General features: G+C 40.6%; 1 protein-coding gene across 6 annotated transcripts; it reads left to right on the top strand.

The window, feature by feature from the left end:
- Positions 1-1,638: 1,638 nt before the first annotated feature.
- SEMA3B (semaphorin 3B) lies at positions 1,639-48,912 on the top strand. Of its 6 annotated transcripts, none has more exons than XM_063426575.1 (18): positions 1,639-1,804; positions 24,957-25,092; positions 27,867-28,024; positions 28,431-28,493; positions 30,399-30,518; positions 31,489-31,582; positions 32,380-32,499; positions 33,100-33,242; positions 33,835-33,952; positions 35,249-35,318; positions 37,708-37,852; positions 38,600-38,819; positions 41,640-41,731; positions 42,124-42,165; positions 42,991-43,148; positions 43,306-43,361; positions 44,749-44,888; positions 46,828-48,912. In XM_063426575.1, exons 2-18 carry the CDS (start codon positions 24,993-24,995, stop codon positions 47,305-47,307), a joined length of 2,319 nt encoding a protein of 772 aa, XP_063282645.1. In that variant the 5' UTR covers positions 1,639-1,804; positions 24,957-24,992; the 3' UTR covers positions 47,308-48,912. The 6 variants fall into 6 exon arrangements, with proteins under 6 accessions (XP_063282645.1, XP_063282649.1, XP_063282644.1 ...); XM_063426579.1 differs by having other exon boundaries at positions 1,639-1,800; XM_063426574.1 differs by lacking the exon at positions 1,639-1,804 and adding an exon at positions 1,908-2,076.
- The last annotated feature ends 23,177 nt before the right edge of the window (positions 48,913-72,089 follow it).

A 72,089-nucleotide genomic window follows, 5' to 3' on the forward strand; every position in this document is an offset into this window, starting at 1 on the left:
CCACGTGTTCGTATACCGAACGCCAAACACCCAGCTGACTGCTTAGAATGCTTGTGGTTTTCAAGGTGTTACAGAGGTGATAGAGGTTAATGAGTGGCACACTCCACACACGGCTGGTCTGGAGGTTCGGTAGTTTCTTCAGTAAGGGAATAAATTAGGAATAAACTAAATAAAAGGCAATGTCCCAAACTCATAAGGGAATGAAATGAAGGGGTTTACAATCCAGTGACAGGGTGATCCATCATTAACATATACAATATAAAGAGCTAACATACGCACAAATACAACCTTAGAGAGAACCTGCGGAACCCATAAATAACAAACAGATAACGGCCACATACACACCTCAATTTAAAAAAAAAATAGGATAGGTACGCCAAGAGACTTCAAGATCTTGTTTTGGCACAGTACTACTAAAAGGTTGCCTATTCCTGCCATAGTGAATGCTTAACTAGAGTTAACTGGTATGTGGGAATGAGGAAATGTTACTTCCAGAGAAGCGACAATTCGACTTTAAATTCACTGTGGTCCTTGGGAGCCCACATTCTGCTGAGTTCAGTGCTGGACTGTGGTATGCTGCAGGGTTACCTGGATTTGTTACAAAGCTTGCTGCAAAGTTTATAACAATTTCAGCTCCCCATTGAAGTCAGTAGCCTCACTGCTCTGTGTGGTTGTGATTGAACTGACCAGTAATAAACTCATGGTCACTTAATTGTATGTGCTGAGTCCTGCTCTAGTTTCAGCTACTATATCATGATACCCAAGCCCACTGCCAAACCAGAGAAAAATTATTAATATAGGTGACTATTAAGGATATATATGCATGCAAATCCAGTCCTGTTCGTTCGATCTCCCTGGGAGTCAAGATTAGAATGTTTTTGGTACCAACTATACTGATGAATAAGTGTATTCAGTAAACTTGGCTTTTTCAGCACTGACCAAGGAATTGTAAAATTTAAGCCAATATCTGGGAGAATAGCAAAGTTAAAGAATTATTCCAATTTTGTCTATAAATCACCTGGTAAGTTCTCAACAATTACTGGTTATATGAATAAACCTTTCAGTAAAAGTATTGGCACTGGGTTATTGTAGGGTTAATGTGATGAGTCTGACATTACTTACTTATTATAATGTTCATAGTTATGCACACAGTACAAAGCGGTAAATAAACAAATAGAAATATTCATAAAAAAGCAGGCTGCAGCTGTTGTACTGTACGAATATGTGCCCATTACATGTCAGACTTTTCTTATTATGATAAACCAGATAAAATACTTATTAACCAGAATTTATGCTTATGTTGAAGTAATCCAAAGAGAGATTGCATGCGCCAAATAATACGGACTCACAAAGTGCCACCAGACAGGGAAGGAAAAATCACAAGACTCCATTATACAAAGAGAAGTACAAAGTATTGTACTAGGCAGACTTTATTAGGGGCAGAGTGAAGCAACGTTGTGGCTTAACGATTAGCCAGGTCCTTCGTCCTGCTTTTTAAACTAGGTGCGCCAGCAGTCGAGAGTTTGGAGGTATGTCATTGTGTAGCATGGGTTAAGTGTCTGAGAATCTTATCTCCTTTACTCTTGCCTGCAGGTAAAATTCATGTAGGACATGTGCGGGGGGGAGCTGTGCCGCCCCACTCATTAGGAAAGCACCAGATGTCCCCCTGGGGAAGGACAAGAACAAACAGGACAGAGACCCTAAAATAAGGTTCCCCCCTGTCCATCCACCACTCTGGGATTCCACCACTGGCACAGAAATTATAACAGAAAAACCAAAGCCTGTTGTGAAAAATACCTTGTAGGTAAACATCTGTCTTTTTCCTTACTGTCAAAACTAAAAGTGAGATCAAGAAAGTGTGTGTGTGCTCGTCAGATTGTGGCCACACCTTCTGTGTGTGAGTTACCTGTGACTTGTACTCTAAGTTACCTGTGTCCCTCTCCTCTTCCTGCCTTCTTGTGTGTGTGGTCAGCTCTACAGCGTCACTATTGGGCACTCACCCCCCTCCACCCCCCCTCTCTCTAAGTTTCATATCTGACCTTGTGGAGGAGAAATCTGTGGTCACGCTAACTTCAGGTATGTAGAACATTTACTTTTAAACACCCTGATCATCTGGATAGAGCAGCGTTGTGTTTGTGTCAGTGACACAGTATTGTCAGGATCTGTGAATTTGTTTGTGATGGCTGTCATTTGCACACTATTTTTAATAACATTATATGAGCTTGGAAGTGTGGATTGTTGACAGCAGATAAAAGTCTGCTTATGTAAAAGGCAGAATCTTTGCGTTAACTTTTCAACTCACACAGCAGTATCTGTCTATGGTTTCAAAAATATTCATTCCTACCAACTGGTCTAGAAATCTAATCAATGTATCACCAACTCTTTCTGTGTAGTTTGTTTAACCTCACACCAACTGAAGGCTGTACCCTCTTGCTCTAGCGAATGTCACTTGTACTTTGATAAATAATCTGTTTGTGTTTACTTCTACGGAGTAGTTTGTTGCTATGTACAGCAATGCTACTTGCCTCTGTCAAGATGTTTTGACTTTGCCCTTTTATTACTAGCAACCAAAAACAAATCAATCTGACTGTTCAATAAAGGGGTTTATTCAATTTACAGTGAACTTTGGAGGATTGACAAGGAAAAAACAAACTTAAGGCCAAAATACCAGAATTTAAAAAAAAAAAAAGTCAGGTCAGCTATTCTCAGCAAACAGGATTATTAACAGCAGTGAAAACTCAAAAGGGATTTCAAAACTAATTAATTTCAAATTTCAGGCCAAAGTAGCTGAACTGATAGCATAGTTGACTTAGAGATTTTTTTCTGATTTGGCTATATCGATTTGGAATACGAAATTCACTTTGAATTCTCATGCTAGGAAATACCTGGGTAAGATTTGGATTTTTTTATTTGTTTATTTTCCACAATTCGTAGTTTAAGCAATAAACCAATGATTTTTATGTTTAATCTAATATATGCCTAAACACATCTATTAATGGATCTGTATGCATGACTATAGAATTGGTTTCATTAATATATAAGGGAGGAAAAAACGTATTTTACCCCCATTATACAGTTAGAAGTTTATTCCCTAAACACAAAATTGATGAGAATCAAAATCTGATTTTGGCAAAACTAGCTAAGTTGTAAATACAAGAGTTAAAGAATTTCTTTAAATTGGCTATTTTCACTTAAATCTTCTATTTGATGTTTCAGCTCACTACAATACCCTCAGTATTTATTATTTAGTGTATCTTAACATTTCCCCTCCCATCTCAATATTGTTTTACTTCCCGCATCGTTTAATGTTTTTTGTATATGTTTATGCTGTACTAGTTACCATTTTGTGCTTATAAGATTACTATCTCTCATGGTTCACTAAAGAGAGCCAACATAAAAACACTGGAAGGACTAAATCTTGAGACAGTCTCTCTTTGGTAGTACAGCTAATACAGACTGCTACTCACATAATGCTTAATCCAGTGACATTTAAAGTGGCAGATTAACTAAATTCACATGTCGTACTTACCCTTGGGTACCCTTACCACACAATATATTTCCTATGATTCTAAGAATATCAAGTCCCCTAGCACTCCAGCTGTTTGTTCTAGTTCTCTGAGCTGGGAAAATAGTGGTTGGCTATCACAAAGAATGGTAGCCAACATAGACTGAAGGTTGACCTGGGCAGCTCACAATAATCCCAGTAAAACAGGAAGTAATTCGAAGGGTGATTTTGTCACATGAGACAGGGCAGCCTCTAATTAATCACAGGCCCTGAGAGACCTGTTTACATGCTGTTAAATGTTTCTAATGTGTAACTGATGTGTTTAGAGCCTGTTAGAGTCTGCGGCTAAGGGATAACAGTGTGAATGTGGTTGTGGGGATTGAAATTAAGCCAAAACAAATGAACTACAGATAAGAGCTGCCATCTCCTGCAGACCACAAAACCTACTGTGAAATCTCATTTTTTTTTTTTTTTTTATATTCAAGGATTTATTTACTAAACAGTAAACAGAAAACTGACTTTTGTCCTAAATTTAGCAAATCGTTTTTTTCTCTCAATTCATGGTTAATGAATAAACTCCTAAAAGTATTATGTCTTAGCGCAAACACTCCACAAGTCTTGAATCTAGCAGGACAGTCCTGATTTGGGAACGTTTTTTCCAGACCAATGCCAGGCATCTCTAAGAATGTATCAAAGCGTTGGCTGGCTGGCAAGACTACACAGCAATTAAGTATGCATGTGCTGTGACCTGTCACACACCTTCTTTACAGTGCATTACGGACATCTCTGTCCACTCCTATCACATTCTGTTGTCCAAAGTTGGAAAGCTGTCTCAAGCAGACAAAATGTTTCAGAGCCCATATCTGCTGGGTAGCTACTTTTTACCACCATGTATTAGATATGTACTAAAGTGTAAAAAACTGGAGTGTTCTAACCCCTGTGAGAGAAATATTTTCTGTTCCTATATAATTATCAGGAGACTATTTTCTAAAATTTGGTTCACAAACTACGGTCTAGACCAGTGTTCCCCAACACAGTTCTCATGAACCACCAACAATCCAGGTTTTGTCATTATCTCCGTTGGAATAAAACACATAAATCCTGGACATACATAATCCTGGACTGTTGGTGGTCCACGAGGACTGGGTTGGGAAACACTGGTCTTGACTTCTGTAGATGCTGCACAACAATCCACTAGCAAAATTGAGCTCAAGGAGAATTATAGATGCTGTAGGGGGGATATTTGGCAGGTTTGGTATCAATGTCGTATTGTTTCTGAACAGTGACCAGTTAATTTGCTAAACTGGTATTGTGAAGAAAAGTCAAGGTGATTGCCATGGGTGTCCACAGGAATTTTCAAAGCAGCCCTGGAAAAAAAAACTGTATGCCAGTCCCATAAGTCATTGTGCAATGTAGAGTTAGTGTGTGTGTGTATGTATATATATTAAAAAATGTGTGTGCATAAACATACCAATATACAACCAACCAGCCAACAAGCTCTGCGCATGCACAGAGTTCTGCCAATGCTTTGTTACATGCTTAGAGATGCCTGGTATTGGTCTGGAAACACAGTTCCCAAATCAGGACTGTCCTGCCAGTTACAAGACTGGTGGAGTGTTTGCTCTAAGACATAATCCTTTTAGATAGTTTATTATTGGTATGTTTCGTTTACTGCTTACTCACGCACACGCGCACACACACACACACACACACAAACAAACTTAGTACAAACTCTGACACTCACACAAACTTAATACAGACAAACTCATTGGTATATAATCACAAACTTACTACAGACAAGTTACTGGTACACACACACGCTCACTGACACATACATGCTCACTACAGACAAGTTTACTGTCACAGACATGCTTCCTACAGACAAGCTTACTGACACACACACACACACACAAGCTCACTGACACACACATGCTCACTACAGAAAGGCTCACTGACACACACATGACCACAGCAGACACGTTCACTGACACACATACACATGTTAACTATAGACAAGCTCACGGACACACATGCTCACTACAGAAAAGCTCAGACACATACTAGCTCATTTACAGACCAGCTCACTGACACACACATGCTTACTACAGAAAAGCTAGCTGACACACACAGTCACTACAAACTCTTTGACACACACATGCTTACTACAGAAACGCTAGCTGACACACACATATACGCTTACTGACACACACGCTCCCTATAGAAAATCTCACTGAGGCACACACAAATGCTTCCTGTAGAAATAAAAGCTTACTGACACACATGCTCACTACAGACAAGCTTACTAATACACACACACATGCTCACCACAGACAAGCTCACTGACAAACACACAAACGTTCACTACAAACAAGCTCATTGTCACACACACACACATGCTCACTACAGAAAAGCTCACTGACACACATACACATGCTCACTATAGACAGGCTTGCTGACACACATATGCTCACAGAAAAGCTCGCTCACACACATACATGCTCACTACAGACAAGCTCACTGACACACACATGCTCACAGAAAAGCTCGCTCACACACATCCATGCTCACTACAGACAAGCTCACTGACATGCTCACAGAAAAGCACACACACACAATCACTGTCATGGGCTGAAGCTTACCTGTCAAAGAAAGATGTGGGAGACTGGGAGCACTGAGACATGAAGTCTTCTTTCCGGCGAGGTCAGCAACATGAGTGCGGGGGCGGAACTTGCGTGCGGATGTGGGGCTGGAATGAGGGGGCGGAGCGCAGCACCGAATTGATGGGGATTTCAAAGTGAACCTCACAGTGCTCCCTCCAGCCCGCTGGCAACCTAAATGCTGTCCCCAGCACCTCCCTCCTTCTTTTAATTATTTAAAAGGCACTTTAGGTATCCCGGTGCCTGTGGGGAGGGAGGAGGTTGAAAAATCCTTGTGGACGCCCATGGTGATCGCACATTTTAAGTCAGAATAGGGCAATCTTGGCCTATAATATGTAACGAAGAGAGGGGCATCAATAAAATGGGGGGATGTGGTGGAGAAAGGGATAGTGGAGGCAAAAACCAGATGATAGGGCACTGATGAAACAGAAGCTTAGACATACAGGTCCTAAATTCCTAATAGCCAGCTAAAAGGTAGGTGAGGATGAATAGAGTTTTGGTACGGCTACAGCGAGACACTCAGCCTCTACAGTGATGAAGGGCAGGTTGTCCTCTGGTAACACTTTGTGACGGTCACCTGAGAAAGGATTGCAAGCCACTAACCAGTGATAGCTAGAACACATTTAAAGCAGGTGACCAAATTCTTGTTGTATATTTATAAAGAGCTCAGATGAACCCATTCATGATCTTAGTATTCCCAAGAGCTCCTTTCTTACTTGTCCTATCCTGCTTGCAGTGGGTTTGTTTTCTTTCTGCAGTGATCTACAACGGGGCTTGGCAGCAGGTAGATCCCCAAGTGTTGAAGGGCACAACTGGAAAAGAATAATGGAAATTGCAGAAATTAGGGAGCTACCTTTTGGACACTCCTGCAATAAGCCAATGCAATAAACTGCTGAAAGTGGGAAGTTGCGATAAGCTATGCCACAAAGAGAGCACCTGGGGTAGATTATAAAGTCAGCTAAAAGCCCTGGCATACTCAGAGAAATTCAAAAGCAGATGTCAGCTGTATGAGTAAAATGCAAGATTCCAAATACATATCAATACATATAATTAAAACAAATCTGGGGGAGGGCTTATTGTTGCTTCTTTAGACCAGCTGTGATGCACACCCATGTCTCATTTAAAGAATGAAGCCATATCTGTTTGCAGATGCTGTTCTTGTGAATTTTAAGTATGGAAAGTATTCGGTACCTCCAACAGTGAAAGGGTTAAGTGGTTGGAAACTCCCAAGGGACCCTGACAGATATTTAGTCTGTTGCTCCTATTCCATTTCGAAGAAACCTTCAATACTGCCATACTGTCAGGACATGTGAGGATCTCCAGCAAGATATAAGTCAGCACTGTACCAAAAGGCACGGTGGGAAAGAAGAGATATCACAATATCGAACCTTAGAGTGTCCGGTCTTAACGCCTAGGATGGATATCAGAAGTAACAGAACTAAATCTACCCTAACTCAGATCTGAACACAAAATCCAATATATAAATTAATAGGCAAAACTCAATTAAGGGACAGAGCCATGTCTGGTACTTTGGGAACAGGACTGAAAAATGTAGACGGGTCTGGTACACTAGAGACAGAACAAGAAAAATTTGTGGTGAAGAACACAACTGGGTCTGGACATGACATGAAAGCAAGCTCCAGAACAAAATGAACTTAAGGGTTATGAGAAACCACAAAAGGGCACTGGTCCAGAGATTAATCAAGTTTATATAGGCCCAGGTCTTTACGTAGATTTTGCATCAATGGGCATGGTCACTGCTTCTATCTGGACGCCAATAATAAAGAGATATATAAAATGTGCGAAAATAACGCTGCGTCCAATCTGGTGTGACTGTGGTTTCTTAACTGACATTTCAGCGCAAACTTTGTGAGTTTCCTATCACATACTAGCCTACAGAAAGCTATGGATTTAAACCCATGTCTCTAGGATGTGGAGGTACAGCAGTATGCCAACCAACCTCCATGAATAGACCCCCTTATTATTCTGGACACCAGAAAAGCAACCCCCATTATCCGCAGCATAGATTCACCGTAAATGTAATACTATTGTACCCCTAGCCATAACAGTAGGTGATCATTCCAACTAATGGGGATACTCCTCCAACCCTAAACATGCACACTCAGGTTAGGAGGTACACCAACCCCAATACTATGCACAACCTAACTCAATGTACTTTAGTCCTAAACAGGGATACTAAGATTTAGATGTACCCTAGCCTATAACACTATGTACACTTTTACTCTAAACATGCATAGTGAGGTTAGGAGGTTATTTAGCCCTAATACATTGTACACTCTAACCTGATGTACCTTCTAACCATAAATATTGAAATGAGGTTAGGAGGTATTTTAGTCCTAACAGTAGGTACACTCTAACCCAGTAGCAGAACTAACGAAGAGATGGCCCTGTCAAAAAAATAAAATAAAACAATTGCCCCCACCCACCACCTATAAAGCAGGGAAAAACAAAAGGCAGGCCAGCAACTGCTGTGCACCTCCAACAATGCTTTGCAAGTTGTGGATCTACCATTTGCCCATACTTGCAGAGTTGGGTTTGTGTGCCATGCTCGTGTGTTTGAATGTAAGTATATTTTTGTATAGTGTATGCGTATGTTTGTGTATAATGCTGATGTTTGAATGAAGGGCTGTGTGTTTGTAGTATTAGTTTTTGCATGTAGCAGTAGGTTTGTGTGTAGTGTTGGCATCAGAATGCAGGTGTTTATTTTTTATCATTAGTTTTTGAATGCATAGGTGTGTTTGTATGTAGTGTTGATGTTTGTATGTATAGAGTGTTGGTGTTTTGAATGAAGTGTTGTGTTTGTGCATAGTGTTAGCGATTGTATGCAGGGGTGTGTTTATATACAGTGTTGCCATTTGAATGCAGGGCTGTGTTTGTGTTCAATGTTGGTGTTTGCATGCAGGCACATATTGACATATATTGCCACACACACATGCAAATTACTTCACAGAAACACACAAACAGTGCCACAACAAAAAAAAAGATACACGCATACACTGCCACACACAGATATGCACACAAGAAACATACACACAGATACACTCAAAGAGATATACACACACAGACTTATACACAAAGACTGACACACAAGCAAAGATACACATACGGATCTACAAACAAGACACAGTTTTGTAACAACTTGTATTCCTTATCCTTATGTTCCTCCTAACCCTAACAAAGACATGTTATACAGAGCAGACTTTTGCAAAAATTGGTTATACATCTAAACAAATTTCCTGTTAATCAATAACAGAACAAATCAATTCAGAATCTCCAAATTGAATCCAAACATTAAAGTGGTGCTCTAATGACGCTTGACATTTCCCAATGCATTCAGAGGGGTTTAAAATATATCACACCACAGCAGATATTAGAAGGCTAGGGGGAAATTCTGAGGGCTTCATGTATTATTCTTCAAAAAAAAAAAAAATAAGTGTTTTTCAATTAGTGGAGTAACTTCCCAGCAGATGGTAAAGCAATAAATAAACTAAAGCAAACTCAGTATGGAGAGTAGGAACACACTGAATAGGACACACATACAGGATAGTAATTAATTAAAACAGAACCTTTGGAAACGTGATGATTTTGATACGTAGTGTCCACATAAGATTCAGAGGTGACGAAAAGTGGCACAATATCAAGACTGATGTTAAAAAAAGAAAAAAAAAACACAAGCACTGCTAGAGCACTATTACAGTCTTGATCATAGAATGATTGCATTTGTCATGTTTCACAACTGTCACTCCTCTGAATAATCTTCTCTAACATGACCATACGTTTTACCAGCATGAATACTCTAATGTTAAATGCAAATCTTAAAAAAAAAAAAAGAAAAAAAGTGCTGTGAAGCTGACATATTATGTACGCTATTAGATAATCTTTTGTGATGCCCAGCGCAATGTCTCTGTTAATGTGTATATCCTGCAAAGCACTACAAAAATAAAGAATTAAAAAAACACACACAAAAAAAAAAATGAAAAATGAAAAAAACTTTGGTTTTAAAAAAAGGTGTGAACTTGGTCCTTATCTGGTCCATGTATTCTGACAAAGCAGAGAATTCTGTAGGGGAGATAATTTATCCTATTAAGACTATATTCTTGGAGTGGGGGGTGGGGGGGATAGGGAATTATTCTCATTGTTCATTTCTGAAAATGAGGCTTCCTAGAGGAGTATTTACCATGATTACAACTCCTATGATGCTTTGCCAACCCCTGTCATTATGAATCTTATAGTCAAAGCTCTCATATTCTGACAAGTCTACGGTTTCAAATGGTGTGGTTTAATAGTTTGACTCTAGCCATGAGGAGCAAATGTTGTGTAATGTGTCCTTGGATTGGTGAAGTAGTAATTTACAGGGTCACAGTAAAAAGAACAGATATTAGGGTTAAACAACAAAAAGTAGTATTGCACCGCTTAAAAAAACAAAACAAACAAAAAATAAAACAATTTAATATTGTTGGAAAAACTTTCCTTCCAAATCCTTTATCTACACAAGTCATCAATAATAGAAGTTTTGTAGATAAATCATTTGGAACGTTTTTCTAATCATTTTGAAAGCTTATTAAATTGAGGCCATTGTGAGGGAGGGTATTGTGGGTCATCCGGTCATCCACTGGGTCCCCTGATTTAATATCGACCCTTACTACACATGAGGTGAGGAAATAGGAGTATAGCACAGGTTATTTAAAAGCCAATCTTGGTTCTATTCAACCGAGACGATTAAACGTTTTTTTTCATACTATAATATCAATGATTCACTTTTCGTCAGATTTTTGTGTAACAATCCCTTTGGTAGGTAAATATTAGATGGTAAGTCACAAACGACTGGCAAAGTTCAAATTTCACATTGCTGACCAGATGCCCTGAAATAAAGTGGCCTGATTAATGTTTGCCATAGAGATCTATCTACCTGTACACAGCTTGGCATCTAGAATGACATGTACTTGGTCTCAGGGACAGACCTGGATAAATGCGTGTAGACCTTAGGAGCCAGGAAGGTTCTTGGAGTAGGTATGGGGAGTGAGTAAAAACCAACCAATCCTTAAAATACACTATAAAACAAATTCTGGAATGTGTCCAGTTGTCTCGCTGCTCTTTATATCCTATAGTTAATTGACAGGACTAATTTTCATCTGTGACTGATTAACCTTTACCATTTAATTGTAGGGAACACCTTGCTATAATTGCAATGGCAGTTACCTTTGCTCAAGTGCATTAACCCTGAAACTAATTGTTGTTGTTTCTAAATGCCTTGTTGCTGCTATTATTTTGGATCATGGTATTTCTTTGATTAATTAGAATCTTGTCCCTGAATCTTCTAGTTCCTCAGCAGTAATACTGTTGCTTTAGCGTAGGGTTGACGTATGGAATCCATCACCTTAGTCAGTCGATTCGAGGCCACTAAGAGAGCCACTGACATCATAACTTCCAATCCCCACGCATCATGACAGTGACAGCTAATAGTCCCTGAGTTTGAACTATGCCCTTAACAGCTGGGAACTAGACACGGCGTAAGGTGCAACATTATATTTATGGTTGTATTCCAGTTACATGACATCACAGCAGTTCCAATGTCAGGGACAGTCAAATTGGGTCACAGTGTAGTGGGGTCACCTATGGGTACGGACTACGGAGATGTGGGGATTTATAAAAGTGCACTTGCAGACAAGGATTTGCTATAGTCACAGCTTCGTGATACAGTGCCTGGAAAATCCAAGGCATCGAAAGAATGTTATTTGTAAGGAGCTGGGGGAGGGCCAGGCATGTGCGAGACAGCTGGAAAGAGGGAGGGGAGACATGAGAAAGAAAGAAAAAAAAAAGGAGTAGGGGAGAGAAAGAGAGGAATAAAAGAGATGAAAGAGAGAGCATGAAAGAAGATGAAAAGGGAAAAAAGAAAGTGGGCAATTAAAAAGCAATGGACGGATGTGCAGTTTAGTACCCTGTCTCGTGGATAAGAATGACACATTAATGAAGTGATTGTTAACTTTGTCACTGTGGACTCAAGTTCCCATGATGCTCAGCCAACCTGGAGGTTACCCTTCACTGCCTTGGAATATCCACTATGCTTCCAAGTACCCATCTCCTACATTTATTCCCTCTTTTTCCCCAATGTCTCTCTTTCACTTCAGCCCTTGGATCAGCATTCACATTGTGTAAGGTGATGCATGTGCATGTTTGAAACTATGAGATAGTAAGATCCCTAGCAGTTGCAGAACTACAACTCCCATGATTCTTTGCCAGGCTGATGATGCATTGTGGGAGTTGAAGCTCTACACACAGCTATTGAAGTATCATTTGACCATCCCTGCTATAAAGCTCTGTGGGTGACTATGTTGGTGATGGCATTCCCTCCATCCTCCAAGTATTTAGACTAGGCAACTCCCATCATGTTTAGACAACCTGTTCTACTCTGGTGCACTGAGACAATAAGTATGACAATGAGTGTCACAGTTGGGTGTCCAATCATATGCAGTAGATGGTTTGGGTTTTAGTAAGCTATTTGGAGCTAAAATATAAAGTAAGGAGAATCTGCAAACAAATTACATATTTTAGGCCCCCCAAAATAATCATACTGTTCACATGTTGAACATGTTTCGTTATAACTGTTTGTATTTTCCTATTGAACAAAGCTGCAGCATATGTTGGCGCTACAGAGCTGAAGAATGTTTAAATATTTTGGCCTAAAATTCTCCTCAATTTAGTGAATAAAGAGTGTGAGAAAAAGGTATTTGTTAAATGGAAATAAGTACATTTGATTTTGCTGTTTTTACTCATTGATGCTGCTTTTGTATAATTGTTAAGCATATACCTTTAACAGCTATTATAGTATATACTGGGAATATGACTTTTGTGCAGATTACATCAGGCATTCATGCCTATCCACTGGAAAGGTTGGGAGGAATGCACCTGCAAGGTATACAGACAGTCTGGCCTGAGTTCTGAATCCCCTGCACCCAAACATCTTATCTTAATAGGCAGCCAGCACTTAACACATTATCTGCAGATGGAGAATGAGCAAGGGTCACTGGGTAGGGCGACCTCTGACCTCAGTCACTGGTGTGGGTCAGTGAGGTAACAATGTGCTAAATGCAGTCTAAATGACCTGTAACACGGGATGGACACTTAATATCTCCTGTGTCTCTTGGCATGCCTCAAGGAGACACAAACCTGATACTTTGAACTCCCTCCCTTTTTATCTTCTCCATTCCACCGTCTCATTCTGAGATTCTCTGTAAATGCACCTGCCACCTGCCTTGTTTTCATAGTCCCCCCCATTGTCTTATACCCCCCTTCCATTCCATGTTCTTCCTTTTCCTCAAAGTCGGCCACTCTAGCTTTTTCTTCCCTTAGCCTTTCCTATTTCCTGCTCCCCTCCTCTGTCCTGTTGTATTCTGACACTTCTCTCATTGCCCGTCTCCCCTATTCTTTTTGACTTTCCAATTTACCCAAGCCCCCCCTCTTCCACTGTCTCTCGCTCCCTGCACTCTCATTGTTAGACCGTGAATGAGGCCCACACTTGTCAAGCTGTGGAATGTGTGTTTTTTCCGTCTTGTGTGTCAGTTTGTGACTCTTGACACTGCCATCCAATAAGACACAACGGCGCACACAGTTGTAAAGCGCTGTAAAGAGTTATTGAGTGTCTATTCATTTGTATATGTCAATGGCGGTTGCAGCAGTATGTCCGTGTCGGAGTTTCATACATATATTTATTAGTAGAATCAAAGAGGTTCAAGACTGTCTGAATTGCAAATCCAATAGGGTTTGCTCACTAAACTGGGAGCTGAAAGGAAAGGTTATTAAAATTACTCCAATTCAACTGCTACGTTTGTATGAAAAATTTGCAATTTTTGTTTAATTTCACCACAATTCTCTGTTTAGAGAATAAAACAAAATGTGTGTTAATATTTATTTGTTTTTGTATGCGGGTTCATATGACGGCTTACATTACTAATTGAGAAACTATCCTAACACTTCCGAAAATTGTACCGAATTTTCTTTCTCTGCCTTGATAGCACATTTGACATTTCAGGGATGGTTAAAAAGGGGTGTGAAATTCTGTTTCCTGGGAAGACTTTCCAGTAATAGCTGATGAGCTGAGCACGCTGCCGCAGTAAAGTGGGAGCCAGCAAGCTACTGTGACTTTCAGCTTATTGAGAGGACAGGGATTGGGAATAGCATTTTTTGGTAAATTGGAGGAGGCAGGGGCTAGCATGGAACTGCAAGTTGAAGGCAGCGGTTATTAATAGAGACAGAAGGGGAGAGGGAGAATTGTTGTTGCACTGTTGTTCTGACACCAACATACCATGCAGGTGCAGGTGCAGAATTGGTGTAATATAAAAGTACAGTGCATTGTGCAGCTATTTAGCAGTGTTGGGAATGTGGACGAGACATGTGACAAGTGCTCACATTGTGAAATAATTGAGCTGAGTTTTGGGCTGTTAAATGGACCTTGACATTGAGAAGCACTTACAATAAAAAAAACAGTAGTGACAATTCCCAATGAAAACATTTGGTGCTCCTATCACCTTAGTGGGCCACAATAACCACCAATATACAAAAAAGTCCAAAATATAAAGAAGGGTGAGAACACTTAGCCACAGCAGAGTGGGCATCAAGAGGTCCTAGGGACGAGATAGACAACCTTTGGCACTCCTGATATTTTGGACTACATCTCCCATAATGCTCTTACAGCCATACTGGCTATGTATCCAGAGATATGTAGTCCACAACATCTAGAGTGCCAAAAGTTGCCTACTCCTTTCCTAGGGCATTACAAAATCCTTGGCATTTGGTCCTGCAGGAGGACCAGAGGAATGAGGATAGTTCTGGCGTATTCATTTTTTTGGGTCAGGTTGTGACTAGAAAATGAAGGGTCACACCATACACCTGAGGAATTAAATAATATTTGTTGTGTGGAATGATTCCAATAGCTATGGTACAAGAAACACTGTTGTAGTTGTATGGCACAGAGTCATGCAATGGGGCAATTATTTCCTTCAAATCCAAAGACACGTTTTGATGTAGCAGTTTATATATGGGTCAGCACAGTCCCTCCAGGCTAAATGCCATCACTCTCACCGGATCAGATTTATAAAGAAAAGGACCAGACACATGTAAATGTTTCGGCAGTCAGTTTATTGTACAGAGTAAAGCAATGTTTCGGCTCAAAAGAGCCTTTTTCAGCTCTTCCAAAATATTGCTTTACTTTGTCCGATAAACCTGCTTCTGGATCAGTTACATGTGCCCAGTTCTTTTCTATATAACAAACACAGGTTTCATCACAATATTACGTTCTCTTCTCAGTTTAAATCACCTCCCTCATCTTCTCCTCCCTCTTTCTCCAGTGCTGTGAATGGCACAGTGAGCAAGAGGGGAGTGAGAAAGAGACACGGAGTGAGAGAGAAAGCGCTCACCTCTCACACATACTACAGAACCCCAACAGGGATCTAAAACAGTGGGGGGAGACATTTATTTTGCCCTGTCCAACTCCTGGATCTTCTAGCTCTTGGTTGGGATACAGTAACAGGTCAGTTATCTGTTCTGGAAAGAAGTGAGCCTTTTTTGGGGGAAACCAGTTCAGAGTGTCAGCTCTTGGGGAGAGTGAAGTGATTGTTAGTCTGTGAACTTGGTGTAATTGGAGGATGTGATTTGAATGTACTCCAGGATAACTAGCAAAGATCAAAAGGACAGCTTTGCATACGTCTCAGTTAATGAAGCTGGAGTGACAGTATACACTTACGCTGGGTTTTATGCAAAGCTTGTGTAAATACAAGTGGCACCAGCTGGCATGTAAGCCTGTTTGCAGATTTCAATATTTATTGTTAATAGTTTCAGGAGCTGGAGTTCTGTATTAGCTGTACAATTCTGTATCGGTATGTTGCATATAGTGTTGCATTTATAGAAATATTGGGGAGCATGTACAGATATATTTATTTTTATATACATATATATTTGAGAATAATTATTATAGTGCTGTATTTATGTGTATGAAAAAGTCAGTGTATACAGTGCTGTGCATTTATAAGTAAAAAATGCCTACCAGTGATATATACTGTGCTGCATGTGTATGTAAGAATTAGTGTCAGTGTATACAGTAGCACTATATGTTACTGTATACTAATATATGCAAAGCAGTAGCAGTGTGTATGGTGCTATACGTACTTGCATGGGGTGTCTGTGTATACAGTGCTGCATTTACATGTATACTGTAGTGTCAGTGTATACAGTGCTGTGTTTAAATTTATAAAGTAGTGACGGGCTATATATACAGTGTTGCGTGTTTAGAGCAGTGTCAGTGTACACAGTGCTGTATTTCTTTGTATGTAGCTACATTGATATAAGTGGCAGAGGCACACAGTGCAGATATGTATATCTAAATCAATAGAGAAAAGTGTTTCTTTACAGTGCCCAAAATGTAAAAGCTGCTCAACACTAAAAGTTGAATACCCCTTACCCACAATAAAAAACAAATATACAGAAATAAGGTATACAAATTATACCAAACAAGTGGAGCGCTCTAAACAGTAGAGGGGTTTACTCACCCCTTTGGTACAGTGACAGTCTTGAAAAACTTGAGCCCAGTGTTTTGCAATATCTTGAAATTGTATAACTATAAAATGAATAACTAATAATGATACATCATGGCAGTGTTCAGTGTTATATTTACACGCGTGAGAAAGAGCGTATACATTGCTGTCTTTTTGTGTATAAGGTGAAGGAAGTGTATGCAGCATTGTGTATATGTATAACGTAGTTGGGTGTATATTGCTGCATGTATGTGTTTAATGCAGTGACAATGTACACAGTGCTGTATAATGTATAAGGTGGAGGCAGCGTATACAGTGATTTCTATAAACCAGTGGCAGTGTGTACAGTACTAGATGTATAAAGTAGTGGCAATAAGTATATTAGTGTATGTATAAACCAGTAGCAGTGTGGACATTCATGTAAAACAGTGGCAGTCTGTACAGTGATATACACGTATGCACAGTGTAGGTAGTGGGCATAGTGTTGAAGTGTGTAAAATGGAAAGAATGTGCATACTGCTGTCTGTATGTGTAGGTGTTGGGCAGTGAACTGTATATTTACACATTTAATGCAGTTGGTAGTGTATGTATATTGTGCTGGATTTCTAAATGTAATACTACTTGTAAAAAAAAAAAAAAAAGTATGTATGTAGCGAGCGGTGTGTGCCATGTTGTATTTGTATGAATTAAACAGTGGCAATGAGTTCAGTACTGTATTTTTATGTACAATACAGTGGGGTTTTGTACAACACTGTATTTAGAAGCTGCAATCGAATGCGCAGTGTTATATTTATATGCATAATGCAGTGGCAGTGTGGATAGTGCTGTTTTATATAAACTTTTATGCAAGGTAGTGACAGAATATATATGTATATATACACACATATAGTATATATGTATATCTATATATAGTAGTGGAGGGGTATGCAGTGCTGTATGTTTATATATACACAGTTGTGGGTGGGTATACAATGCTGTATGTTTATGTATAAAGTAGTGGAGGGGTGTGCAATGCTGAATATTTAGATATAAAGTCGTGTCAGAGAGTATAGAATGCTGTATGTTTATATCTAAACATACAGCATTGTATACCCCTCTACTACATTATACATAAAGTGCTGGAGGGCTGTACTGTGCTGTATGTTTATATATAAAGTAGTGGAGGGTATACAGTGCTGTGTGCTTTTGTATTAAGTAGTGGAGGTGTATACAATGCTGTGTGTTTTGTATAAAGTAGTGGAGGTGTATACAATGCTGTGTGTTTTGTATAAAGTAGTGGAGGTGTATACAATGCTGTGTGTTTTGTATAAAGTAGTGGAGGGGTATACAATACTGTATGTTTTTGTATAAAGTAGTGGAGGTGTATACAATACTGTATGTTTTTGTATAAAGTAGTGGAGGTTTATACAATGCTGTGTGTTTTTGTATAAAGTTGTGGAGGGGTATACAATGCTGTATGATTTTGTATAAAGTTGTGGAGGGTATATAATGCGGTTTGTTTTTTTACAAAGCAGTGGCACAGTATACAATACTGTGTTTTTGTATAAAGTAGTGGAGGTATATACAATGCTTTATGTTTATGTATGAAGTAGTGGAGGGCTATGCATTTCACTCTACTTATATCATTAACCCTCACAGTCCCAGCTTTTCATCTTCAAATGGTTAAAAGGAAAGGTGTCACCTGATCCCAGGAAGTCACATGTCACCCACATACCTTCCGCTAGATTTATGTCCTACTGAATAACTCCCTTCACTGATGTACATTTAACCTCAGGTCTGTAACCCATCAGGTCATATGCAGTCTCAGGTGTGCAGCCCTGAAGGCAGATATTAATGCATTCATGTTCCCAGGACAAATAGCATCTGCAGTTGATAAATTGGTTAGTAGCCGAAGGCTTGGAAATATCATAGAATCCAGAGAGCCATGGCTCTTAAACAGTTTACTACTAATACCACAAATGTCTGGTATTTGCTCTAAAGTATGGAAAGGTGTCTTCTCGATACTACAAAACGGTTGACGCATTTGATACAAGGAATGTATTGGGTAAAAGGAGAACACAAGAGATTTAAGCAGTATAAAGAGGTGTGGTGGAGTTTTACTGATATGGTTTTGAAGGGACATCTACCACAGATACCTATGCTCTTTGCTTAGAATGTGGTGCAAGACACACTGTTCTTTAGAACCAGTGACTCGCAAACAAGTATACAGCTCATAGCCCCTCACCCCCACTATTTTTCCCTCTAGATGTAGAAGGTCTTTACAGCTTGCATAAGTTCTAGAGCACAAAAAAACGGTCAAACCCTAACTTGTATGGGCATTTTCATAGTTTTATGTACTGAAGTCATAATAAAAAACAAAAACATACAAATGAAACCACTATGGAAGATAATAGGTGCCATCCTAAGGTCTCTATTATCTTTCGGAATAGTTTAATTTATATATTTTGATTAATTAAACTATTGGTGAGAGTGATCCTACATATTCTATGAACCTCGTTGGTCCCTGTAGAAGTTCTAAATTTGAAGCATTTCTGAATGGCTGTTTTTTGTAGTACAGCATATATTAATATTTAAAAGGATACTCCAGACCCCTAAAGCACTTTAGCTTGCTGAAAACTGTTATGTGTAAATTGTATCCGGTTTTTTTTCATTTTGTAAAAAGTGCAGATATATAAAAATGTACACTTTTAGAAAATTATACTGGTTACACTCCATGACTTTCAAGCAGACAACAGATTTTGTTACTTCCTGGTTTGGCTAACTCAGTGGAGCTAAACTCAAGAGGCAGAGGCAGCAATTGCTCACAGCACCTGTATTGCAAAGACTTCTAATTGGGCTACATTGGGAAATCTGTGATTGGACAGCCACATAAAGTCCGAGCTGGGAAAGACGAGGGTTTGCAAAGTCTTCAAACAAGAGAACTATTGATTTTACACGTTGTTTTTGGATATAACCCCAGTGAAAAAATGCATAATTAAATGCATGCATGTTTTCATTTAGGGTATATCTACTAAACAGTATTTTCAAGTGTATTTTGTATTTGGGCACTGGAGTGTACCTTTAATGTACTATCTCCATATTAACAATGCTAGTCAGGTATAAAAACGTGACTCACTTTGGGAATAGAATTCTTAACATGGAGCAATCACAATGGCAACCAATGTTGTCCGCAATGGCTGTCCCACTTCCAGGACTTTGCTCTTCTACTTGTGCTATGTTGCCCCCTATAATATTTTAATGGAACTCCACCATTTAGATTTTATTCTGCAGATCCCACCTTATGCCTTCAGGTACCTTTAGCGGAACTGTGACTTCAAGATTACTTGTAGCTCTGATCTGGAAATTGTGCCAAAGCGCTCTCTACTCATTGATCCCTATGTGCTGCATGTTCTGCTACTTCCAACTTCAGATAATAGCCAAAAACTATTTCCTAAAACAAGATATGATCGCTTACCTTTTCCAGTCTATATTAATATATGAGGATTGTAAACAGAACCAATATCATATCTTGTGCCTGTAAATTAAAACAATTAAAATGACCCTGCAATTGTTGCACTTACTTGTATAATTCAATCACCCATCTTACAGATATGGAGAAAAACAAGAGCAGAGTGTATTTTTTTTTTCTTCTTAAATATTACAGTCTTTAAAATAAATTGTATCTAGTACTCAAAAGTTTAACTTGACTGCTAGTCGGTGCAGAGTGATAATTCATCCATGGAGAATTGAAATTCAACTCTGGTGCAACACTGACTCTGACTATCCAGACTTGCAGTGTCAAGTAACGTTTTTGCTTGTCTAGTACTGTAGGACTTGAAATTTTGAGAATTTTTAAAAATTTTGGTTGTTACAATACAGTCCCATATTTTAACATTTTGTCCCACCCAGTAATTATTTCCGTTTGTTTCTGTAATGTCTCGTAACATTGTATATTATCCATATCTATTGTATCCAATGTTCTGTCCCAGTAATAATCTTGAATAGACACTGCACCTTTAAAACTGGCATAGCATCATGGGAAAAACATCCCACAATTGGTTAACTAGCACTGCTCTAGACAAATGTAATCTGCAAAATCCCTTATTTATGCTCATATGCTTCCTATAAGACCATTATATTGCTCCACGTTATTGTCTCATGCTCATTATAACTGAATTCAACCTTGTATTCAACCCACCTCTATAACCTTTCTGTAAATAATTGGTTAAAAAATGTGTACTGGAGACACTTTTTTCATATGATACTCTGTGTATATGTTACTTCTTAATATCAGCTTCTAAAGATGGCTGCCTGCCTCCGAAATCCTAAAATAATTATATACAGCACAATGTACTTTTGCGAGTAAAAATGTCCAACTAAGAGAGGGTTAACAAAATTCTGGATGTATGCCAGGTCCCCTTGAAATTTAAGGACAATATCAAAGGAAGGTTTTTTTCTTTGAAAATAATAAAAACTTTTCTTCAAAAGCATGCACTTCCCTATAATCCCCCTCCCTTATCTCAAAGCAGACAAGCAAATACTACCCTCTCTGCTTCTCTTGCAGCTGGATGTGACAACAAGTACTGCCCTTGTGGGATACTATACAACATTTCACCTATCTACCACTTAACTAATATCCTCTGTTCCTTTTGCCAGAGGCAGCATATTCCAGTCATGAACAGACTCCATGAAACTACTAAACTACTGAGAGGTTAAATATTCAACAGTATTTCAGTGAGAAAACATAATTAGTTTATGACTGTCAAAAGCAATAAGTATCATTGTGCCAACTGTGCCAAATAGAAAAAGGATCTAGTTATTGTTTACAGAGACATTCTGAGCATCAGAACCACTGCAGTTTATCGCAGTTGTTTTTTGTGCTAAGAGCCACTGCACATTCTACACTTTAAACGCTGCCTTTTCCGTGAAAAGGCAGCGTTTATATTATCCCTCAGGACACCTCTAGTGGCTGTCGGACAGACATTAGATGTGCTTCCTATTACAGTCCTGCAATCTTTGCAGGTTATTTGGCATCTTCACTCACAACAATAATATATTGAATGCTCCCTGTAGATATGCATTGCATAACTGATCTCTATTTTTGGAGCAACAGGGCATTTGCAGCACATGCACAGTAAGCCCCCAAATAAAGAAAAATATACACACACAGTATTTTTCACTAAAATGTGAGCTGTGAATATTGAATTTTAGGCCACAATAACTGAATTAGAGAAATTCTTCTAATAAGTGATCAGTCCAAAGCTTGTCAGTTTGTGGGACGTTTTGATATTCAAAGTGAATTCCAAATTTTAGACCAAAATAGACAGTTAATGAAGATTGCTCATACATCCTTCTTCCACACACAACATGGCACTCTGGACTGCATAGTGCAACTGAGAATGTAGCCATTCCACCCCACCCTCAAATGGATCTATTGCCATCCCTCAATTTCAAATGTTAGAAGCATGTGAGGAGTGGTGGGTTATGACCAAGTGATTTTAGGACTGGGCAGATGCTCATACAGCTGTCTATAGAACCCATCTACACTGCTATGGCAATGACATGATGATAACAGTTTTCTTTACGGAGAACAAAAATCCACAAATATGACATAAGTGTCCTTTTTTGTTCTTATGTATAAAGCTGTTAAATAGCTTTGCAAACAGCATGCAAAAGCGAAAATATTTGAAAATAAAAATAGATCACCCAAAGTTATCAGAACAAACCATTTATATATAAATCCAATTATGCATCGCCTCTTTCAAATAAAAGTTATGCTTTGATCTTTTCTTTTGTGTGTGCGCAAAATAATGTGGAAATGAAGGGGATAATGTACAGAGGCAAAAATCACCCCTTAGTGGATTATGAATTGGATTGAATTCTGTTGTAGTGAAAGAGTTAATTCTAGAATTATGTGGCACCTAATAGGCAATGGTGTTTCTTCCCTCTCTTTGACCCTGCCATGCAGCACTGTGATGGATTGGAAGTACATAAAAAAAAACAAAAATCCGTATTTACCCATGAGGTCAAGAAGGTGTTCTTGGAATGTAATGGAATTATCAGTGGAATGTGCTGAAGTTGTTAAATGGCAAACAAAATGTTCTGTGGATCCACGGAACTGCCTTTGCACATAAGTGGTAGATGCAATTACAAAATTATTATTCATATTATTGCATTTATATAGCACCAACTTATTCCGCAGTGGTTTACAACATTATATAGTGCTAACATATTGTACAAGGTGGAATGAAACACGTTGAGTTTAATTGCTAATTGTAGTGAACTGAAAACGTAATTGCAAAATCAAAGTTAAAAATGCCAAATCTCTGAATACAAGAATGATCCAAACTCTGCAATTTATCCCAAATTTTGCTACATAGTTCTATAGTCACACAATTCACTGCTTAGTGAGTATACCCTTGCGATAAACTTACAGTCAGGGGTGGTGTTAAAATGGGCAAAAAGGGACATTGACCCCCTAGGACTTCTATCTGGGGGTCTAACTATAACCAAGCTAAAGTCTAAGCATTCTAAGAAGAGCTTCGAAAGGATCTTATGTGGGCGAAAAAAAGAATTATATTGCTCTGACTATATCAGTGCCAGCTTGTTAATTCACTGTAAAAATACACATTCAGCGGAGGAGGCCCCTTGCGACTGTGTAGCCTTGGAGCCCCACCTGTTCCTGACCCGCTTCTGCCAACTGCACATCTGTTCTAAACATGAGAAAGACATGAAATAGCAAAGTTCAGGATGGGTGGGCCAAGATGGTTTCTTATCTAAAATGTAGGATATCCATCTCTTTTATCGCCTTCTCCCATCAAGATTCCCCTATTTGTCACTCAATCTCTTCATTCCATCACCTTCACTTAACAATCACCTTCTGCTTTTCTAGGTCATCTCCGGCACTCCATATAATCCTTGTGCTTAGCCCTTTTTTGTTACTGAATCTCGTTTTGTAAAAAAAAAAAGGCTGCACAATTAGAGATATTTGCACCTCTGTGCTGAAGGCTAGTAAAACCCCTAGCACACATGCATTTGGCAGTCTGGAATGCCATATAACAATTCTGTGCATCAACTATTTCTGTCATCAGAGCATCTGTCAGGGGAAGTTCGCACACCCCTCCATGCAGGCCAAGCGCCCCCCTTAATTAAAGCTTTTTTTATTTATTTTTACATGTTAAAAAGCCCTTTCTATCTCCCATCTCCCTCCACTGACTCAGGGCACAGGCATACACGCTGAGCTGGCGAAAGCGGTCCAATCAAAGGCGTCTCAATGAAAAGCCTTTGATTGGACGTCGCTGGACGGGGCATGGAGATCAACGTCATGAGCTTTGCATGACGCTAGATTTCAGTTCTGATTCTAAAGTTTTCTTACAGGTAATAAGGGATGGTAATTGGTAATGCCCAATGAAGCATTGTAAAGCAAAAAAATTGTAGTGCCAAAAAGGGCCAATTTAACGCTTTAAAGGACAACTGTCACCTCAAAACTATTTGTTAAAAAAATCATCCTTTCAACACATTTTGAAAGGAAGTAGATTTGTTTTTAAATTTTATTTATGCGAGAAAAAACCTGGAAAAAAAACCAAACAAACAAACAAAAAAAAAACTCATCCCTACTTCTATTATATGACACGATCCTCCAGCCACATAAATGCACCAAACTGGAATGATCCTCTTAGCCAGCTATGCTTTTAGTTTGCGTGCTTTAACTTTGAATTTGAAATACACCTAGAATTCACTTTGAATTCTCACTTCAGTGAATGACTCTGTTAGTCTCTATGGTCTTCTCTGCTTTGCTCCCTGCACAGAAGCAGGGAAGACCACAGAGACTAACTGTTGGTTATCATTTACTGAAGGTAAGGATACTTTTTTCTCATTTTTATTTACATGTACTTCATTTTACAAGCAAATGTATTTCCTTCCAACCTTGATGAAATGATTATTAAATCAAAAAATGTTTTGAGGTGACACCTGTCCTTTAATTTATATTTCAATGTATAAACGATATAGATTAATCTACACAGCTCTATATACAGAATGCCGACATAGGTGGGTAATAACCTGGAAAAAAATTAGGGAAGGAATAACCAAGGTTGTGGAGGAACCAAGAAAGGGAGAACGTGGTGAAAGGTCTAGTCTCTGGGTATGAGTCAAAGTTAACATTTTACCCTATACAGAACACACACAATGTGTCTTTCCACTATTATACATATCCCCTTTAGAACATATGTGTATGGCTCTTTTAATGACTCAATTTTTCTCTTGCAGGTTGAATGCTCCCTTGGGAGCACACTAATTTCTAAGATGAAACCCCACTGGGGGTATCTGTGTCTCTGGCCATTAATGTGTTGGGTGGTCAGTGGGGACAGCACGATCACACCGCGCCTGAAACTGTCTTATCAAGGTGAGTGACCTGTAAGATGATAAAATCAATATCAAATGAGTCAGTGATTGTTTATGGCAAAGATGAGAGAAGTTTCAGAGCTGCTATAGAGAGACAACAAATGAAATGTATCCAGTAAACCATGAACCAGTAAGCAGTAAACTTCTTCAAGATTCCTGGTTTAGTAAATACATCAAAAATATTTACTATATTATCATTATTAATATTATTTATAAAGCAACAACAGATTCTGCACCACTATACAATGGGTGGACCAACAGATATGTATTTGTAACCAGACGAGTTGGACCAGGGCAGTCTTTAACACGGATCAAAAGGGGCAGCTGCCCCGGGCCCAGTCAATCTCAGGGGGCCCAAAGCAGCTGCCCCTTTAGCCCTCCGGCCGCCGTGAGGCAGAGGCCCGCGTGGAACTACCACCCCGGGCCACACAACGTGGAGGCTCATCGGGTGGCCAATGCTCTAAGGGCCACGTGATGGCGATGGATTTTCAGGGGCCCGGCGGCTCTGAGAGCGTGACCGGGACCCCTGTGATGATATCAGGATGCTGGGAGGAAGTGGCAGCCGGTCACTTCCTCCCAGCATTCACCGAGCGCCGCGCAGGAGGAGGAGGAGATGAAAAGGAGGGAGTCAGAGTAGGAGCTCTGACTCCTACACTCCAAAGGTAGGAAACACATAAAAAATGTGCATGTATGTGTGTATGTATGTATGTATGTATGTATTTATTTGTGTCTGTCTGTCTGTTTGAACGTATGTATGTATCTGTTTGTATGTATGTGTGTGTCTGTATGTGTATATGTTTGTTTCTATATCTGCATGTGTCTCTGTGACCCTGTGTATCAGTATGTGTTTCTTTGTATATATGTGTATGTTTTTGTATTTGTGTATATTTTTGTATCTGTGTTTGTTTGTATGTCTGTCTGCATGTCTTTGTATCTGCATGTGTGTCTGTGTATCTGCATGTGTTTGTATCTGTGTGAGTGTCATTCTATGTATCTGAATGTGTATCATTCTGTCTATCTGTATATGTTTCAATGTCTGTATCTGTGTATCTACATGTGGGTCAGTGTATGTATCTGTATCTTATTGTGTCTATCTGCATGTATGCCAGTGCGTTTGTTTGTGTGTTAGTGTTTCTGTTGATCTGCATGTTTGTCAGTAAGTGTATCTGTGTGCACATGTGTGTCTGTGTATCTCTCTATGTATGTCTGTACCTGTGCATGTGTGCATCTCTATGTATGTCAGTGTTTGCATTTTGTCTCAGTAAGAAATAAGAGGGCTAAGTGTGTGTTTTTTTTTATTTTTTGTGAGGGCATTGATGGCGTGATTGCATGCTAGGAAGGGGAAGGGCTAGGTCAAGGGGCCGCAATCAAATACCTGCCCAGGGTCCAATCAGTATTAAAGACGGCCTTGTGTTGGACACACAAACAGTCCAGAATAATTCATATGCTTGCATAGATTGAGGATACAATATTGGGGTTAATTGTCCCAAGCAATAACATTCCATACACTCCACTAGGTTTCACACACTTGACTCTTTAACCCTGTGGGTCCCCTATTCAAATTGTTGGGAGAGCATTAAAGGGACACTATAGTCACCAAAACAACTTTAGCTTAATAAAACAGTTTTGGTGTATAGAACATGCCCCTGCAGTCTCAATGCTCAATTATATACCATTTAGGAGTTAAATCACTTTGTTTATTAACCCTCGTCACACCTCCCTACATGTGACTAGCACAGCCTTCCGAAGCACTTCCTGTAAAGAGTCATCTAATGTTTATCCTTCCTTTATTGCAAGTTCTATTTAATTTAGATTTTCTTATCCCCTGCTATATTAATAGCTTGCTAGACCCTGCAAGAGTCTCCTATGTGATTAAAGTTCAATTTACAGAGCAAGAGATAAAATAGTTTAAGGTAAATTACATCTGATTGAAAGTGAAACCAGTTTTTTTTTTCATGCAGGCTGTGTCAATCAGAGCCAGGGGAGGTGTGACAAGGGCTGCATAAACAGAAACAACGTGATTTAACTCCTAAATGGCAGTGAATTGAGCAGTGAAACCTGAGAGGCATGATCTATACACTAAAACTGCTTCATTAAGATAAAGTTGTTTAGGGGACTATAGTGTTCCTTTAACCCCTGAAGGACCAAACTTCTGGAATAAAAGGGAATCATGACATGTCACGCATGTCATGTGTCCGTAAGGGGATAAAGAGAATGCTTACTTTATTTACTGACTGATGACTGCTACCTGTGATTGGGTAATTATGGTAATCAGATGTTTGTTAACTATTTTGGCTATGAAGCGCAACCATCCTAAAATTTTGGTCACCAAGGTTGGGCTTTATCTTGCTGAACTGATGCAGGAGATAATCATCTCCCCATTTATTCCAGTGTGATAGTAGCGAGATAAAAATTGTTTATGCTTAGCTGATGTAAAGAGTGAGTGACAAGCTCGTTCTTAACTTAACATACAGTAATGTTTTAATCTCATACAGAGAAGTTCAGCTATTTATGTATAAGCTATACAACTAATTTATTTCCAATACAATGCAAATCTTATTTGCACAAGATGAATGCATAAACACATTTTGAGTTTGGCCAAAGTCTGCTTATTGAACTCCAGTAAAATGATTTAGCTTAGATATCTCTACTTACTCACCAGGTTTTGTTTTTGTTTTTTCTCAATTTAACTTTTTCCCCTCCTCATTCATTTCTATTTTTCCACCTGTCCTTTCGCACTAACTCCCTTTTCCCCATTTTATCTCTCCCCCATAGATCTGGTAACTCGCGATGGACTTGTGACTTTCACAGTAGAGCGTTCTTGCTGTTTTCATGCACTCTTACTGGATGAGGAACGCAGTCGTCTTTTTGTTGGGGGGAAAAATTATCTATTGTCTCTAAGCCTTGACAACATCTCCAAAAATAATTTGACAGTAAGTTTGCATTTTAGGTGGTAGCCTTTCCACTTTAGTGCCCTTTGTCTACAATTAAAAGGGTTAGTCAAAACACTATAACTACTTTGCATTCCTGAGATTGGCTTATAGTGCCATCAATTTGTAAAATCACTGCTGCTATAAGATGGCCCACTATGGCTATAATATGGGATAAGAAGAGCCCCTATAGATCAGACGGAGATGCTTATGATTGGAGTGTCACAAAATGGTTTGGGGCAGGGGTCGGCCTGCAACTGCAGATGGACTCAAAGGGCATTCTGTGGATGGTCCAAGGGATGTACATTTTCTATATTTTTTATTTCATTTTTAATGCATTATATATAAAATATAATTAAAAAATTGACCTAGACAGTCCCTTTGGCAAATGTACATGTTCTATTTTCAGATTCATTGGCCTGCACTCGTGGATTGGAGGGAAGAGTGTAACTGGGCTGGAAAAGACATAAATGTGAGTAAATTCAAACTCCAAAACGATTGTATTGTAGGGGGGAAATAGTTTTTTTAATTTGCTAAGTGGGAACAAGTCTTCAGTATTCTGCAAGGTATATGAAACAATCTCACATTCCTCCTTGATAGTGAAGAAATCCCCTTTTATTACACTAAAGCACCCACCAGCAACATTTCTACCACCAGTTTAGGAAACTCTGTGAAGTTCCACTTTATGAAATTCTAAGAATTCTGTTGCAAATTACACAGCCTAACTTGAAAGTGATCTGACTCAATAATCCGGCTTCTGCATTACATTATTGTATCTCTAATCGCATACCATTACTAAGTAATGCTGTGACATATATGGAGACCCAGCCCTATCCTGTTGCAAGCATCCTGATCCCCTGGAAAAAGTATAGTTTGAATGCTCACAAGGTCACCTAAGGTGACATACCCCCTGATGATGCTTTATTGTGCTTATGTTCACACCCCGGGTTCCCAGCATGCATTGTTGGTATAGGGCCTGTTTGCTTTCTGAGCTGTTAGCGCATGACACATATTCTTCAAGGGTCAAAGGCTGTTGCCATCCAGGTAGCGTTCAAATAAAGGTGTGCGTGACATGGAAAGTAGAAGACGGAAATTGACAGAAGAAAGAACATAAAAAAAGCCAATAATTGCAGGCAGAGAGAAGGTTTACTTATCCTTCTCCTTCTACGCAAAAGCCTATAACCATGTAATTATGGTACGCATATCTGATAGAGAGGCTGCACTGTGAGCTATATAAAAGGTGCTGCAGTACTTGGGTAGAAGAGTACTGAATACAATTCGTAGTGCTAGTGTCGATAGGGTTCTATATGCCAGCAGAGATTAGCATTTGTCATTGATTTAATACACTCCTTGGAGTATGAGTAATCTTTGGACAGCAATCCAGGTATGTGTAGGCAGAATCAGTATTTTATTCCATATGAGTAATCAGGGGAAGGTGCTTTGTACAAACATATTTCTCGTACTGGGAAAGAATCAATTTGCCCAACTTATTTTAACACTCCCTATGTATAAAACACCACCATCGTGATTTAATAGGTTTCCTGCATAATACACGGCCTGGAAGGATAGTCTATATGCTTACTACACTTTCTATAACAGGTATTTGCTACCCATACTCTAAATTTCCATTTCTAACTAAGCATAGATATTTAGAGTAAACAGTACACATTATATTCTTTTTCCCTTATTTTTATATTTATCATAATATTTAAACTAAAAACCATGAGACAGTACTCTCTGCAGAATGTGTTACAGGACAGGACTACCAGCAGGTTACAGATCAGTTATAGCAGATAGTTGTAATCCCTGCAGTATCACTTTTCAAATAACATTTCCTTCAGTGTTTACATTTAAGGTTGCCTACCCCAGCTCTAAAGTATAAATTAAGTAGCAGGGTAATCGTGCAGTTTATGGGGAGGAGCAGAGAACACCTAATCTGCAGTGTGATTTAGCAGAACCCAGTGCAATGTGCTGATGTATGCGAGAGTAAGTATTTACTGTGTGATTTAGCAGGGGTTACATTCCCTGCAGGCGGGTAGCAGTCTGTTAGCAGAGATTTGCATTGTTATCAGTCAGAGCTAAGCGTTCAGGGTCAAGTGTGGGGGTGTTGTGATTTTGTGAATTCTAGCCTGGGGGGTGTGCCTGCCCCATCCACCCCTTCTCATTTTGAGCCTTGTAATCAGAAGGTCTCTCCATCCCTCTTGCAGCTATGCCAGATATCAGGAGTTCTCTGTGTACTTGAGCAAAAGAGATGGGGGAGGGAGAAAGAATAGAGTTTGACGAGGGACAAACAGAAGGGAAGGGTGAGGAATTCTAATAAGACTAAATAGTGCTCAATATCTGACATTACAATCCCTGATTTCATCTCTCGTTACAGACTGACTGTATGAACTATGTCAAAATCCTGCAGCCATATAATCGCACCCACCTGTACACATGCGGCACAGGAGCTTTCCACCCAATATGTGGATTCCTTCACGTGGGACAGCGCTCAGATGTAAGTGGAACAGAATATGGGAGGAGGGTACACTAAACGCCTAAGGGCTAATTCACTAACCACTGAATGGTGGTCTATTAAAACGTTAGTAGCAAAATATCTTTCTGGAAAAAAAACTCTTCAAATCCTCTACAGTTACAGATTGACTATTCTAGCCTAGATTTAGCAATTTGGTTTTTAGTTCACTTGAATGCAGTTGAAAGAATCACTCCAGATGCCATATCCACTGCAGAGCGCTCTAGTGGTGATGATGGAAGAAGTGCCTTAGCACCCCTTAACCCAATTTAAGTGGTCAAACCGTTTGCCAAAGTTTTTTCTTATCTGGGCCTCACTAGGTACAACTCCTAGCTCTGAGCTAAACCCAGTGGTAGCTTCCTTGCGGGGGCTGCGCCAGGGCACTCCTGGCACCATCACTACTATAGAAAGCTGTAGTAATTATCATCACCCCCTCCCACCAAAAAATTGACATTTAATAAATATAATATCTTAATAAAATGCTCATAAAGACTGTGCGGGAATTCCACTGATACTCCAAACATGTCAAAAGATATAAGACAAAGTGATGGCTACCTGTGCTTGACAAAAGGCAGAGCTACCTTCTGTCAAGCCTTGTCGAACCCTCAGCCGTCACTAGTCATGCTGAGAGGAAAAATACTCTTTCTATAGAGGCTTCCATGGGCTCGTTGGATCTTCTATACATGTCAGAGTTGTACTCTCGCACAGCACAGACGTCATTTCCTGGTAGATTAAGCTCCAGGATCTGAAGAGGACCTTGTGGAACAAGATAACTGTGCCCACGAGGGACAAGATCAAGGTAGTAAAAACTTAATTCCTTGGCACCCTGCAGCCACCATTGGGGGTGAAAGAGCCACTTTAGTAAATAAACCACAATTGTCGGGATTAATGAATGAGCTAATGGCAAACGGGCAAATTGTTCACTAATCTAATATGGATAACATGTGATTTGCAGGATTCAATATTTAAATTGGATACCAGACGAATAGAAGATGGGAAGGGACGCTGCCCTTACGACCCTAAACACGCAGCAGCCTCAGTGCTTGTGGGTAAGAATAAACAGTCCAACCTTTTGTGCTTTCATATTCCTTACATATAGGGTTGTCAGATGCACCATGTTTCCCCTGACATATATTACTTTTACATGTTGATAGGCAGCAAATGAAAAGTGCTTCCCTTCAGTGTGCAGACGTCATGCAGAAGGGAAAACAATCATCACATCAAAGTGGTGCCTTTGAGATTAATTAGAGGGTTTCTCCAACCATTTTAGCTTTTAATAGAATAATCCCATATTGGCACCGCCCACAAAAGAGAACCTCAAAGAGCATTTTAAATTAAGTTATCACTTACCTTAATCCTGCTCGGTGCAACCCTATCTGACATCACAAGAGCCACACCTAAGTCCAATATAAAGGTTTCCCTGAGCCAACAAGGGGAAGGAGGGAAAGGAGAAGGAGGGTGGGCAGAGAATAAAAAATGGCAGGACAGAGTTCAAGTGTGCTGTGGGTGCAACTGGCCCCTGGCACACATTTGCTCATAACTATGGATGTGGAGTGTTTCAAGCTTAAACACTGCACATCCAGACTCATACCATCACGAACACTTCAAAAAGCAGAAGTGGTCATGGTGGTTAGAGTAAAACTTTAAAAATATTGCACAGGGCAGTATGTAGAACTAAAATAGGTACAGGATATGGCAACCCTAATTATAATGCTCTGATATGCAGCCCTGAAGTCATTCGCAACTCTTTTTGTACACGGACTGCATTGGGCAACCGCTGGAAACATATGCGACCCATCCCATTAAACATTTAGTGCTCTTGTTTTATTTCTTTCTTTTATCTCAGGAGAGGAGTTATACTCAGGCGTTGCTACTGACCTCATGGGCCGGGATTTTACCATTTTCCGAAGCCTGGGAAGACGACCCTCCCTGCGTACAGAGCAGCATGACTCTCGCTGGCTAAATGGTTAGTATAAACCTTGGTCCCACTCCTTCCAGTACACAGCTGCCACCTAGTGAAGAATTTAGGAACGCTTTTAAAAAAAAATTGGCAAAAAACATTTAAATTTATATTATAGTATATAATAATGTTGTAAAGTACATTTTTTTCTGATGGGTTCATGTATGGTTTACACAGTTTTCCATAGTTTTAACAAATTACCAGCAGTTTTATAGCCTTGAAAAGAACCAGAAGTTTGCAATTTGGTTTTCAATCCACCTCAAAGCAATGTCCGCAAAATTCATTAATTGTCAAAATAATCGCTTAACTGGTTTCATCATATGCAGAATTTATTGTTGGGCTGAATTAAGTGACAACTACCAGATCTTTAACAGCATAGTAATCAGATAATAAGAGCAGAATAATTTATCCGACTTGTACATTGTTTGAAAGGATACCAGGGATAATTACAATTGTACAGGTTGTTGAGAAGTGGTTTTATAAACTGATAGCAATAGGAAGGTTGCAAACAAACTTGTATTGTCAGAGAAGAGTGATAGAGTGAGATGGCTAGAACCTGTTCATTGATTATTCGTTACGAGGTACACTGCTTTTTTGTGTCCACAGAGCCTAAATTTGTGAAAGTTTTCTGGATACCCGAGAGTGAAAATCCTGATGATGATAAAATCTACTTCTTCTTTCGGGAGACACCAGTAGAGGGTCTGGGAGGAATAAAGCAGTCATATGCCCGAATTGGGCAAATATGCAGGGTAACTACATAAACAGCACCAAGAGTCTATTGATCCTATGCACACTTTCTCTTGTCTCAAAGCATACTGTAAGCATCATAAATAATATAGCTCACTTTCCCAATTTTGTGTCAAATCCTTTTTTTTTAGCAGTTTGACAAAAAAAAAAAAAAAAAAACAGGACTCTCCAGCACCTTTTCACCGGATCCTCAATTGCAGTTTAGCGAATTTGTAATTATGGGTTAGAATGAGCCAGAACAAATTTAGATGGCAATGTTAGGCTGGGAGTACTGAGCTAACCAAACACATTACTCCCAGCCTATCATTGCCATCTAAAGCTCTCTTAGCCTATCAATGTCGTCAAATGCTTGTGGACAAGTTGTAAGCTAGCCAAGCCTCAGGCACAGTGGACTAGGCTGCAAGTGTTAGGAGAGCTCCAGGCTTTATCAAACTCTCCAGAATGATTTTGCCCAAATTAAGGAGTGGCTCCCATCACCTATATACACCATACCATACAATAATCTGTAGTGTTTATGGTGCTTTGAGTACCTTTTTACTGTTGATGCTTTTCCACCCTAACATTCACATAACACAACCCTTTTGACTTCCCTAGAATGACATGGGCGGTCAGCGGAGCTTGGTGAACAAGTGGACAACATTTTTGAAGGCACGACTTGTATGCAGCGTGCCAGGGAATGAAGCAGGAGGCGACACATATTTTGATGAGCTGAGTAAGTATGTTTTGCCCTTTTTATGAGATCCTTCCTTACTAACATAAGCAACAAGGAAACTAAGATAGTTTATTGCAAATTGTTAAAGCTGTAAAAAAAAAAAAAAATGGGGGGGAAAGAAATAGGAGTTAAATGAACATGTAACAAGCTAATGATGGGAGAGAGGTAACTGGAAAATAAAATAAATAAAATAAAAACAAGCCTGTGTGTTATATAAATACCCATACATTATGTCTCTAGTCTAAAAAATATAGGCCAACTCAATGAGAACTACTAAGTTTAAAGTTGAAGAAAATCATTCTTTAGGTCCCCCCCACCCTCAGGGTCCCACTCCCGCTGGGCTGTAGGGGGCTGAAGGGGTTAAAACACTTACCTTTCTCCAGCGCCGGGGGAACTTTCATCCTCCTGCCGACATCAGCGCCGACGTCAGCAGCAAGAGCCACGCACGCATTCAAACCGCCCATAGGAAAGCATTTCTCAATGCTTTCCTATGGACGTCCAGCGTCTTCTGATTTTCACAGTAAGAAGCGCGGAAGCGTCTCTAGCGGCTGTCAGTGAGACAGCCACTAGAGGCTGGATTAACCCTTATGTAAACATAGCAGTTTCTCTGAAACTGATATGTTTACAGCAGGCAGGGTTGAAACTAGAGGGACCTGACATTGAGCTGAAGTGGTCTGGGTGCCTATAGTGGTCCTTTAAATGTTTCATAATTCTATTAAGTCATGGATATTTATGATAGGATTTCACGTCTAGGCTACCGCTTTGCAAGAGGTGTGAGTGAAACATAGCTCACATCTAAAATACCCATATAGAAACTTCAGGTAAATATATCTTTTGACCTATACATTTGCTATTTTACTAGCACAATGCAGAGATATAATCAGGAGTGTGAGAAAACTCCACACCGGTTTATGCAAATTTACTGTCGTGCAACATCCACAGATCTTAAGTAGGACCTGGGAAAAGTCTGCTTTGGGCCTAAAAAAAAAAATCATGTTTCTGCAATTCTCACAGAACTCCACGTTCAACACACAAATGAGCATAAGAAGGGATTGTGTTTGGAGTGCACCCTCTTCATTTCGCCAGTTACCCCATTCATTTCTGAAGTCACCCCTAACAATGGAGCACTGGAAACTGTACATAGTTGATTTATGGTCATTAGTCTTTTTGGATCACAACTCATGCTTTGGTTCAAAAAGCTATGGGTGATGTACATGAAACATAAATTTGCCATAAATCTATAGAGAACAATGCTACAATAAAGTGTATTAATACCTACTGTCTTCCTCTTTACAGAGGATGTATTTTTGTTGCAGACTAGGGACAGGAGGAATCCACTCATATATGCGCTGTTCTCCACATCCAGGTGAGAAAGTTTTTCCGTGAATGCATGCCTTTAATTGTGATTCAAGGTGCTCTGTCGGCTAACTCCAATTAGCTGTCAGCAAGGCCACCATCAGAATTTGAACGCTTATACTGTGGTCAGGGGCCTGATCGAGCCCAGGGCTCCTCTTGGGAATTCTTTTATGCAATGTAGTCTGGCTGGAGAGATAGAAGTATGCTTTCCAAACAAGACAAAGTTTAAAAGCCACGACAGACGAAGTCCCTGACTCACAACAGACTCATGTAGCATCACTGGGACCAGGAGAAAGTGATTACAGATCACTTCCTCCTGACACACACAAAGTATCGTGGAGAAGAGAATGCTACGAGTGATCTGCAGCTGCCTGCTTCCACAAGATCCCAGGGAAGCCAACCTTCTGCACACCTAGTATGGAAACAAGAGGGTAGCTAAAATATGCCGCAACTGTTGTGTGTGTTTGTATGTGCATCTGTGTAAGTGTGGCAATGTATGACTGTGATTTAGTGTGTGTCTTGATGTATTATCTGTGAGTGTGTATCAGTATCAGGTTTTATGTTGGGAATGTATTCTGGAGGTGCCAGGGAGTAATGTCTGCGTGATGGGAGCAGGGAGTAATGTCTGCGTGATGGGAGCAGGGAGTAATGTCTGCGTGATGGGAGCAGGGAGTAATGTCTGCGTGATGGGAGCAGGGAGTAATGTCTGCGTGATGGGAGCAGGGAGTAATGTCTGCGTGATGGGAGCAGGGAGTAATGTCTGCGTGATGGGAGCAGGGAGTAATGTCTGCGTGATGGGAGCAGGGAGTAATGTCTGCGTGATGGGAGCAGGGAGTAATGTCTAATTGATAAGAGAATAGAGTAATGTCTTTATGATCAGAGCAAGGAGTAACATCTTCCTGATAAGAGCTGGGTGTAATGTCTCTATTTTAGGTGACGGGCATAAAGTTTGTGTGTAAGGTGAAGGACGTATTGTCTGCGTGATATGAGCATATTGATGTGTCTATGACTGGTGGAGTAAGCAATTCTTTCTCTGTGTTAGGAAGAAGTAGTTTTTTTTTTTTTTTATGCATGTTTGGCACATGTCCTTGTTCAAAACTGGAGAATTGGGGGGGGGGGGGGGAATTATGTTATGTCTGGATAAAAAGTAGAATTTATATCAAGTTCTTTTCCCATAAGATACAGTAAATGTAACACATTTTTATTTATAATTTGTATTAATAGTTTATAATCATTAAGATAAAAGGCATCAAATAAAAAAATTAAAAATTAAATAGCAGAATGTTGGAATGGAATTAATGTTTTCCTGCTCTCGTTTTAGCATCTAAGATTTGTTTTATTACTGGACAGACCATTGTTGATAACTCATTTAATATTGACAGATATTTAGGAAAGTTGAACATTGAACATGAAAACCTCCATACACTGTGACAAGTATTAGGCCAGATACTATCAAGGTTATTCACTAAACTGGGAAATGACAAGAATTGTAAATGTTAAAGAAACCACTATAGTCACCTTAACAACATTAGCTTAATGAAGCAGTTTTAGTGTATAGATCATGCCTCTCAGGTGTTTCTCACTTTGTTTCTGTTTCTGCAGCCCTTGTCACACCTCCGCTGGCTCTGATTGACACAGCCTGCATGAAAAGAAAACTGGTTTCACTTCCAATCAGATGTAATTTACCTTGAACAATAGTATCTCTTTCTCCGTAAATTAAACTTTAATCACATACAGGAGGCTCTTTCAGGCTCTAGCAAGCTATTAAAATAGCACGGGATAAGACAATCTAATTCAAACAGAACTTGCAATAAAGGAAGGATAAACATTAGATGACTCTTTACAGGAAGTGTTTAGGAAGGCTGTGTAAATCACATGCAGGGAGGTGTGACTAGGGTTCATAAACAAAGTGATTTAACTCCTAAATGGCAGAGAGTTGAGCAGTGAGACTGCAGGGGCATGTTCTATACACCAAAACTGCTTCATTAAGCTAAAGTTGTTTTGGTGACTATAGTGTCCCTTTAAGGCAAATTCTTCAACTCATTTATTTTACCAGGGCAAATTGTCTGTGATATAGGAGCAGGGAGTAATTCATGTCTGCAAGTTAGGAGCAAGAAGTAATATCTGTTATAGGAGTAGGGAGTAATGGCTGCACAATAGGAGTAGGTATTTTGGGCTAAAGTCTGCAATCGCATGACCATGTATGTCATTTAAAGTTCAACATTCTGCAGTCTTAAGTATTTTGCATGTTGTGAAATACAATGAACCCAGTTGACCACTTTCTGAGTGGTAGGTTACAATGGTTTTATTTGGTTACATGGAATGTGTAGGAACATTGTATATTAATAGAAGTAATTTTGATTAGGAGAGTTGTTATACATGTATCAATATTTTTTCAGCTCAGTGTTTCGAGGCTCAGCAGTCTGTGTCTACACAATGAATGATGTACGAAGATCATTTTTGGGACCTTTTGCTCACAAGGAGGGACCCGGCTACCAGTGGGTGTCTTACTCAGGACGAGTACCCTATCCTCGTCCAGGGATGGTAAGTGATTACAGGGAACCAACTAGGTGGACCGAGTGATGAATAAGATATAAAATGAAGACTTAGAAGTAGCACTGAAAATAGAGTTTGGGTAGAACTGGGTAGAAGTAAAAACAGTGTAGCTTAGAAAAGTCGTAAAACAAATCACTAGTAGCTCCAGTAGATAATTAAATAATACCTGACCTCAGGTTACTGGTGATAATTAGCTTGAGAATTACGGTCTGTATTTTATTTTAAAATATTAATGATCCCCCAAAACTTATTTGTTTGCCACTACTCAAAAACTAGTGTACTACGTTTGCAGAGAGTTAGGGTTGTTTTTGGCACATGAAAACACTGCTGTCACTGAGCTCAGCTTCTTGGAGTCATGTCAAAGCATACCTACATCCAGTAAGATCTCCCAGATGAGTTAATTTATGAGTTCTTAGCAGTTGGTTACAATGTGAGATATTGTTTTTAATTCAGTCTCAAATTATGTAATTGCTAACCTTGGTGTGGCAGCTGTTGTGGACAAATGGTTTGCTGGGCATTGTGCCATACACACGCCAACTGTAGCTGCAAGATTTTAGGGATGTGTTATGATCAAAAACAATAAAACTAGGGGAAAAAATGTGGATTTTTAAAAAAAATGTATTACTTTTATTTCTTTAAGTTAGAACCATTCTCTAATAATTAAGTGGGAGATCAGAAATCAGGAGGGACAAGAAATTTGCTCAAAAACTGTAATTTTTTTGTACTTACTTGCAGTGCCCTAGTAAGACATACGGCAATTTTGAATCAACCAGGAATTTCCCAGATGATGTCCTCCAGTTTGCTCGAAATCACCCTCTGATGCACTCTCCAGTGGTTCCTGGGTCGGGACGGCCTGTCTTTTTGCGCAGCCATAGTGAGGTCGCTTTCACTAAACTCACAGTCGATAGAGTAACAGCTACGGATGGAGAGTACGACGTTATGTTCATGGGAACTGGTGAGCAAGATCTGAGAGTTCATAGCAAGAAAATAAGAAAAGTATGGGGAAAAAGCAGGAGATATGTCAGAGGGATCGAACAAGATGGCAAAAGGCTGGATTATAGTATCAACATAAAGAACCTGCAGTCAAATGGTCTCATTCAACCTGTACAAACTTTATAGTCTTTGAAAATATATATCACGTCAAAAATACAAACAGAATAGTGCTATCATGAAGATACCAAGCAACGTACATTTTTACATGTATAAAGGCTAATTATTTATGCATTTTCAGGTGATGGCAGCCCCCTGGATTCATATATATATATATATATATATATATATATATATATATATATATATTATTATTATATATACACACACACACACACACAGTATCTCACAAATGTGAGTACACCCCTCACATTTTTGGAAATATTTTATTATATCTTTTCATGTGACAACACTGAAGAAATGACTCTGCTACAATGTAAAGTAGTAAGTGTACAGCCTGTATAACAGTGTAAATGTGCTGCCCCCTTAAAATAACTCAACACAGCCCTTAATGTCTAACCCATTAGCAACAAAAGTGAGTACATCCTCTAAGTGGAAATGTCTACATTAAGCCCAATTAGCCATTTTCCCTCCCCGGTGTCATGTGACTCAGTGTTACAAGGTCTCAGGTGTGAATGGGGAGCAGGTGTGTTAAATTTGGTGTTATCACTCTCACACTCTCTCATGGTCACTGGAAGTTCAACATGGCACCTCATGGGAAAGAACTCTCTTAGGATCTTAAAAAAAGAATTGTCGCTCTACATAAAGATGGCCTAGGCTATAAAAAGATTGCCAAGACCCTGAAACTGAGCTGCAGCACGGTGGGCAAGACCATACAGCGGTTTCACAGGACAGGTTCCACTCAGAACAGGCCTCGCCATGGTCGAGCACGTGATCAGCGTCATATCCAGAGGTTGTCTTTGGGAAATAGACGTATGAGGGCCTCCAGCATTGCAGCAGAGGTTGAAGGCATGGGGAGTCAGCCTGTCAGTGTTCAGACCATATGCCACACACTGCATCAAATTGGCCTGCATGGCTGTCGTCCCAGAAGGAAGCCTCTTCTAAAGATGATGCACAAGAAAGCCTGCAAACAGTTTGCTGAAGACAAGCAGACTAAGGACATGGATTACTGGTACCATGTCCTGTGGTCCGATGAGACCAAGATAAACTTGCTTGGTTCAGATGGTGTCAAGCGTGTGTGGCAGCAACCAAGTGAGTAGTACAAAGACAAGTGTGTTTTGCCTACCGTCAAGCATGGTGGTGTGAGTGTCATGGTCTGGGCCTGCATGAGTGCTGTCAGCACTGGGGAGCTACAGTTCATTGAGGGAACCATGATTGCCAACATGTACTGTGATATACTGAAGCAGAGCATGATTCCCTACCTTCGGAGACAGTATTTCAACATGATAACCCCAAACACATCTCCAAGACAACCACTGCCTTGCTAAAGAAGCTGAAGGTAAAGGTGATGGACTGGCCAAGCATGTCTCCATACCTAAACTCTATTTAGCATCTGTGGGGCATCCTCAAACAGAAGGTGGGGAGCACAAGGTATTTACCATCCACCAGCTCTGGGATGTCGTCATGGAGAAGTGAAAGAGGATTCCAGTGGCAACCTGTAAAGCTCTAGTGAACTCCATGCCCATGAGGGTTAAGGCAGGGCTGGAAAATAATGGTGGCCACACAAAATATTGACACTTTGGGCCCAATTTGGACATTTCCACTTAGGGGTGTACTCACTTTAATTAATGGCTGTGTGTTGAGTTATTTTGAGGGGACAGAACATTTACACTGTTATACAACCTGTACACATACTACTTTACATTGTAGCAGAGTGTCATTTATTCAGAGTTGTCACATGAAAAGGTATAATAAAATATTTACAAAAATGTGAGGGGTGTGTATATATATATATATATATAAATCCAAAAAGGTGGCAGCACTCACGGAATTAAAAAGTTCTCATCTTTATTTGTTCATATTTTAAAAAAAGTATCAACGTTTCAGTCCTCTGTATGGGACGGTCTTCAGGATCAATACCAATGGTAGGACTGAAACGTTGATAATTTTTTTTAAAAATTGAACAAATAAAGATTTGAACTTTTGAATTCCGTGAGTGCTGCCACCTTTTTGGATTTCTGGATAACTAAGCCCTGGCTTAGCACCCGGCAAACAAGGGACCACTGTAGCGTGAGTGCAAGAGATTTTCCTTTTTATATAACATGGACTGCGTGCCATTTTAATGCTGGATAGGGCATTAAGGAGGCTGTAACTAAACATGCGGTGAGGAAGTCTTGGATATTTTTCACATATCTCTTATGAAGGAGCAGGCACTATTACTTAAATAGCCAGAGTGGTCTGTAGATGCTTTATGAGGGCGAGGGCTGCAAACGGTGTCTGAGTGAAGAATTGTGGGGAATGTTCTATTTTACCCAGCTTAAAAGAACCACAACACTAACAACCACTGTCCGGGATCTGTTAGATTAAAAAACAAATCTTATTTCCCGAAAAACTAGTCATTCGTGTGTACCTCTACTGGCAAGTATAGAAAGTGAATAGGAGTTTTGGTATTGTTGATGGACACATTTGATTTTTTAAATTCCCATATTTTGGGGGTTTGAAATAATGGTTGGCAATTTGTTGAAACAGTGTTGCATTATACTAGTTGACTATACCAATTGGCTCACATTAACCATGTATGGAGAGACTGCAATTTACTGCCTGTTGGTGACAGCTTTCCAGACCAGATGTTACACAACTGTGTCTTTTTTATCCGTCTCCCTAGATAAGGGATCTGTGCTGAAAGTGATCTCCGTTCCCAAACAGAGTTGGAACCACGTGGAGGTAGTGGTCCTGGAAGAGCTGCAAGTCTTCAAGGTACTAAAGTAACCTAAATCACATAAGGGAGTCAATGGCATAAGGCCCTATTGATGCTGGGTTAGAACCTCTATGAGTGGGGAGGAGGATTCTCTACTCTCCTCCTATAAGTATGCCTAATTATATTTCCCTTTGTCTAACAAAATTATCACATTTTGTAAAGGGGGGGGGGGGGGGGGGGGGGGACATATAAGAACTGTTCAATAAATAGAAAATAATTGTTATTCAACACTAATAACCTATGGGGTTATAGTGATATTTGTCCTAAAACGTGAAGGCGTTTGAAAAGTAAACAAGATTATTTTTTAAAAATGTATTTACTTACTTTTTTTATTTTATCTTTTATCTCTTTGTACTTCCATTTCTTATCCCCCCACCATTTCCCCATGCAGGACTTGTCTCCTATAACCAGCATGCAGATTTCATCAAAACGGGTAAGTAAAAAAAATCATATATACTATTTTCATATTTGGTTTCATTTTTCTTTTTTTGTGGATCACCCCAGCTCTCTGCTTTCCCAAGCAGCATAACTATTGAAAAGAAAACGTAAAGGACCACTATAGTCACCCAGACCACTCCAGCTCAATGAAGTGGTCTGGGTGCCAGGTCCCCCAGGTTTTAAACCTTTAAATGTAAACATAGCAGTTTCAGATAAACTGCTATGTTTACATTGCAGGGTTAATCCAGCCTCTAGTGGCTGTCTTCCTGACAGCCGCTAGAGGCGCTTCTGAGACACTGAATGCGAAAAGCACATTCAGCGTGCAGAACGTCCATAGCAAAGCATTGAGAAATGCTTTCCTATGGGCGATTTTAATGCACATTCCGCTCCACTCGGGAGCTGACGTCGGCGGGGGAGGAGAGGTCACCAGCGCCGAAAGAACCAGGTGCTGGATTAAAGTAAGCAGCTGAAGGGGTTCTAATCCCTTCATCCCAGCGGGAGGGGGGCCCTGAGGGTTATATAGTGTCAGGAAAACAAGTTTGTTTTCCTGACACTATATAGTAGTGATCCTTTAAACCAATTGGGTTTAGCATCATTCTATGGCCATAAAACAAATTAATCTGTCAACAAGGCAAATCTCTATGTTGTGTATTTAGAACCCTATGCATTACCTAGTTTGCACCTATTCCTGGAACAATGTTAAAAACTTACTATTTAGCTAAGCTTGTTTATATCTCATAACTGAGTACAGTACTCCTTGTTGCCACCCAGAGGTGATGGGAGTTGAACACTGGTCTAATTTGTGTTTTTATTTCCTTAGCAACAACTATATGTTGGTTCTGAGAGTGGTATCTCCCAGGTGCCTTTGCACCGCTGTGCTATGTATGGTAAAGCCTGTGCAGAATGCTGTCTGGCCAGGGATCCTTACTGCGCATGGGATGGAGTCAGCTGTACCCGCTATCTGCCAAACACAAAGAGGTAAGCAGCCAGTTATTTACAGCCCACACAGGGAAACTTTATGCTGTATAATGAAATTATAATCTGCTTTACACTCTTTTCTACATTCTTCTCCTAAATCACTTTGTCCCCTTCACCTTTTTTATTCTAATATTTTTTTTCTGCTTACTGATTTCAGGAGATCTCGGCGCCAGGATGTCAGGAATGGGGATCCTAACACCCTATGTTCAGGAGGTGAGTGCTGGGCCTTCACATGAAAAAAAAAATATTCTAAAAATTATCATGGTGCAGGATAGACTATCCAAAAGGTACTACTACCCAGCTGTACATGAAGGTGCAAATGTGGACCCTTAACAAGTTAGCATAAAATCCAAAGAAAAATGCCCAGGATAAAGCAGTGGGCGAAATAAACTCCAAATTTATTGAGGTCCTCATAGTAAATTGAACAATATTTTCAACCTAGAGAGAGGTCTTTCTCAAGTTCAACATTTCACTTACTGCTCTGTTCTGGATCGTTTTCTTTGGATATTGTGCACAAAATAGGCAATATGTAGAGTCAGAAACTCCCCAAGCAGCCTTGAAAAAATAAAAACATATTGTATTTGATGTTTACATAGATTTTTATGTATTTTATGCCATTTCATTGTTCCTTCAGTAGCATCATTGTTAAATAGTTCATGTTCCAATTTGTGCTTCTAATTTCTGATTTCAGTCACAAGTGCCCCATAACATCTATCCCTTCCTGCTCTTAAAATTCATAGTAGAGTCTCATGTCACAGTTAGGACTTTGGTATAGTCTAAGTATTGCAGACTAACAGATCATCTCCCTCGAATAAATCCAGGTTAGGACCCAAGGTCAGGGTAATCTGATGCACATTTTGGGTTCAACATAATGTGATAGTATATTTATATTATTCGTGTAACTTGGGTATTTTTAAGTAGCCTTACAATAGAAAAAGAGAATATGTGTATGCGGTTATTTATTATGTTATTTTATAGATTCTGTCGGTTTCCGTAGCAACCCAATGAAATAATGCATGTTTTATGTTCTGTGTTCTTTTTTCCCCCCCCCCCATGTATAGAGAGGGTTGTTAAGATCAATAGACATGAATTTAATTTAAACCATTAGAGCAAAGCTTGAGACAGCCATCTTCACTGGTCTCCCTGAATATATAATTAAGTATGTTCACTGTTGAACTGTAGCTAACAAGTGATTTACATAAAATGTGTGCAGCTTGAGCCTGAGTTCACTATATGCCCTAAAGCTTAGAGATTTCCCAAATTCCTGAGTCTCATTCAAGATGGGTCTTCACTGGCCTCAACACAGATTCATTTTAGAACAGGTTTTTTTTGTACAACATTCAAGATCAGCAACAGGGAAAAGTGTTTTTTTTATGGACCTTGCAAGGGTTCAAAAAAAGAATGAGTAGCCAAGGTGATCAATATTTGAGTCTGACTAGGGTATCTTTCATGACAAGGGTTTAGGCAAGTCGCTTAATAGCATGGATATCCTGCCAGTCAACTAAAAAAAGTTCATATTTTTTTTATCTACCAGCTTATGGAAACGTCAAGTATTTATTGGTTTGCATGTAAATTAACCTTGTGGTATTGTACAATACAGAGCAGCAGAGGTTCAGCGTGCAAGAGAAACGGCTTTTTGGGGTTGAAGGAAGCAGTGTGTTCCTTGAGTGCCAACCCAAATCCCTGAGGGCTCAGGTGACCTGGACACATCAAAAGGGACCAGACACCCCCAGAAAGGAGGTAATTAATGTTAAAATCAGTACAATAAATGGCAAAGTATTTAGGAAATGGGTCAAGTAAAAGACTCCCATTACACCTTCATAGTTGTGCCTATTGAATTCTTACTAATCCAGTTAAAATTATAGATGGTTTCCCCAGTAGGTGCTCTGAAATCCAATATCTTTGATAATTCTGTATTGCAAAACACAGTTGAAAGGAACGGTTATTATCACCCAACAAACAAGATCTTGAGACACTGATTTATGAATATATATATATATATGGAAGATTAGGTATTGGTTTGCAATAGTCTTGCAACAATCTGTTCTGGATCGTTTTTTTTTGGATATTGTGCACAAAATAGGCAATATGTAGAGTCAGAAACTCCCCAAGCAGCCTTGAAAAAATAAAAACATATTGTATTTTATGTTTACATTGATTTTTATGTTTAAGATTACCCAGATCTTGAGACACTGATTTATGAATATATATATATATGGAAGATTAGGAATTGGTTTGCAATAGTCTTCACGTAGATCTGTTTAATAAAACATATAAATGATTTCAGCACAATTCAATAGTAACACAGCAAGAGGATCTCTAACTACAAGTTGCAGTCAGTTTGGCTCATAGCACTAGATAGCTAGCTAGATTAGTCTTTATCTGTGACAGTGCAGGTGCCCTTGAAGGCACAGATTAGCTACAGGGTTACCTGGTGATTGTGCTACCTGATCTGTGTCAAATCAGCTATCTAGTATTTCAGTAAAGTTGCAGCCTTTCACTAAATTTCTATTTTTAGTTAATCTTACTTTTCTCAATTTAGTTGATATGCCCGCTTTCTTTTCGTTGTGACAATTCTCTATAGGTTGTCTCTGTTATATTGCAATATTTCACCCTCAAGAGTTATTGGAGACAAGTATTGTCACTTTAGGCACTGCTTTGAAACCTATTGGCTATTTTTACATACACTGCTTTCAGCACAATGCTATTACCGTACTGAGATCTTTCAGATAGCAAAGTGCTACATGGTATCTAACTTCTGCTAACACTCCAGATAGCATTCTGATGCATTGTATACTGCTCATAGTGTGATCAATTTTTTATCATAATAAAGCAATAAAAAATTGTATTCACCTATTATCTGGATCAGTATTCATGTCTCTGTGTTTTGTTAAAAATTAGGATTACTCCCTATTACAGTCCAGGGTTTTTTTTTCTAGTACATTAGGTTCCTAACTTTATGTATAATTTATTGAGTAACCATGAGTGTCTCAATCACAGACTCTCCCTGTGTCAACACAAAACATGTTTGCACGCACCGGCTGTGCGTAATGTGTGCTGCATGTGTTTAGTTTTATGGCTGTGTGTGTGTGTTGTGCTTGGGCTGTGCAGCGTTTGCTACCAATGTGCGATGTATTCAGATGATTACTCTCTTTTGTCCCCCTCCTGCATAGTTTTATGCAGTACAATCAATGGTATCCCTGGCGATTTTTGGGGGATGAAACTCCCTGGCAGTTTAGTGTGGGAGCATGCAGTCTACACCTCCGGCATGTGCAAACCACAATAATCTCTCCCTTGCAATCAGTCAGAGTGCATGCTGTGAATTCCTAGCAACTGCACTTTGACTCACTGAGTGCTGGACTGTAAGGAACGATTATTGTGGTATGCACCCACTGGAGGTGCAGACCACATGCTCCTTGCCCTGTCCTCTCCCATCCCCTGTAGTTTACCTGCAGTATGGCCAACGTCAGAAAAATTATCTGCCTTGCTGCACTAGGAATTGCATGTCCCAGACGTCGAACGATAGGAATGAATAATATCTGAATAATCAGACCCTTATTAAAGCTTGGGTCATCCTATATTTGCAGTGTAGATTATAAATCATGATGGCTCTCTCTCACTATCTATGTTAGACATACTTCTAGGTTGTATAGTTACACTCTGCCTTTAACTTCCTCAGGTGCAGTTTGATGACAGAGTTATCCAGATAGATCGTGGAATTCTCCTGCGTAGCGTCTTGCGTAGAGATGGTGGAACCTTCATATGCCACTCTTCAGAACATGGATTCACTCAGACTCTGCTACGTCTCCATCTAGAGATCATCCCCACCTCTCGTGCCGAGGAATCATCAGGGACTCATCGTCACCATCCGCATCGCTGGTATCAAGACTTCATGCGCCTTGTTCAACAACCAGGCTCTGCAGAACAGATGTGCGAGGAGCTATGGATACGCAAGGGTCGAGCCTTACACCCACCAGGTCCTCAAGGGTCCCCACAGCTTACAGGCTTACAGGAATCCAGCATTCGACCTCTCCCGCCTCTCAGTGTTAAGGCCAAAGCCCAAAAATGGAAGCACCTAGAGGACAAGAAAAAGGTGCGCAGTCGCCGAACTCACGACGCTCAGAGGGCAGATCGGGGCCCACGGAGTGCCCCAAGTTAGGATCCCCATATACCTGAAACTTTTTAAACTGTACAGTGTGAGGGGACAGTTAAGGTCTATCCACTAAAAAGGGTCTGTTTACTATTTATCCTGACAGATACTGGGGGCTCTGAACACACAGGGCACAAAGGAAATTGAATGTTTGCAATTCACTGATCCATTAACATTTTCTGCCAAAAATCACTAATGGAGTATGGCTTGGTTATCGCCGTACTGAAGAGAACTGCAATAGAAATAAGCAAAAACTCTATGCTGTACAGTGCCACTTCCCCTTCCACCACTTGACTGAAAAGACTTTATATTTATACATTTCTCCTTTTTACACTCCTTAAAACAAATTCAAACCTCCAAGGATCCGCTTCCCACAGACCAACGATTCGGTTTATGAAAGTATGTCGGGAGACAAACTGGGCAAGATACAAAGTGGCAAACCTATGACACTGGAGGGCATCTCTGGACTATCTCCAAAGAACTGAAGAGTGTGTAGGGCAATGAAATATGACCCAAGGTCCCAGATTAACACAAGACACTGTATTTAATAGGACATTCTGAAAGTCAAACACACGGTATCTGATAATTGAAGGCTAACCTACTAGTCAGTTCACCTAACTTTAACTGGGCACTGTAAGCTAGGAAAGCTTTCTTTTCCTGTCTTGAGAACCCATAATGAACAGGAATTATGCACCTTATTCATAGAGTTTGCAACATGATCATGTATAGTGATATGTGTACAGAGTGCTCTTTATTTCTGCACATGCATACCTCTTATTATATGCATAAATATTTATTCACAAAGATATGTATGTTTGGGTATAGACAGACAGACAAATACATTTCTATACAAGTGTGGAATGTTCGACTAATCCACTCAGCTATGACAAATAAGAATATCTAGCAGATGAAAACAAAATTGTATTTTTGCATGTACATCAAATTGACTCCCCTCCTTCTATGTATATATACTCTCGCTCTCTAACACACACACACACATTCCCACCAAGTACCTTAAATACATAATTTGGCTTTCACATGTCAGTCTACCCACCAAACAGTTTAGCAATGGCCAAAAGGTAGTCCAAAGTTGCCAAGGCATCATGGCTGTTGCAATTCTTCTACAGCAGGGGTAGACAACCTTCGGCATCACAGATGTTTTATACTACATATCCCATGATGCTTTTCCAGCATCACAGCTGTTGGCAGCATTATGGGAGATGCAGCCCACAACATCAGGAATGCCAAAGGTTGCCTACCCTTGTTCTACAGCATGTGTCTTCCTTTTGGTGACCCCCTACTCTAGTGGAGGAGCAGGAAAAAAATGGACCTAAGAGTTTGTCACCAGCACCTGCCAGGTTAACCAGACTAATCAGACTCCCATGAACGAATTGTCCGTCAGCACAGACAGACATTATTTCCGTTAGTGTAAATATTGTTTAAGTGTAAATTAACCCTTTTATTTGCTGCTAGATATTTCTGTGATAGGCTTAGCCTCTCGCTTGTTCTGTCTTCTTAACTTTGGTGGGGGAAGAATTTGACAAGGCAGAACTGTATGGGGAAAAACTGGAAACCTTAAAACCATATGTTCTATTAAATTAACACAAGTAAAGCCATTTTTCACAGGGTTTGTGGATTATTAACGGAAAAGCCAGATCTGATGGATGTTGATGACCACACTGATTAACTGACACACCAAGGCCAACACCAACACCAACAGAACAAGATAAATATACTTGACTTATGTATTTTTGTAGATTATTAAAGCGACACTGTCACCGTCAGAGGACCTTGCAGAATTTGTAAAGAGCCCTGACGGTGACATCGTAGCTAGTGGTGTTCTTTAAGTTCTCTCAGTGTTAAAGTGATACCCTAGGCACCATAATGACTAGAGGGCACCTTTGTGTTTATGGTCCCAGGAAGCAACCTGGCTCTGTCAGGAATCAAATTCCTTTCAGTCTGCAGAGCTATGCTAAGGCAAATCCTAATTCTGCATTAGCAAACCAACTTTGGACATTGTTCAATGAGTCAGCTGTTCTCAGATAATGAACAATGTCCAAAGTTCGTATTAATTACTTGGATGCAGAAGTACGAGTTTCTGCTTTAGCAGACCACTGGCATCCAACAGAGCCAGGTAAATCTTAGACAGTTCACAAGCGGTTTAACAGTCTACCCTTGGGTGGCTTCAGGGGACTTCAAACACAATAACTACCACAGCATATTGTAGTGGTAATGGTGCTTTGAATGTTCCACTAAAATTCTGTACTATCACTTTGAGGCAGTTTTGGATTTAAAAGAAGCCCAAAGAGCAAACAGTCTCCTGGAGGTATTATTCTGCAGGATTAGGAGTCGAAACAATTTTCTACACGGTTACATTTTAGGTATGTATGTGTGTTACATTTTCCTTTGGAAGAGAATTTATTTTTAGTTCATAAATTGAAGACAGGATCTGTATGGATTTATACGAAGAATGTGCCATATGATACTTTCTGTACTGAAGGCATCGGAACAAGTACATGGTATTAATCTCTTGTTTTAGCAAAACGTCTGGAACCCAGACAGGGAGGGCTGGCCAATGTTCAAGAGAAATTGCCTGGATTCAGGAGCAAGTGTGACTCATCCTATCAGGGTATTACTTCAAAGGACAACTAATCTGGACCGGACATTCAAAAGATGGATTAAAGACACATATGCGTTTGCGTGTTGTGAACATATGTGCACAGTAAATCTGGCATTCAACTCCCAGAGAGGGCGCCTGTTCCTAGATAGATAACGTAATGTTTTCTAATTGTTTATCTCTTTCAGAAAAATGTTTGTTACATACCCTCTATGATTTTCTAAGAATTAAAGGAACACTACAGCTCGATGTAGTGTTTATGGTGCCAGGAGTACATTTGAACCATCCAAGGGTGACTAGTCAAACCGTTTGTTAACGGTTTTAAAACTTACCTACAGTTTTCTGGCCGCCAGTCACCTCCTCAAAGATAGTCAGCAGCTCTCTAAACTGAGCTCACCCAGCGGTGCAATGAGCAAGCCCTTCATCTGAGCATGCTGTAGTAGTTATGGTGATTGAAGTATTCCTTTAACACTTCTATATTTTGAGTTTCACTTTTTCAATTGCATGAGCCAGCCTGTATTCCTGCAGGTGCCAGGAATTTGTAAACCAAATGAGAATGCAGATGCCCCTCTGTATAGCAGGCCTCATATTTAGTGACCAATCTAGCAAGAGAGTTTGAATTCAGCATGGTCACTTTAAATTAGCTATAACAGATTCTTTATTTTTCTTCAAGCCTACCATGTTGACATTATATCTCAGTTTTCCATGCAGGGTGTATTTGTGGTCACATGAGAAGACATTTTTGACACCTTACACTCACATTTCTTGAAGATTTTGGTCTTCCCTTATAATGAATCTTCTACCTAAGGCATTTTGGCCTAAAATTTGCAATGTAATTTATCATAATTTTTAGTTTAGTAAACATCCGAAACTTTGATTGGAGTGAATTGGGAAAGTTGAGGTCTATAAATATTACATGGAGCAGAAGATTAATTACGTAAAACAATCAACAATGCACCATTGCAAAATTTACCACTTAGCACACACTACATCCCCAGCTCATACAACAAGGACAGAAGAGCTGGCTCAATCACGCAGATTAACATAGTCCTTTAACAGAAAAAATATGAACATATTTAAAAAAGATGAACATATTTAATTTATATTTCTTCAGTTATAATATCTAAAATACTACAAGTTATGATAAAGAAGGTAAAATAATAACACAAAACAAAAAAGTCACAAATAATTAGCCTAAGCTATATGGTGTGTGCTATCTGCCTAGTCACAGCTTTGAGAACTAGGTTACCCACATATCATTTTGCAAATTGCTGGAAGTATACTACTGTGGCAGGGAGCAGGATACACTCTACACCAGTGGTCAGCAACCTATGGCGTGTGCGGCATGCATGGCATGTGAAGTGCCTTGCAAGGCTGCCAGACCCATACAGGCTAGGGAGATCTGAAGATCTCCTCTGGAGCTGGCAAAACAGGGCTCTCAATTCTTCAGATATCTGCCGTTCGGCACAAGCGGAGATTGCTGCAGGTGGTGAGGAGCAGTTCCTTAAATCACGTATTGCAGTGCACGGAGGACCTGCTCTTGGAGGAACTGCTTCCCCCCAGCACTTGTGAAGGGGAATGGAATCTGCACTGGAAAAGAGCAACCTAAATTTAAAGGATCACTATAGGGTCAGGAAAACAAACATGTATTCCTGACCCTATAGCGTTAAAACCACCATCTAGCCCCCTGGGCCCCTCATGCCTCCATAAATATAGTACAAATCTTACTGTATTCAAGCCTGAATCTGTAACTCTGCATGCTGGTAGAATCAGAAAAACAAGCAGTCTGCTGATATCATCAGAAATGGTAGCCTGATCCAATCACAATGCTTCCCCATAGGATTGGCTGAGACTGACAAAGAGGCATATCGGGGCAGAGCCAGCATGATTCAAACATAGCCCTGGCCAATCAGCATCTCCTCATAGAAATGAATTGAATCAATGAATCTCTATGAGGAAAGTTCAGTGTCTGTATGCAGAGGGAGGAGACACTGAATGTTTGGATGCATTTTAGGCAGCCATGACCCAGGAAGGATCTCTAACAGCCATCTGAGGAGTGGCCAGAATCACTAGGCTGTAATTTAAACACTGCATTTACTCTGAAAAGACAGTGTTTACAGCAAAAAGCCTGAAGGTAATGATTCTACTCACCAGAACAAATTCAATTAGCTGTAGTTGTTCTGGTGACTATAGTGTCCCTTTAACAACATATGAGACAAACACATTTTGAAATTAACGATGGGTTGATGAGGACCTGCACAAATGACCTTTCAATCTACACACTTACATAAAAAAAAAAAAATAGAACCAGCACACCAAGGGACTTTAAAATCTTGTTTTGGCACAGTGTTGTTAAACGGTGGCCCACTCCTGCCCTAGAGGATTTTATTACTTGTAAGGATCTGATACCCTCTGTGGGTGTAGGAAGACAATATGATGGAGGATACAAGCTTACAGGGCCAGATTTACATGTCAGGTGCCCATAGGCACAAATTTCTAAGGCACCCCCTGATTTCCAACCCCAAAATAAAACAGATAAACTAAATATAATTAATTTATTAACTAGACATTGCATTGCGATTAAATGTGTGAGTATAGTGAGTGTGTGCAGCTGTGTAAATGCATGCAGGGTTAAAGATAATGTTAGAAGTGGTTAGGGTAAAGTGGGATTTAAGGTTAAAGAGTACACTATAGTGTCAGAAATATAAACACGCATTATTGACACTAAAGTGTGAAACTATTTAGGTTACTGGCCCCATCTTGCATCGCTTTGAAAAGGTGATTTTACTCACCTTTCTCCAATGCCACGCTGTTCTCACAGTGGATGGCTCTGCCTTCATGGCTGAGATCATAAATCTTGATGATCTCTACCAATCCAATGCTTTCACATATGAAAGCATTGGGGGGATATGCATCAATTATCAATGCATCTCTATGGGGAAGTTCAGTGCCTCCATGCAGAGCGTGGAGACGCTGAATGCCAATGCTGCACACTGAGCAGCACTTTACTAGGAAGCACCTCTAGTGGGTCAGAGTGACTGTCACTAGAGGTATTACTAGGCACCACTGTAAACACTGCCTTTTCCACTGAGCTAAACTACCAGGAAGTAACAAGGCTTGTTATCTGATTGATAGCCAGGGGGTATAACAAAGTTAGTATTTTAATAGTCACTTTCTATTAAAATCTACACTTTTTGTAAAATAAAAACAAATGGAAAAAAGAAAAAAAGAAAAGAGGACACACTAAATATCAGAGAATTAAAGAAGTTTGCCTGCAAGTGCACAATCTACATACCAAAACCCACTCTTTCATAACAGTTTAGCTACACAAAATCTAGTTTATCTCTAACATTTAACCTTATTCTCTATAGCAAAAAAAAAAATTAAAAATTGTTGATATCAATTTTACATTTTTCTATAAACTTAAGGGCTAGGAAGGATTAACATAACTGAGACCCTTTTAGTCCCCTGCAAAACGTAGAGGCAGGATTACAGCGCTACCATTTTGGCAGGACTATATGCCCCTTTTCTCTCAAAATGTACTGCTCCTTTCATTGACCTGAGTGACTAAAATCAAGTTCTTCCAGTGTTTTATGATGCATTATATTCAGCCTAATAAATAATAAAAGAATTCATTAAAAAAACTTAAACCTTGCCTGTATAGATTTTCTCTACTACTATTCTCCTTTGGCCTACAGTCATGGAAATTAGTTGTAAACCCATAATTTTCTTCTCTGGAGCCCCATGCATGTAACTTGTGCATGTTTAAAGGACCACTCTAGGCACCCAGACCACTTCAGCTTAATGAAGTGGTCTGGGTGCCAGGTCCAGCTAGGGTTAACTAATTGTTTTATAAACATAGCAGTTTCAGAGAAACTGCTATGTTTATCAATTAGTTAAGCCTTCCCCTATTTCCTCTAGTGGCTGTCTCACTGACAGCCGCTAGAGGCGCTTGCGTGATTCTCACTGTGAAAATCACAGTGAGAGCACGCAAGCGTCCATAGGAAAGCATTATGAATGCTTTCCTATGTGACCGGCTGAATGCGCGCGCAGCTCTTGCCGCGCGTGCGCATTCAGCCGACGGGGAGGAACGGAGGCGGAGAGCTCCCCGCCCAGCGCTGGAAAAAGGTAAGTTTTTACCCCTTTCCCCTTTCCAGAGCCGGGCGGGAGGGGGTCCCTGAGGGTGGGGGCACCCTCAGGGCACTCTAGTGCCAGGAAAACGAGTATGCTTTCCTGGCACTAGAGTGGTCCTTTAAGACAGCATGCCTCCATTTTCCAAACTGTGGCCAAAAAAAATGAAACAAAAGGAACTTCTAAGCCACCGTTTTGTCATTGCCACTGTCTCTGCGACCTCAACAGTTTCTGAATACGTTGAACTATCTGTCACAGAAAGAAAGGAACTGACTGCGTATCCCATGTTGCTGCATCATTTTATTTAACACGCTACTCACTATTCCTTTCTACAAAACATAAAACAAAACAGTCAGACACTGCATGATACACCAACAGAGCAGGAGTAATAAAAGAAGGATGAACATATTCCTTGTGAGCTTCACGAAATGGCTCAGAGAAAACTAATTGAAAGTTGATTGCTGGGATGTACGCACATATACGGTGCGAAAACTGATCCGTGACCCCCCACCCCCACCCCCACCCCTAGCGCTTACACTGGGCGGGCCGGGGCCGCAACACATGCGACCGCGGTATGTACGCGGGCTGCGACTGCGGTATGTACGCCAGTGCATGCAGATACACATACACTTAAAGGACCGCTATAGGCACCCAGACCACTTCAGCTCAATGAAGTGGCCTGGGTGCCAGATCACTCTAGTTTTAACGATGCAGCTGAAAACATAGCAGTTTCATAGAAACTGCTATGTTTCACTGAGGGTTAATCCAGCTAGAGGCGCTTCAGCGATTCTCACTGTGAAAATCACAGTGAGAAGACGCTGGACGTCCATAGGAAAGCATGGAGTAATGCTTTCCTATGGGCGGTTTGAATGCGCGCACGGCACTTGCCGCGCATGCGCATTCGGAGCTGAGAGGCGGATCGGGGCGGAGAGATCCCCAGCACCAAGGGAGCCCGGCGCTGGAGAAAGGTAAGTGCTGAAGGGGTTTTAACCCCTTCAGCCCAGCGGGAGGTGGGCCACAAGGGTGGGGGGGGCTAAGGACTATATAGTGCCAGGAAAACGAGTTTGCTTTCCTGGCACTATAGTGGTCCTTTAATGACAAACATTCAGGTACACATGCAGACAAACAGATACCCATGCAGACCAAGAGATACACATATAGACCCACATACAGGCACACACACACACACTCATAGTGACAGACCCACAGACACACTCACTGACAAACACATACACACTAACAGACAAGTATTCACACACACACTCATGAACAGACGCATACACACTAACAGACACACATTTACTGACAGACACACACTCACTGAGAGACAGACACACATACACACTCACTAACAGACACCAAACAGACTAGCTAGCAGACACACACAAACTAACACACAACTAACACACTCAGTAACAGACACACACAGTAACACACTCACTGACACACAAAAGCTAACACTCACTGACACTCACTAGCTCAGTGCTCCCTCACCGCCTGCAGTAACCGACCGCAAAATGACGCCACTGCCAGCCTGGGGGGGCCCTGAGGTGGCCAGCTCCTGGGCCCCCCCCAGGAGAAGAGGCTGGAAAAATGTGGCGTACATACCGAGTCAGAGGGCGGCCGGGCCCCCTGGAGGGCCGGGCCCGGTCGCAGCTGCGACCCCTGCGACCGCGGTATGTACACCAGTGGGAGCAGACGTGTTAAATTTGGTAATATCGCTCTCACACTCTCTCATACTGGTCATGTGGAAGTTCAACATGGCACCTCATGGCAAAGAACTCTCTGAGGATCTAAACAAAAAAAAGAACTGTTGCTTTACATAATGATGGCCTAGGCTATCAGAAGATTGCCAAGACCCTGAAACTGAGCTGCAGCACGGTGGGCAAGACCATACAGCGGTTTTACAGGACAGGTTTCACTCAGAACAGGCCTCACCATGGTTCGACCAAAGAAGTTGAGTGCACGTGCTCAGCGTCATATCCAGAGGTTGGTCTTTGGGAAATAGACGTATAAGTGCTGCCAGCATTGCTGCAGAGGTTGAAGGGGTGGGTGGTCAGCCTGTCAGTGTTCAGACCATACGCCACACACTGCATCAAATTGGTCTGCATGGCGGTCGTCCCAGAAGGAAGGCTCTTCTAAAGATGATGCACAAGAAAGCCTGCAAACAGTTTGCTGAAGACAAGCAGACTAAGGACATGGATTACTGGAACCATGTCCTGTGGTCTGATGAGACCAAGATAAACTTATTTGGTTCAGATGGTGTCAATCGTGTGTAGTAGCAACCAGGTGAGGAGTACAAAGACAAGTGTGTCATGCCTACAGTAAAGCATGGTGTTGGGAGTGTCATGGTCTGGGCCTGCATGAGTCCTGCCGGCACTGGGGAGCTACAGTTCATTGAGGGAACCATGAATGACAACATATACTGTGACATACTGAAGCAGAGCATGATCCCCTCCCTTCAGAGACTGGGCCGCAGGGCAGTATTCCAACATGATAACGATCCCAAACACATCTCCAAGACAACCACTGCCTTGCTAAAGAATCTGAAGGTAAAGGTGATGGACTGGTCAAGCATGTCTCAGACCTAAACCCTATTGAGTATCTGTGGGGCATCCTCAAACGGAAGGTGGGGGAGTGCAAGGTCTTTACCATCCACCAGCTCTGTGATGTCGTCATGGAGAAGTGAAAGAGGATTCCAGTGGCAACCTGTGAAGCTCTGGTGAACTCCATGCCCATGAGGGTTAAGGCAGTGCTGGAAAATAATGGTGGCCACACAAAATAGTGACACTTTGGGCCCAATTTGGACATTTCCACTTAGGGGTGTACTCTCTTAGACATTAATGGCTGTGTGTTAAGTTATTTTGAGGGGACAGCTTATTTACACTGCTATACAGGCTGTACACTTACTACTTTACATTGTAGCAGAGTTATTTCTTCAGTGTTGTCACATGATAATATATAATAAAAATATTTACAAAAATGTGAGGGGTGTACTCACTTTGTAAGATAGTGTGTGTGTGTATATGTATATATGTATATATATATATATATATATATATATATATATATAATATACATACACACACATACATACACACACTTTACACATACACTCACACACACCCACATATACACACTGGCAAGGTGTGTGGGACAGGCAATGGTTTAGCTTATCCTGAAATCAATAACATAGTAGACATAATGGGCTTGATTTATGAATCAATTGATTTATGAACCCAGAAAAATAAGACATGTTTTCTTTAACTTGCAAAGTGTTATTTACTATACAAGTCTGTGTGTGAAACTGTGTAGTGGCGCTAAACAGCAAATGGACACACACAAAGATGCACATACAGAGCTGACATGAGTGGGATTTAATATTTAAAAATAAAAAACTCTACATGCATGACACTTTCAGTATGCAGCATACTAACATTATGAGGTCACTCAAAGCTGTTGTAGTCATCACAGTAGACTCTGACAAAGCTCATTCATAGCCAGTCCTGGGTTGGATGCAGACATGGCACAGAGTGTTTCGTACGGGTTCAGTGGTTTCAATAGGATCAAAGCCATGAACTATGGCAATAGAGCTCTCAACTCACGGGAAGATGAGAGTTTTGCTGTTTTTGGCATAAAGCTAAGAAATGACTGCGCTGTTGCGCTCAGAGATAAAAGAGGTAAGGTACCACCAGCCTTGCCATCCCTGAGTCACAAATTTGACTCTATTCAAACGGCCAGAAGTGACCTGGGTCCCAAACCTATAGTTCCTCCTAAGGATCCATGTGGAAAATCCATAATAACTTCAGCCAGTGACTTCCAGAGAATCCTGTCCGCTGCAAGGGGCAGGACTGATAAGGGACGTGAGAAGCACAAGATGGCAGGACAGGCCTCAAGAGGTGAGAAGGATATGCTTGTTCTGGTAGCAGAGGCAAAAAAGGACAAGGCAGAATTCGAGAGGGTGAGAAAGGTGCAGAAGGAGATAGTTGAAAAGCAGCGGCGCCATATAATGGAGAGAACTTCTCAAGTGAAGAAAGAAGTGGGACAGCTGAGGCAGCAGTTTCAGGGGAAAAGACTGAAAAATTTCTCAATCCCACTGAGAAGGCCAAGCAGAGGGAGGAAAATCTCACTCTAGCCAGAATACATCAGGAGAAGCAGCTGGAGGAACTGAAAATTATCGGGTCTCCAATCAAGTATGCATAAGTGGTGACAAAGAAAGTTGTGGTTCCTCGACTGGTGGCTTACCCCCAAAAAAGGAGCTTGATGCAATACCTGCACATATTGCAAAATTATTTGCCAATAATATAAATAAATGTTTTTTCTTAAATATCTCGTATGTAAAGTTATTTTTTTAAATGACTGGCCTTTCTCATGGGAAAGGAAATATGCTGGTTAAGTTATGAAAAGAGAAACAGAAATGTTACTTCCGAAAAAAAAATGTTTTCCTTAACATTAAGGGCAGTAAACCGGAATATTTGCCCTGTACTAAACAGGTTAGTGAAAAGCAAATGGTTAAACTTTTAATTTCTTGCTCCCCCCTATTTTCCCGGATTAGCCTGGACAACTGAGGTCAGTTTGTGTACAAGAATAACACCCACATACATTACCATCCCAAAAATAGATTTAATAAACCGGGAGGGAGTTTGTACTTCCACTACTACGAAGGAATTTTATTTTTATTTTTTTATTTTTTTACAATAAGTACAATTTCCGTTTTTTTCTGTTGTATAGCAGCAGTACAGATGGGAAATAGAAAGAATATCAGAAAGGTTGGTCAATTCTTCTCCTGAACTACCATCTCAAGCACCTTATGCCAAAAAGTCACTTCACAGAAGGACAGGCACTCTAGTCTGTAATGCTAAGTGAAGGTGTGCATTGATGCCCAAGTTACATAGTTACATAGCTGAAAAGAGACTTGCGTCCATCAAGTTCAGCCTTCCTCACATATGTTTTTTGCTGTTGATCCAAAAGAAGGCAAAAAAACCCAGTTTGAAGCACTTCCAATTTTGCAACAAGCTAGGAAAAAATTCCTTCTTGACCCCAGAATGGCAGTCAGATTTATCCTTGGATCAAGCAGTTATTACCCTACATTGAAAGATTATATCCTTGAATATTCTGTTTTTGCAAGTATGCATCTAGTAGCTGTTTGAACATCTGTATGGACTCTGATAAAACCACTTCTTCAGGCAGAGAATTCCACATCCTGATTGTTCTTACAGTAAAAAAACCTTTCCTTTGCCTTAGACAAAATCTTCTTTCTTCCAGTCTAAACGCAAGTTGCTGCGTTACAATTCATCTCTTTTGGTGCTCACTTCCTTTCAGGTAATGAAGCATCAACTATTCTAGTACAGTGTGCAATTAGATTATTTGGAGTACTCTTGTAGACTGCAGTATACACCTTTTGTATGGCCATTGTGAACCATCTTGATAAACTTGCCTTTGAAGCTTATTGTTTTCTAAAATCAGCCACCATTTGTATATAAACTTCCAAACTCTTAAGATGTAGAGAGTGCCATTTCTCTTAGGTATGCTATAAATGAGGACGAAAAAAAAAAAGGAAAAATCATATGTGAATTCTTATGGGTGCAGTGAGAAAATACACAGAGTTAGTAATGCACTTTCTCGAGCACAAACTCCAAATGTAACATAACATGTTCATGTAAATCTACACATACAGACATACATATCCTGAAAATGTATTAACTAGTATTAAAGGGTGATGAATCTAGCACACATGGTAATACGTAATATAATTAACACAGGATATAATTACAGATTGCCATTAATCCCACATATGTGGACAACACGCAGTAAACTTGTAAGGTCTCCACCCTGGAACCAACCATAAAGACTTGTGAATGAAAAGATATCACACACCAATACAATACCACAAAGTGTTATATACTACCTATGTTACCATGACATCTCAACAACGGAGGCTTTATAGCTCCATCTTTTAAATCCCTGTTATTGCAGTTACAAAATGTATGCTAAGGGGCCTGCGAGTCTCCTAATTACGGTCATACCCACAGACCTGCGCGTCTAACCATTGCATTGAGGTTTGATACTTTGATACTTCAGACACATAAGAGACCTGCGAGTCTCAACCTTCCATAACGAAATGACACTAGACTACAAAAACAATATTTACAAAAAAGAAAAGATATCACACTACCATACTAGTCACTTAAGTCAATTGAAATTGATCTCCTTAAAGACAAATTCTGAGATTATGACAATCTGTTCTACTAAGGACATCCTCAATAATTAAATGTCCCACCAAACTAAATGGACCTAAATCAGGAGTGCATCCAAGGACTCGAGTGGCACAGGGACACAGCAAAGCATGGACACACACACACACACACACACACACACACACACACACACACACACACACACACACACACACACACACACACACACACACACACTTTTATTTATTATTAATACATTCAAATATATATACACACACATGAACATTCATACATACACACAGACATACACACAGAAATGAAAAAATACATATTTTTAGCTACACCCCTGTTTCCTACCTTTTGGGCTCAGGATGGTGGCTTTCGTGGGGTCCAGTGGGACAGGGTAGCAGCAGGTGACATCAGGTTAGTGGTGCTGGCTCTGGCTGTTCCAGACTCCCTCCTCCCAGCGCACAGAGAGCTGCACGGGGATTGAGACAGGTGGGAATAGGCTGACCAATCCAGATCCAGACAGATTGGCCAGCCCGTAATTAATCTAATAATGCAATGATTTGTAAAGAAAATACAAAATACATTTAGATATCCCGTGCAGCCACTCCTGCCGATCCAAGTCATGTTATCGCAATGACACTCCGATCACATGACTCGGACATGGGTCGTTCTCAGGCAGATCCCTCAACGTATAATTAATAAAGCCCTTGGCTAAAAAATATTCAGACAGCAGCGATCAATCACAGCACCCTTTAATAAGGTGAGAATTTAAAGTGAATTTAAAATTTAAGATCAGCAAAGCCAAACTGTCAGAAATGCTCCCAGTTCAGCTACTTTAGCCTTGAATTTGAAATTCACTTTGAATTAACTTTGAATCCCCACTTTAGTGAATAATTTGGTCATGGTTTGCAAATGTTGATGATTTAGCAAGATGGCTACCTCCACTGTGAAAAACTGTGAAGCAATTGCAATTAAAGTTATTAGATCTTAGAAGTACACGGTACTACTCTTTTGGGACCAGTTTTAAACTGATCTTTTTTTTTTCTTTTTTTTTGCAGAGGGTGACATTTAAACATATTTCGATATAGGCAGAGAAATCTAAAACAGACAGTGTGGTGTGGATTAAGATGGCAGAAAGATGCAGAATTGAGAAACAACATAAAAGAGGTAATAAAGCTGGCAAGGTGTGTGGGGCTGGCAGTGGTTTAATTTATCCTAAAATCAATAATATAATAGACCTATTGGGCCGACTGAATTATGAAGCTAGACAACATAGACAGTCTTTTTTGGTAACTTGCAAAGTCCTAATTATTATATAAGCTTGTGTGTGAAACTGTGCATAGCCAGGCATGTGAATACATGCACATACAGGACTAGCATGAGTGGGATTTAATTATTATTATTTTTTTTATACCTCTACATACATGACACTTTCAGTATGCAGCATGCTAACATTGTGATCTCACTCAAAGCTGTTGTTATCATTAACAGCATACACTAGGACAGCTCATTCATAGTCAGTCCTGGGTTGGGTACGGTCATGGAGGGCATGGTTTTTCAGGGGCTCACTGGTTTCTATAGGACCCGAATTCCAAACTACGGGAATAGAGCTCTCAATTCTAAAGTAGATGAGAGTTTTGCTGTTATTGGCATAAAGCTAAACATTCACTCCATCAGTGAGCTGAAAGATAGAGGTAGAAGAAGTAAGGTTGTGGCTTTGCCATCACTGAGTCACAAATTGGACTCCATTCAAACGGCCAGAAGTGACCTGGGTCCCAAACCTATAGCTCCTCCTACTGATCCATCTGCAAAATCCATATCTTCAGCCAGTGACTTCCAGAGTATCCTGTCCGCTGCAAAAGTCCAGACTGATAAGGGACATGATGAGCTCAAGATGGCAGGGCAGGCCTCAAGAAGTGAAAAGGATATGCTGGTTTTGGTAGCAGAGGCAAAAAAGATCAAGGCAGAATTTGAGAGCGTGAGAAAGGTGCTGAAGGAGATTGTTGAGAAGCAGCAGAGCCAGATCATGGAGAGAACGTATCATCTTAAAGAAGGGGGCCAGCTGAACAGACTGATATGTCTCAGTTTTATTGAGAAGACCAAGCAGAGAGAGGAAGACCTCAGTTTAGCAAGAGCACATCTGTATGAGCTCAAGGAGAAGAAGCTGGAGCAACTGAAAATCGCTGGGTCTCCAATCAAGTATAAGTAAGAGGTAACAAAGAAAGCTGCAGTTCGTCCAAAAAAGGAGCTTGAAATAATATCCACAGATATTGCAAAATAATTTGCAAAAAAAAATAATAAATGTTTTTTTCCTTTAATAATGTCACAAGAAAAGTTATTTTATTTTTTTTAAATTAACTGCCTTTCTCATAGGATAAAATCGTAGGTTGTTAATTTATAAAAAGAAATAAAAGTTTTGCTTACAAGAGATAGTTATGTTAGCATGGCTGTGGAAAAAGCGGCACTGAAAGGCTTAATTATTATGGTCTGAATTATAGCTCTTGCCTTAAAAGAACAGCATTGGTGTTTTTCATTCTGTTGTTTTGAAACTGATTATATAGAAATACCCTTCTGCTAGGAAGTGGTCACAGCTAGACTACAGCATTATAGTCACACATTTTGCAAGAGCAATCCCCACCAAATAGAATAGCTTTTATTATTATGCGTGCAAAAATAGCACGTAATTTAGCAATACTGCTAAGTAGGGATGCACCGAAATTTCGGCCAAAAATGGGCCTATCCCGTTTCAGCCAAAAACTAGTCAAATTTCCCCCCCAAAAATATAAATAAATATATTATTTTTTTTTTTCATATTTTTTATTTTTGTAGTGCATAGTTTAACAGACATGCTTGCATTAACAATTCAGATGATTATATATAACAATGAAAGATAGAAATGATAACATGAAAAGTCAAGAATACTGCACTTGGGACGGTGGGGGAGGGGAAAGAACACTATGGGACAGGGAAGGGGGGCGAGAACACTATGGGACAGGGGAGGGATGGAAGAACACTATGGGACAGGGGAGGGGTGGAAGAACACTATGGGACAGGGAAGGGGGGCGAGAACACTATGGGACAGGGGAGGGATGGAAGAACACTATGGGACAGGGGAGGAGTAGAAGAACACTATGGGACAGGGGATGGGGGAAGAACACTATGGGACAGGGGATGGGGGAAGAACACTATGGGACAGGGGATGGGGGAAGAACACTATGGGACAGGGGATGGGGAAGAACACTATGGGACAGGGGATGGGGGGAAGAACACTATGGGACAGGGGATGGGAGAGAACACTATGGGACTTCGAAGGAGGGGGGAAGAACACTATGGGACTTCGGAGGAGGGGGAAAAGAACACTATGGGACTGGGGAGGAGGGGGGAAAGAACACTAAAAAAGGGGGGGGGGACACTAGTGGGGGAGAGAGGAACATTAAGCGAGGGGGACCACTAAAAGAGAAGGGAGAATGGAAGTTTTTCATATTAATTAAATTCATTAAAAAGTCTAATATTTATAAATTTATAGGAAAAAAAACCTTTTAAAAATCATTGGGGGGGGTGGGGGGAGTCATTTACGGTTTCGGCTTTCGGCCAAGGGCATTGTGAATTTTCGGTTTCGACCCAGAATTTTCACTTCGGTGCATCCCTACTGCTAAGAGACACAAAACTACAAACACACACATTCTGCATTCACAATATACACACATTCTGCATTCATAATATACACACACTACACAAACACATTCTGCATTCATTATATACACACACTACACAAACACACACACAAACTAAATATTCAATTAATGTAATTTTATTGGGATCTCATTTTATTTCGAAATTTACCAGTAGCTGCTGCATTTCCCACCCTAGGCTTATACTCGAGTCAATAAGTTTTCCCAGTTTTTTGTGGTAAAATTAGGGGCCTCGGCTTATATTCGGGTCGACTTATACTCCAGTATATACGGTATACAGGGAATGCAGAATTATTAGGCAAATGAGTATTTTGACCACATCATCCTCTATATGCATGTTGTCTTACTCCAAGCTGTATAGGCTCGAAAGCCTACTACCAATTAAGCATATTAGGTGATGTGCATCTCTGTAATGAGAAGGGGTGTGGTCTAATGACATCAACACCCTATATCAGGTGTGCATAATTATTAGGCAACTTCCTTTCCTTTGGCAAAATGGGTCAAAAGAAGGACTTGACAGGCTCAGAAAAGTAAAAAATAGTGAGATATCTTGCAGAGGGATGCAGCACTCTTAAAATTGCAAAGCTTCTGAAGCGTGATCATCGAACAATCAAGCGTTTCATTCAAAATAGTCAACAGGGTCGCAAGAAGCGTGTGGAGAAACCAAGGCGCAAAATAACTGCCCATGAACTGAGAAAAGTCAAGCGTGCAGCTGCCAAGATGCCACTTGCCACCAGTTTGGCCATATTTCAGAGCTGCAACATCACTGGAGTGCCCAAAAGCACAAGGTGTGCAATACTCAGAGACATGGCCAAGGTAAGAAAGGCTGAAAGACGACCACCACTGAACAAGACACACAAGCTGAAACGTCAAGACTGGGCCAAGAAATATCTCAAGACTGATTTTTCTAAGGTTTTATGGACTGATGAAATGAGTCTTGATGGGCCAGATGGATGGGCCCGTGGCTGGATTGGTAAAGGGCAGAGAGCTCCAGTCCGACTCAGACGCCAGCAAGGTGGAGGTGGAGTACTGGATTGGGCTGGTATCATCAAAGATGAGCTTGTGGGGCCTTTTCGGGTTGAGGATGGAGTCAAGCTCAACTCCCAGTCCTACTGCCAGTTTCTGGAAGACACCTTCTTCAAGCAGTGGTACAGGAAGAAGTCTGCATCCTTCAAGAAAAACATGATTTTCATGCAGGATAATGCTCCATCACACGCGTCCAAGTACTCCACAGCGTGGCTGGCAAGAAAGGGTATAAAAGAAGAAAATCTAATGACATGGCCTCCTTGTTCACCTGATCTGAACCCCATTGACAACCCGTGGTATTGCAAATGGGGTATGTCCAGTCTTTTTTAGTAGCCACTTAGTCACAAACACTGGCCAAAATTAGCGTTTAATTTAGTTTTTTACTTTTTTCACACACAAACAAATATGAACGCTAACTTTGGCCAGTGTGTGTGACTAAGTGGCTACTAAAAAAGACTGGACATACCCCATATTGAATAGCCTGCGTTGTCTACTTTAAAAATGTATGTTTTGAAACCGCAATATCCTATAGCCCTATAACTTGCACACAAAAAAAGCAGCAAAAAAGCATGTAAACACTGGGTATTTTTAAACTCAGGACAAAATTCTGAATCTATTTAGCAGTTTTTTTTCATTCACTTTTGTAGATGAGTAAAATATTTTTCAAGTAAAAAAGTAAAAAAAAAATATTTTAAATTAAATTACATGAGATTACCGGTATATAAATAATGGTATGCAAAGAAAGCCCTTTTATTCCTGAAAAAAAACAATATATAATTTGTATAGGAACAGTAAATGAGAGAGCGGAAAATTACAGCTAAACACAAACACCACAAAAGTATGTAAAAATGTAAAATGTACAACATCGCAAAAACAGTCCAGTCCTTAAGGGGTTAATATTGTTGGATAAGCTTTCCAAATGATTTAATATTTTTCGATAAACTTTTATTTTTTAAATAGTATCGTGAAAACTTAAATTTGGAATAGATTTATATTTTTTTATAATTTTTTTAATATATATGATGAGTTTGTGATATTTGGATAGGCTGACATTTTAGAAGTTTATCAAAAAATATTAAATCATTTGGAAAGCATACCCTACAATATTAAATCAAATCAATCATTGGGGCCAAAAAAGGCAGAAGAATTGGAGCACCACAACAATCTAGTTCAAAAACAATTTGCAGACAGCCACTATTATGCTTTAAATCATATCATCTCAGAAGTAATCTTAAAAGGAGCACTACATACACTTTAACCACTGCATGCCTCCTTCAGAATTAGCAATAGCTAGTTGTCACATGTGCCTTATGACCACTAATTTTGGTTAACACACTTGAAAATGGTTTTATCAAGAACCAGGGGAAGAAACACACCACTGTCCTTTTAACCATTATGTGAGGAATAACCATTTTGCTCAAACTAAAATACATACACTATGTATACAATGTTATGACATTTGATTGTTAAATGAAGTAGGAAAACAGCAAACCCTTTGGCTGCAACTCTATACTGTATATTAAAGGGATACTATAGTGCCAGGAATACAAAGCTGTATTCCTGGCACTATAGTTCCTTCTGCCTCCCCCACTCCTGACACGAATAAAGTGTTATTTACTTAAAACCTGATCTCAGCTCAGATGTCCCTCGGCGCTGGGTCGGCTCAGCCTTCCCCGATGTTACGGATGAGGGGGTGCTAATGCGCATGCGTAGCAAGTTCCCTTAGGCCCTCCCCATAGGAAAGCATTGAATCAATGCTTTCTTATGGGATTATTGCTGAGGCTGATGCAGAGCGTAAGGACAAAAAGTTCGTTAACATCTAGGAAGTGTCTGCTGGACAGCCACTGGAGGCAGACTTAGTGCTGCAATGTAAACATTGCAGTTTCTCTGCTACTGGAATGTTTTACATTGGAGCAATAAGTGCAATAGGGACACAAGCATAGGCGTGCAAACGGGGTATGCCGGTTGTGCCTGGGCACACCCTAATCCCAGCGGCACACCTATGGATTGAGACCGGCATGGGAGATCTCAGGATCTCCCCTGTCGGCTCATGCAGAGCCGATGCTATCCGAGCGCCAGCTGTGCTCTAAGCCTCCATGGGCCAGTGGGGAGATCAAAGATCTAACTCACCGGCCCACAGCAGCATTGAGGGAGGCAGGAGAGGACCTGGGGAGCTCTAGCCAGCAGCTCCGCCGGGTCCCTCTCACGAGATCTGATCATTGCCGCGGCAACACTCAGATCTCACGAGAGTGAACTCTAGCCCCATAGGCTAGAGTTCCCTCTCCCCTGGACCACCAGGGATGGCACATGGCAGCAAGGATCCCCCCTCCCTACATAAGGTAAGAAGGGAGGGGGGATATTTACTAATCTGCCCCCACCCCCACAATCTCTCCAAACATACAGCACACACACACAGTACACTAACAGCACCCTCACAAACACACACACAGCACACTAACAGCACCCTCACAAACACACAACACCCACACACAACCAGCACCCTCACACACCACACTAACAGGACCCTAACAAACACAAACACCCTCACACACACACACCACACTACCAGCACCATCACACACATCACACTAACAGCACCCTTACACACACCACCTTCACACAGCAGTGTATGTGTGTGTGTATATATATATATATATATATATATATATATACACACACACACACACATACATACATGCGGCGTGTGTTTGTGGTTTAGGGTGCACACGCCTATGGACACAGTACTAAGACCCCTTCAATGAGCTGAAGTGGTCTGGATGCCTAAAGTATCCCTTTGAGTGCAGTCATATTAGAATAATCATAATTATGTAGTCATGGCAAAATTAATAGTTATTGTTTGCATGGATATTTGAAGTGCAGGGGAGCAATATTTATTTTTTTTTTATAAACTTTATATTTTTGGTTACGAGTGGTAGGTAGTTAAACCAGTAGCTGGAAGTACTCGCCCTGGTTAACTTTAGTGAGGTGTCGTCTATGTTAAATACCCAATGAGGTTGGAGGTAGTTAAGACATGGGTTAAGCTGTTTTGTGAGTGTGGTCCAGCCTATTCGTTGGTACAGTATATGTGTGTAATGCATCCCGGGCAGTACATTCAATTGTATAAATTGCGAGTGGCTATTTCCTTAAAGAGGAAATGTTCTTTTGTGCTTTGTATTATTATTACGCATGGCTATGGCGGGGGCTCTAGTGAAATCAAGTCAGGCGGGGGGGGGGGAGAGATTAAGGTGGTCGACAGACCATCCGGTCAGTGCGGTGCATTTGGCATAACTAGTGTAACGAACAGTGTAACGGAGGGAGGCAACGTCCGGCTAGAGGGTCTTCTGGAGGTGCGCAAGAAGCGACTTCAGGATCGCTGTCATCACCGGTGAGGCATCGGTTCTCTGGGCTACCGGCATTGGTATTTGCACCGGAGGTAGGTCTGCCGTCTCTTCTCCCAAGGAGAAATCATCCGACAGCTCGGAGTAGGCGGCCATTTTGGGGCCAGTTGCCCCTTGTGTCTGCCTTAGGAGTTCGGCGATGTTTGGGCCCTGTCGTGGTTTGTCCGGTCTGGGCTTTTTTGTTTTGCGGCCCATTCTGCTGCCCTGACACCAACAGCCTCCAAAAGTGGGTAAAAAGCATTTAGGTGATTCCAAATGGGTAGTTTTGGGTCTGAAATTGCAGGAGCTCATATGCCATGCGACTGTTCAGCTCAGTTGCTAAGCTCCGCCCCTCAAGATTACATGTTTTATTGTTTAAAGGGACACTATAGGAACCCAGACTACTTCAAAAGGAACCCGGAAGTATGTACCAATAAGCGCTGAAACGCAAGCCGGTGCCTTAACACGGAATGATCGCTATTGGACAAAGATTACCCAATCTCAACGAGAGAATGAGCCAGCGCCCATTAAACCGCCAATGATTGAAAGGGAATAGTACTATTTAAAGGACTTGGGTTTGAGAGGGGGGATAGGCAGCTTGACACCTAAGGATGTATTTATGCATTTTTATACTGTTTGTACTTTGTGTATAATTGTATTATTAATTTTGTCCCTGAGGAAGTCCACTTAAAGTGGAAGAAACGCGTTGGACAACCATTTTATATTGTTATATTTATTACATTTCCCCTAACACTACTAAATTACTATTTGTTTTTTAATTTTAATTTAACTCCACCCAGCCTCCGTGGGAGAACTGGAGTGGATTCCTCACCTAGGTCCAGTGGGGCTGCAGGGCAGGCAGGCAGGGGGCAAACTGGCTGAGTAGGCGACGAGGGAGCTCTGATCTTCCTGCTCAGCTCCCTCGTGCGCCGCTTAGTGATGCCGGGAGCCGGTGTGATGTCATATTCCGGCTCCCAGCATTACTCGCAAGCTCGCGATAGAAGCTGCTGCACGCCTTGTGGGGGCCCCCCCAAAGGTGACCAGCCGGCCAGCTCTTGGGCCCTGCAGGAGACAAGGCTAAAAAGGCAGTGCCGCCCAGGCAAATACGTTTGCTTTGTGGTGAATACACCATTGGGCATCCTACCGGCGACCTACAGCCGCGTGCCCACAGAGAGGGTTCGGTGTGCCAGCTGTGCCTGCGTGCCATAGGTTCGCCGTCACTGGTTTTGGGTGTAAGATTAGGAATTGATACTTTGCAGAGGTATACAGAGGGGTATTGTTCTACTCAGGAGAGATTCCAGAGTACCAAGTAGGGAATGTTATTACAGTGGCACAAATGACTAAACTAAGCAGCAAAAACACAGTGTTAATGTAAAGACTAAAAAAAAAATTTTTTTTAAATTTTTTTTTAAGTGGTTAAAAAATAGCACTTCATAAAGCTCAACTTATATCATACAAGAGTCCCCATGGTGTCCGCATTTGCAAATTGTATGTGTTTATAGAGTAAACATATGTGAGTTAGTAAAATGCACTGTAGACCCATCTTTAATTTAACCATAAAAATCTTTTTTTTAAATTTAAGATTTAATTGATTTTGTTCCCTAGAAAGCAAACTGACAAAGAATTCCAGCATTTGGAAGCTTCTGACGGATACCTATACCGTGTGTTGATCACTTAATGCAACACAACAAGCACCATAAACACTACAAGACTGTGCAGGACTTTCTTCTGAAGAGCTAATGGAAGCTTCTCACACTCCTGGCACCATAACAACTACAGTGTTTATAACACTGAATACAATCTACCTATCTAACTTTTTCTTAATTTCCAAGATGACTTTCCTGTACAATGAAGCTGGTATTTATTTACAAACTTACAATTTAGATTTGTAGCATCAGAACTTTAGTTTAGCCTTGTATCAGTAGCCATCAGTCAGTGTATGAAAATGTTGTAATACATAAATCTTTATTCGATTTTCTCCATAGTGTATGAAAATGTTGATGCTATGGCAAGATGGCTACCTTCACTTTGAAAAACTGTCAAGCAATTGCAAATAAAATAATAAGAGCTGGGGGGCGGGGTCCGAGCGCAGAGCTGAGCGGACGCATGCAGGCACAGCTCCCGCTCTGCAGGGCGCTCAAAGCGACTAAACTGCACGAAATAGCCCAGAAACGATATAAAACGGGCCACCAGCAGACGGGTACAGCTGTGCTGAACGTTCTGATACCAGACATGAAGCTACCACAGCCGGATTACCGTGAGTCACATTCAAGGCCTAGCACGGCAAGCAACCTGAATGCCGGGGGAGGCGGCCGATCCCCCGACACAGGGACGGCTAAGCATGACAGCTCTCCTGTTCCCCTGCTACCCCCCCCTATGGACCGGTGGGGGTCATCCCGGTCCTCGCTGGAAACTCATACTCACCCGCCACAGGGAGAGACACCGTCTGATGGCAAGCTACACGAGGCGCCCAAGATGGCCGCCATGCACCATCTCAGGCAACACACAACGGATCTGAGGCTCCAGCAATGGAGATCGCACTTTGAGACCCGGTTCGATCAGATCTGCGAAGCATTTTGGAGCAGCCTACAACATAGGCCCCAATACCCTCAAGCAAATCGAGAGATCGCACCAGCGGCAGTCCGCCTGTCCCACTCCAGGCAGAGGACCCACGCGGGTGAGCACCCACTCCGCCACGCTTCCAACCGGAAGGCTTCCTGCAAGACGCAGAACCCCGGGAGCCAGGTACCCAAAAGACGAAGACCTGCGACATTTAAATCCGCTAAGCGGCGCCGCACAAAGCAGCGAACAACTGGGAGGAGATGGGGAAGGAACGGATACAACCAGCATGGGAGCCGACCCGGCTCTGATCCTCCATACCAAGTGGAGACCAAACGGGGAGACCCGAGCGACCATTCTCATGAATGGGCCACACGTCAAGCGAAGAGACACCCCATGCAGGGGGCCAGAAAGGCTGCTTACCGCTTTACATGCCCGGCGAGATTTCCGAACCGAGGGATTGGCTGAATCAGAGACACTCTTTGCACAGCGGACACTGCAGCTAAACTCAGAGTCCGCCATGATGATGATGGACGCTGTCTTGCCATAAAGCTACACCATACCGCAATCACCATACCGTTCTCCAGCGGCCACCTCACCTAGCACTGTATGACTTTCTGACCTCTCAATATCACACATTTAAGCGTGACTAAAACTGACGTTTTCACTACTAGCCTAGCATGCTTAATGTCATGTCGTTAATAGCCTGACTTAATAGCTTGATTTAATAGCCTGATTTAATAGCCTGATTTAATAGCCTGATTTAATAGCCTGATTTAATAGCCTGATTTAATAGCCTGATTTTATAGCCTGATTTTATAGCCTGATTTTATAGCCTGATTTTATAGCCTGATTTTCATAGCCTGATTTCATAGCCTGATTTCATAGCCTGATTTCATAGCCTGATTTCATAGCCTGATTTCATAGCCTGATTTCATAGCCTGATTTCATAGCCTGATTTCATAGCCTGATTTCATAGCCTGATTTCATAGCCTGATTTCATAGCCTGATTTCATAGCCTGATTTCATAGCCTGATTTCATAGCCTGATTTCATAGCCTGATTTCATAGCTTGATCTAATAGCCTGATTTGATAACTTGATTTAAAAGCCTGATTTAAACGCCTGTATTACAATCCTGTTTTCTATGACTGATTTATGAACCTGTTTTCTCAGCCTGATTTA

This window comes from Pelobates fuscus, chromosome 7 (genome assembly GCF_036172605.1).
Source record: "Pelobates fuscus isolate aPelFus1 chromosome 7, aPelFus1.pri, whole genome shotgun sequence".
Classification (NCBI taxonomy): Eukaryota; Metazoa; Chordata; class Amphibia; order Anura; family Pelobatidae; genus Pelobates; species Pelobates fuscus.

Excerpts from the sequence above, each read along its gene's own strand:
- SEMA3B (XM_063426575.1), top strand. The coding sequence starts at position 24,993 with ATGAAACCCCACTGGGGGTATCTGTGTCTCTGGCCATTAATGTGTTGG. Across the intron at positions 31,583-32,379 it reads AGCAGCCTCAGTGCTTGTGG|GAGAGGAGTTATACTCAGGC; the intron begins GTAAGAATAAAC and ends CTTTTATCTCAG. Across the intron at positions 32,500-33,099 it reads TGACTCTCGCTGGCTAAATG|AGCCTAAATTTGTGAAAGTT; the intron begins GTTAGTATAAAC and ends TTGTGTCCACAG.